The 62,251-nt window shown below is 42.5% G+C and overlaps 7 protein-coding genes and 1 pseudogene across 9 annotated transcripts in view; 5 read left to right on the top strand and 3 right to left on the bottom strand.

Annotated features, from left to right (window-relative positions):
• Nucleotides 1-7,936: 7,936 nt before the first annotated feature.
• Nucleotides 7,937-12,744, top strand: aamp (angio-associated, migratory cell protein). Of its 2 annotated transcripts, XR_011586012.1 has the most exons (12): nt 7,937-8,217; nt 8,304-8,435; nt 8,522-8,641; nt 9,092-9,231; nt 9,607-9,751; nt 9,943-10,026; nt 10,340-10,455; nt 10,566-10,660; nt 11,031-11,121; nt 11,408-11,562; nt 11,925-12,125; nt 12,169-12,744. XR_011586012.1 is itself a non-coding variant. In XM_070855542.1 (11 exons), exons 1-11 carry the CDS (start codon nt 8,127-8,129, stop codon nt 11,998-12,000), a joined length of 1,245 nt encoding a protein of 414 aa, XP_070711643.1. In that variant the 5' UTR covers nt 7,937-8,126; the 3' UTR covers nt 12,001-12,744. The 2 variants fall into 2 exon arrangements, 1 of the variants encoding a protein (XP_070711643.1); XM_070855542.1 differs by having other exon boundaries at nt 11,925-12,744.
• Nucleotides 12,745-19,455: 6,711 nt separating this feature from the next.
• On the top strand, nt 19,456-20,505 carry gpbar1 (G protein-coupled bile acid receptor 1). The gene has a single exon (XM_070855866.1). It carries the CDS (start codon nt 19,477-19,479, stop codon nt 20,503-20,505), a length of 1,029 nt encoding a protein of 342 aa, XP_070711967.1. The 5' UTR covers nt 19,456-19,476.
• A 1,647-nt stretch (nt 20,506-22,152) lies between these two features.
• On the bottom strand, nt 22,153-25,832 carry LOC139223722 (intermediate filament protein ON3-like). Its single transcript, XM_070855705.1, has 9 exons — nt 25,642-25,832; nt 25,003-25,211; nt 24,824-24,884; nt 24,623-24,718; nt 24,213-24,377; nt 23,992-24,117; nt 23,677-23,897; nt 23,525-23,550; nt 22,153-23,081 (listed from the first exon to the last, which is right to left on the bottom strand). The coding sequence occupies exons 1-9, from the start codon at nt 25,801-25,803 to the stop codon at nt 23,074-23,076; spliced, it is 1,074 nt and encodes a 357-aa protein (XP_070711806.1). The 5' UTR covers nt 25,804-25,832; the 3' UTR covers nt 22,153-23,073.
• Nucleotides 25,833-26,132: 300 nt separating this feature from the next.
• Nucleotides 26,133-29,237, top strand: LOC139223770 (keratin, type I cytoskeletal 18). Of its 2 annotated transcripts, XM_070855762.1 has the most exons (8): nt 26,133-26,538; nt 26,615-26,697; nt 26,844-27,000; nt 27,088-27,249; nt 27,339-27,464; nt 27,785-28,014; nt 28,241-28,275; nt 28,801-29,237. In XM_070855762.1, the coding sequence occupies exons 1-8, from the start codon at nt 26,170-26,172 to the stop codon at nt 29,130-29,132; spliced, it is 1,494 nt and encodes a 497-aa protein (XP_070711863.1). In that variant the 5' UTR covers nt 26,133-26,169; the 3' UTR covers nt 29,133-29,237. The 2 variants fall into 2 exon arrangements, with proteins under 2 accessions (XP_070711863.1, XP_070711864.1); XM_070855763.1 differs by lacking the exon at nt 28,241-28,275 and having other exon boundaries at nt 28,801-28,948.
• Nucleotides 29,238-29,917: 680 nt separating this feature from the next.
• On the bottom strand, nt 29,918-37,754 carry arpc2 (actin related protein 2/3 complex, subunit 2). Its single transcript, XM_070855863.1, has 10 exons — nt 37,542-37,754; nt 36,068-36,102; nt 35,566-35,678; nt 33,983-34,028; nt 33,494-33,680; nt 33,145-33,238; nt 32,881-33,007; nt 32,691-32,791; nt 31,327-31,427; nt 29,918-30,404 (listed from the first exon to the last, which is right to left on the bottom strand). Exons 1-10 carry the CDS (start codon nt 37,613-37,615, stop codon nt 30,383-30,385), a joined length of 900 nt encoding a protein of 299 aa, XP_070711964.1. The 5' UTR covers nt 37,616-37,754; the 3' UTR covers nt 29,918-30,382.
• Nucleotides 37,755-42,832: 5,078 nt separating this feature from the next.
• LOC139223600 (C-X-C chemokine receptor type 1-like) lies at nt 42,833-45,109 on the top strand (annotated as a pseudogene).
• Nucleotides 45,110-45,435: 326 nt separating this feature from the next.
• On the top strand, nt 45,436-55,102 carry slc19a1 (solute carrier family 19 member 1). The gene is made up of 6 exons (XM_070855504.1): nt 45,436-45,489; nt 46,328-46,984; nt 47,800-48,583; nt 52,148-52,340; nt 53,007-53,148; nt 54,198-55,102. Exons 2-6 carry the CDS (start codon nt 46,682-46,684, stop codon nt 54,396-54,398), a joined length of 1,623 nt encoding a protein of 540 aa, XP_070711605.1. The 5' UTR covers nt 45,436-45,489; nt 46,328-46,681; the 3' UTR covers nt 54,399-55,102.
• Nucleotides 55,103-56,929: 1,827 nt separating this feature from the next.
• Nucleotides 56,930-62,251, bottom strand: part of LOC139223728 (uncharacterized) — a 6,094-nt gene continuing 772 nt past the window's right edge. The window contains exons 3-12 of the mRNA XM_070855713.1: nt 61,902-62,051; nt 61,688-61,813; nt 61,408-61,571; nt 61,076-61,169; nt 60,862-60,984; nt 60,723-60,743; nt 59,921-59,941; nt 59,186-59,212; nt 58,414-58,518; nt 56,930-58,293 (exon numbers count right to left, since the gene is read on the bottom strand). Of these exons, the coding sequence (XP_070711814.1) occupies nt 58,280-58,293; nt 58,414-58,518; nt 59,186-59,212; nt 59,921-59,941; nt 60,723-60,743; nt 60,862-60,984; nt 61,076-61,169; nt 61,408-61,571; nt 61,688-61,813; nt 61,902-62,051 (845 nt within the window). The 3' untranslated portion in view covers nt 56,930-58,279. The remainder of the gene's footprint in view (nt 58,294-58,413; nt 58,519-59,185; nt 59,213-59,920; nt 59,942-60,722; nt 60,744-60,861; nt 60,985-61,075; nt 61,170-61,407; nt 61,572-61,687; nt 61,814-61,901; nt 62,052-62,251) is intronic.

Here is a 62,251-nt window from a genome sequence, read left to right as displayed (position 1 = left end):
ATTCATCTCCTGACAGATTCCGCCATACTGGATTTTTGTTACAGCCCCAGCACAGTCACATGGAGCCCCTACTTTTACCAGGGGCGGGCTCAGTCTGCTGAAAATGTGATCATCTACGAGGATACAGCGTGATGTGTGTGTGTGTGTGTGTGTGTGTGTGTGTGTGTGTGTGTGTGTGTGTGTGTGTGTGTGTGAGTGTGTGTGTGTGTGTGTGTGTGGGTTGGATGGAAGGTAGTAGTTAGGGCTGTGTCATTAATAAGGAAAAACTCTCGGGGCGTGTCCTGTATTGTGGAAGAAGTGCGCACATGTTGTAAAGTACAAAAGCACAGGCAGCAAAAAGTTAGAGTGAGATCTATTCTATTACTGTAGTAGATCTACTGGTGCAGGGGGCAGCATGTGAGGTTCCCCCATTAATGTGTTATCTTCTATAATTACACTCAGATTCAGGTTTATCCTGATCCAGACAAGCAATAATTAATAATTAAGTCAAGGACACTATGTAAAGGACAAGAGGCAGGAGGAAGAAGGTTACAATAAGTTACAAAAAATAAATAAATTGTGATGTCTAAATAACAATAGGAGGTCTAAAATAAACCTGAGTATGAAGATAAAAGCTTTTATCAATATCGCTTTTTATAGTCGCTCTTATCTTCGTACTCATTTTTTAGGGTTCTTATTGTTTTAATACATCATTATCTATTTGTTGGTTACATTTTGTATTATTAATCTCAATCTGCAAAGCAACTGAACTTATTAAAGTATTAAAGTGTTATCTGCTTTCCTCCCCGTGTGTCTAACGTAGTCACTACTTTGGCTTTTAATAACCTTAACCTACTTCATGGTGTTTTAAATGTGATGTAACTGCTGTATAATATTTCTATAGGAGCCTGTATGTCTGTGGCACACTGTAATGACTTTTTAATAACATTTTCCTCTTCTATGGCATTTTTATTGACCATGATATCATTACTACAATCCCCAACATGTTATAGTCTCTTATGGTGTTTCTGCACCACTCTTTAGTGAGCTTACAAGACCTTTATCCCATTTTAGCTCAAAAACACAGCATTTGAATGCTCCTACATTATTCATATTGTATCAGTAGTGAGTCTATTATAACTTTATACTAATTTATAGCCTTATGACATCCCTATAATATACTTACACTAATAATTACTGGCTCTGTGCTACTCAGAGGTTAGTTTCCAGTAATTTAATAAAACTTAATGGTGCCTGTTTTCCATTGCGATAATTATATCTTTAATATACTTTATCATAATAATAATAACAGGCTGTCACTTACAGTGGTTAGCTTCTAATAGCCAATATGATAGGTTTATCTAGTATGGTGTCATTATTACATTGCTAAAACGTTCCTGGAGTTGTCCAATGGATTTACAGTTCATCTGTGCGTCTGCTGCAACTTCATCATGAGTGCATATATGTTTTTACCTCCTGTGCGAGCCCATCAACATGTCATTAATCAGTGAAATAATCTGACATGTTTATATATATATACATATTTGGTGCCTGAGATTACTAACCTTCCTGCCATCATTCAACACTTTCCATAACCAGCACTTGCAAAATGAAACAAATGTTTTCATCCAATTCTTGCTCTCTACAACATGAAACGCCTTCCCCTCTGCCTTCTCTAATCCAATATGCTTTTATATCCATTACTTTAGATTTGATTTTGCATCTCAGAAGCCACCCACAGGCAAATCTGCGACACCACTGCCTGGTTTAGCTGACTTGATTACTATAATATGCTAACTAGTTTCTATGTAGGCTACGTCTGCAGGCACAGACGGTGTTATTATTCACCAAGAGCAGGTAGACGACGCAGCTCTGCTATGAGGTAAGTGGTTCTCATACCTTCGGGCTCCTCTGACGGCTCGGTGAAGCTCTGGAAGGACTCGATTCAAGGCCTGAGAGGACTCAGCCAACACACTAAAGAAGTAGAAGTGGCTGATATATGACTGAACTTCACCACTGCCAAGATTAGTGCCAGTGTCCCGTTCAGCAAAGGAAAGAAAGCTTTGACAGTTTGACAATTTAATCACCTTCTTTTTTAATTTCCCTCAGAGAGCTAACACATAAAGATCCTCATCAGCAGCACTTTAGATTATCTTTCTTACAGCCAAAGGGAAAATATTACCTTCATTTTTTTCCCAAGGATGTCAAAGGTCACGTGCTCTCGTGTCGTTGTCATATCCTTAGGTTATTTATAGTGAAATCATATCATGTATGTTAATATAAGTTATCTCTTTTGTGTGTGATGCAGCCACCAGCTCTGTCAGATAAACTAATTATTTAACAACACTGATTATAAGAAAGTGGATATTGTTGCAAGAATGTTTTATACAAATGAGCTGGAAATACTTTGGTCGGTTCAGTCAGGTTTGCATTTGTAAAAGTATCACTCTGAGTGGGAGAAAATGAATATTTCAACCAATTTATCCTCTAGTTTGTTAGCTTGTTTTCACCATTAATCCAATACTATTAACTATTTTACAACAAACTAACTATTGTCACTGTTATTCTCCAGTTTTATTCTATTTTAATTCATGTTTTTCTTCTTTTTGTTTTCTTTAAAAGTGCTTTTTATATGAGTGTCTCTTTTATATCTTATCTTCAGGCCTTTTATGTCTTGTTGAGTTGCCTTGTTATTGCCTGTTATAAAGGTGCTTTAACATGTTTCATTACTTTAAGTATCTATTTAAAATATTTATCCGTTACTTTTAACTAACTACTTCAATATGTGTGGCTTTTTTAAATATGTGTTTTGGTTTCCAAACTAGTCCAGCTGCTCCAGAACCTTTCTTCTTGGAAATCCCTTCGGTTTAGAATCACAGTTTTTATCTCTTCCTCGTGTCGTTATGGTAAATATTCATAAAGTTCATTATCATTTCTTCTGTGAGAGGGTAAAATCTTTTCACTTACCCTCCTCCTCTTCAAGGAGATCCACCAGCGTTTCCTCATGCTGCTCAAGGGCACTTCAGCAGCGCAGGTGCTTTCTGTCTTGAATCCTGACCTTCCCTCTGGATCTCTATCAGCACTTTTATTACTGTGAAAGAAAACAACCTTTTTATTATTTTTAACTCGGCCCTGTGATTTTGTGCTGCTCAGGTACAACTTGAATTTATTAATCAAGGTCGCTCCTCTTTTGGAGTACAGGGGAGGCCCACTGGGACAGCCGTATCCATAGCAACAGAGGATTATAATTTCTGTGGATGAGCTACGGAGCACTGGTTACGTAAGGCGGTCGGTCTTGGAGGCATCTCTGATGTTGTTGTGCTTAAGTAAGCTCTTTAGGCCTAAACCATAGATGACTGCAGACCTCCTTTTTCTGTACTTGAGAGGACATGAGCTCCCTTTATAATCCTTCTGTGAACTTGCTGGACACCATATTCAACCAGAAATAATTCACACAAATTGTTTTGTTTTGGATGTTTGTGAGGATAGCTGCCTCTAAAAATCACACGTCTCCCCAAAACACTAAAACAAGAACTAAAACTGAATGATAACTAAATGAAAACCGCCAAATCACCACTGAATTTACATACATTTAAAAACAAATATATAGGCAAATAGATAACTGACGTCTACAGCCATACAAGCAGAATAATGAGGCTGAACTGACAGCTAACATGCTGATATGTTCACCATGCTCATCATTGTAGTTTAGATAAACTGAAAGTTTGATTTGGCAGAGCTAGAAATGCTAAAAGATAAAACATACACTTTTTGTTGTTTATTGAGCAAATGTAACCCAAAAAAAAATCGATAAAACATGTTTCAGTGTGAAGAATTGTAGCAACAGACAATCCTCTCATCATATCCAGACATAAACGTCACTGTGACACAAAAAGCACAAAGTTTATACTTGTTCTGTCCGCGAGCACAGATGGTCTTAGACATCTGCATCTGCATTGTTTGTCTGTAGGCATCTGCTGACGCAGAAATGTATAAAACGCTCAAATGTGTGTATATGTGCGTGTGTGTCAGTGAGTGTGTCCAGAGCAGTGATGTCAAAGCAGGGATTAGATTGGCTTATATTGCCCAGAGCAGCACATTTGCAATTCAGTGCACATCACACTCGGGTTGCCAAATCGCTGATTATGTTAGTTTAACTATTTTGCATCCATGAGAGAAACCATCACCTCCTTCCATTTCAGGTTTCTATACAGTGTGGATAGCTATAAGTCCTCTTATTTGGAACATGATGCCTTTAAAAGCATCTGTACCAAAGTACCTTACATGGCTCTGGCTAAAAACACAGATCCTGAGTAATGATGTTCCAAAAATACACCATGTATTTGGCCAGCGGCTGGAAAAGGAGCAGCAATCAGGGTAGAAAGTCAACAGGCGAGCGTGTACGGCCTGCGCAAACTACCGCTCTGCTACCACAGCAGACACATCACACACAGGCTGTGGACCAGACCTCTTGCAGTACACACACAACTGGCTGTTAGTGGTTTGAGAAGGGAAGCCGTCATCTCACCCAACACCGTCCCACATGAGTCAGACGCGGCGTGCAGACAAAGCAGGCGGACCTCAGCGTCATAAAGAAGCTTTGCTTTGCCAGCAAGAAAGAGAAACACTTTTAAACACTTCACAGTGCATTTGACAGCATGTGATGGGGCTGTACGGTGATACTAGGTGAATAAAGCCCTTTTCTTCTATGTCTGGTTGCTAATATTTGAAAATGAGACATAAAATCTTTCCAGGATGCCATGAAACTGCAGCGTTTAAGAGAGAAAGGAGAGCAAAAAGGAGCCATAAAGAGTTCTTGTTAAAAAGAAGCAGAGTCAAGGCTTCTTACAGTCGAGCCAGTTAGTCTAAAACTTTCCATCAAAGCCTCGCTGAGCTGCATGGAGTAATTACCTCTCACACAGCAACAGCTCCCAGGCCTTATTAATGATACTGTTTGTGTGTGCGTGCATGTGTGTGTGCATAAAGGTGCGTGAACAGCTCACACACACACACACGCACACAAAGAAGTAGATGAATATGCCTCCATGTGTTGGTCAGGCAGAGCGTGTGTTTCCATGTGTGTGTGCCTATAAAGTAACAGCACCCCAGAGTGTCCTGCTTTTCAGACATAAACCAGCTTGCAGGAGTGATAAACCGAGAAATGTTGTTATGACGGGTCGCTCCTGGTCTCTGCTGTCTTGATGACGGCAAAGAGAAGCCCACCCAATGTGCTGTTCCGGAGTCTGGGTAAAAATAGGCAGATTCAAAAGACTGAGACAAAAGCACCTAGAGCAAGAAACCCCCCACTAGCGCTGAACAATCCTCTCGCCTGCTGTTACACCTGAAGGCATCGTTCCTTGCACATTTAAATTTGGATTAAAATGAAGTTTCCGTCTGTGTTATTAGAGTAATACATCGGAGTAAAGTTTGACTGATGTTCAGTATTGGAAGAAGTGCTCAGATCTTTTACTTACACGCCAATACAACAGTGTAAAAACACTCTATTGCAAGTAAAAGGGCAGTACTTGAATAAATACACTTTCCACCACTACTGAGGTTCAGTTATGGGATTCACATTCACTTCACAGCCCAGATCCATCTAATCCAGACTATCTGTGAGTGTAATGTTATGAAAAACCTGTTCCTAACCTCACCAAGTATCCTCACAACAAAGGAAATAACTTCTTTTCAGTCCATGATTGATCTTTAATTGGATGCTCTGGTTGCTCAGACTACTGAGTCACATGTTTTCTGAGGTCAGTCCGGCTCATGGTCACATATAGTATTTCCTGTTACTCCTGACCAGAGACTGCATTTACAGCATGAGCTGCTGACCAGGATTAAATCTGTATATCTGCTTTCCCGGCCATCTTGTCAATCTTTGATGTGAGCGGTCAAGTTTTATTTTTATTCTTGCGGACATTTTCTGAATTTTATTTATAAACCGCACTGCCTCGAGGAGCAGCTAAGCCTACAAGAATTTCCTAAGTCTGGCTTTTAATGGAGACTTTGAGTGTCTCATGATGGTCTAACGACTGTTTCAAAGGGGTTTTCATGGGAAAACAGTGACTACTTGCCATATTTTTGTATGGAAATGAGCTAATTAAATCATATGGGGGGAAAAAGTATCAGCTCTTGGATCAGTATTTGTGTCATCCTTCAAAATCAACTTCTAGCCACTGCAGTAAAAACGCCCAAAAGCATGATTGATATTCCCAAATTAATCCTACAGTGTTAGAGGCTTTTAAGTTCTGTGAACAAGAGCTGAATGAAGTCCTTTGCTGCCGCGACGGCCAGTAAAAAAACGACAAGCTGCAGAAACAGATTGATGAAATGAAGCGGCCGTAACCAGCGTCGTAACTAATGTCATCTAACTTTCCAGTGTGAGCGTTCAGCGGTCTCTTCCAGCCTTACTCATAACTGAGCGGAGAGTTTATAAATCTCTCACTCACTGCAGATTTAAAATGTCTAAATAACGTACACCCTGATGTTTCCACATCTCACCACATCATGAGATGGTTGTATTTTTCCAGGGAAGGCTTGAAATGGAGGGCCTGGGCAGCCAGTAAAATGTACTTGGGCATGCAGGCTGCGAGCCCTGCCAGCAGCATATAGCAAGAGATATAAAACCCCAAAAACCTGAAGTAGACAAACTGTGTTAAGTGTTCATAAAATATCTCTGGCGAGGGAACTTTTGATGGAGAGATTAAGTAAGACAGGAGTGCCCCTTTTAAAATGGAGCATTGCTCTGCCTCTGATGATATTCCTGTGGTTTACTGCAGCCTCACAGATGTCTTATGAGCTTGGAAGGAAGAGGAGAAGAGAGCAGTTTGTCATCTCATTCCCCCCCCAAGCAGGGAGGGCAGAGGTCAGGCTCAGCACACCTGCAGGTGGCAGGGATTCATCATGCATTGCATATTTACGACAAAATCCTACTTTAATCACCAAAGTAGTTAATCTCTGTCTCTCTCTCTCTCTCTCAGCAGCATCATCTGACTATCAAGCTGCCAAAGTCCAGATGAGAGAAACTTGGTACAGACACATTATTAACCAGGAAGTGTTCGGTCTCTATCAAGAAAACTCAACCTGACTTTAATAATTCATCAGTTCTGATTGATTACACATGTTGATTGATATACTTGTATATGAACGCAGGTCAAAAGAAGCAAAGTAATCACCAGTTTGATTGACCGAGCCACACAAAAACAATGTTCATTTCATTACATTTAGGTGAATGTAGTGCTTTATGCAGAACACAGTGCTCATCCTGTGCTCTGGTGATCACAGGCGTGTAAATGACACAAGCAGTCTGAACTCACAGGGTCACCAGAGGGAATGGAAGTGGATGAATTGTGATTCACGTAACCACGCTGTGCCGTAGGAGAAGGGGGACGAAGCCTGGTGAGACAGAAGGGGCCATGTTATCACTAGCACACAAAAAGGGAACGTTTCAAAGTGGCCATGACATTTTTTGCAGATGCAAGGACTTTTGCTTCCTCAGCTGCTTCTCAAAGAAAAAAAAACAACACACAAATAGAAACTGTGTAGAAGCAACAACAAAAAACACATTATCTGCATGCTGCTGCTGATAATGATGATGGTGGACTAGACTAGTATCATTAATAGGAGGTGTGGAAGGACTCGACAACATTTACATGTGAGAAGGAAGTGACGCTGAGTCAATGTGTACAGGCATTATTGTTGTTGTTAGGCATAAAAACACAAAGAGCAGATTCCTTTACCATTAATGTCGCTGTTTATGAGGATACATGACACAGTAGGAGGCTGAATTATCTTTAAAAACCCGCTTCAGCGATGTAAACACACTCATGTGGTGTCTTTTTTTATCAGTTTAACTATCTTCATTTTGTACAACGCCGCCATCTTGTGGACGCGCAGCTAAACGACGCAGAGGTGTGACGTCATCAGCACGCGCCTGTCTCTCCAGTCACGGCAACGTGAGGAAAACATGGGGAGGAAGCTAGTTTGACATTTAACTCTACTGTTTATCTAAATCGGAGAGTGTTTTTTAGCCAGATCGGGACTCTGTAGGAACATAAAAGTGAGGCAGCCTAGAGGGAAGTTAGCTAGTTTTAGTCCCGAGGCTACTTTTCGGTAGATTTGCCAGCTTTTAGCCTGCTAACAGCATGGATAACACGGGGGAGAACGCGATTGAGCTCCACGGCGATGAGGAAATTATTGAAGTCATTGATCTGAATGAGACAGAGCCTGGTCCTGGTAGGTAGGAAACGACTGAAGTCACTTTTAGCAAGGCTCACCTTTAGACTTCAAATGTTAGCTTTCTCTCTCTGTTTCATTGTCAGACGATCTGGCTGATGACCTGGGGGACGTTGACTTTGAGGACCCCGGGGATGATGAAGGCTGGGAGACTGAGGACGAGATGGAAGCTGAGGCAGAGCAAGATGACAGCGAGCTCACCTTCTCCAAACACACCGGTAGCACCTGGCCGCAGGTTGACGCTCTTGTCAGCGGGCACGTCCACCGTGTTAACCCTTCCTGTCCCTCCCTTTGCTCCGTCCAGGCTCTGTGTTCTGCGTGAGTCTGGATCCTGCCACAAACAGCATGGCTGTGACGGGAGGAGAGGATGATAAGGCCTATGTTTGGAGAGTGAGCGATGGAGAGGTCCTGTTGGAGTGCACAGGTTAGTTAGTTAGTAAAGGCAGAAGAAACCTACACTAAATCTGTGTGTGAGGGGTTACTGTGCTGTGTCTGAGCAGGGTAAACCTCTGGTCCCCTCTTGATGCAGGTAAACTGACTAATCTGCAATCGGGCTTCAAGAACAGAAAGAATGTGTCTGAAGCAAAATAAAGTTTTCTATTTCTTAAATATGAATAGATGAAACATATTCAATCATATGTTGCTTTTACTGCAAGTATGACATCACAACTCAGATAGTTGTAAAGGAAAAATCCAGATAAGCTAAACAGAAACATAGAAGAGAAGAGAGAGAAGTCAGTGAGTCAAACAGTGTTATTTAGTGGAGTCAATTAGAGAGAATAATCTGGAGAAGATTGTTGAAATACTCAACTATAAATATATTCAACATGGGATCTATGAAAGCATTTTCTTTTCTTTTCTTTTGTCTCCACAGGTCACAAAGACTCCGTGACGTGCGCCTCGTTCAGCCATGACTCCTCTCTGGTGGCCTCGGGTGACCTGAGCGGCGTCATTAAAGTTTGGAAAGTAGAAACCAAAGAAGAGATCTGGTCCTTCGAAGTGGGAGATCTGGAGGTGAGGATCCAGAAAGCACTGCCGTGGCCTGAGTGTGTATTTGTGCATCTGTTTAGTTTGCGCATCTGGAAGCACTTGTGTGGAAGCTTTTATTGGGGCTGAAGGAATTTATGAGGAAGAGAGAGAGAGAGGATGGGCTCTCATGCTGAGATCTTGTGGTCTTGTGTAGGAAGTGAATGATCAGACACCCCCCCCCCCACGCCCTCAACCGCGACTGCTAGGTTGCCCTTTAGCAAGGCACAAAACCTATGATGATTATAAGATCTGCTCATTGGCCACCAGTGGTAAACTGCGGTGGGACTTGTAGGGAAATAATCTGTGTTTGTGTGTAAAGTAGCAGTTAATTTGCGGCCGTCTGCCCTTCTTCCTCCTCAGTGGTTTGAGTGGCATCCCTGTGCTCCAGTGCTGCTGGCGGGAGCGGACGACGGCAACGTGTGGATGTGGAAGATCCCCTCAGGAGACTGTAAGACCTTCCAGAGTTCTGCGTGTCAGGCCACCAGCGGCAAAGTCCTCCCTGACGGTGAGAGACGGGAAAACATGACACAAAGTCACCCACAGAGGAGAATTTGGATGCGTTACACCATTTAAAAGCCACTTAATAATGTCTAAAGAACTCCCTAAAACATATGATAAAACGGACACAATGAACTACAGTAAAAACAGCATCAACAAACTGAAATGTGTGTTTTTTTTTCCAAAATTTGGCTCCAGGTAAACGGGCTGTGGTGGGCTATGAGGACGGGACAGTTCGCGTGTGGGATTTGAAGCAGGGGAATGCCGTCCACGTCATTAAAGGTGAGTCCGGCTGCTTTTAAATGTGGCTTCGTCCTGCTGCTGTGTGTCTCTCCGACAATGAAGAGGTTTTTATTTTCAAGATAAGAGCGTGTGAGAGGAAGTGGGAGGAAGCTCCTGCCCCAGTCCATTTTATTTGAAGTTTTTCCCAAGATAGCTACAAAGTTGAATACAAACAGAAGACCACGGTAAATATAAAGAGCAACAGAAAAATACAATCTGTGTAAAGAAATTAGATTCTGCATTAGGAAAAAGTAGTTGAACAAACCGCTAGTTTCACAGTCAGAGTATCACTTTGTTTTGTCTCGTTTGACAGGTCAGGACGGACACCAGGGGGCGCTGACCTGCCTGGCGTGTAACAAGGACGGCTCCCTGGTGCTGACGGGGTCGGTGGACGGCTGTGCCAAACTCATCAACACCAGCTCAGGCAAGGTGGGTGTCAGGGACACATGTAGAGGTACACAGAAACATCATCCAGTCATTATTGTGCACTTTGTAAGACTGGAGTTATCAGCTTCTAATCTGTGTGTGTGTGTGTGAAGGTGATTGGATCGTTCTCTGTGGATGGAGGCAAAACCAAAGGATCAAAAGACGAGGAAGACTCCAATTCTGTCGAGTCTGTGGGATTCTGCAACATGTGAGTTTTAGCGTGTTGTAATTGTGCTTTTGGGAATCACCAGCCGAGTGATTTGATGAGACCTCACATGTACATTAAACTGCAGAAGACCCCAGCCTGCTGAATTCAGGTGTCACCAGTTGAATCCATTGAATTAAAACATTTGCTGGTCAGGCCTTATCAAATGTCAGGATTTGTGTTCATTTCTGCTTCAGATATTTGCCTTTTGATAAAAAAAAAAGCCCTTTGTTGACTATAAAAGATGTTTTGGAATGAGCCTGTCGAGGAAACTTAACCTGAAATCCCAGAGGGTCTCCTGGATCTTGTCTTCAGACTTTCACAGCTCTGCTGCAGTCTCTTGAATGCCTCGTCTCTCTCTCGTCTTCTCCAGCCTTCCTCTCATAGCTGTGGCGTACCTGGACGGGACTCTGGCCATATATGACCTCTCCACACAGGTCTTGAGACACCGGTGTCAACACGAGGTAACAAGCAGCAGGAAGAGGGACAGTTTGTGTGTGCTTCCATCAGCTGCCTGTGCATACCACTCTGGATTCTCGCTCATCTTAACTGTGTTTACTGTATGGAGGCTTTGCACTCATATCACCTAGCAACCGCCTCTGTTGCCATAGGGGGGGGTAGTTGCAAATGATGTCTTAACATACACAGACAGAGACACCTGATAGAGAGCGTCCAATGAAGGGATTAATTTTCGCAGTTTACACAGTTAGCAGCTGGCGTCACTTAAAACCCCTCTCCGTGTTCCTCCAGGCTGGCATCGTCCACCTGCAGTGGGAAGAGTCTTCTTCTGTGGTGTCCACAGGCAGCTTAGACGGAGCGCTGCGCTTGTGGGACGCTCGCTCAGGCAGCATGCTGTCCGAGTACAGCGGTCACACCTCGGAGATCCTCGACTTCATCATCAACAGGTACGACTCTGCTACACCCGTTCTGTCTCTGCAGGAAGTGTTGCTGCATATAAAAACACCGTCACAGTTGACAGATATCTAGTGCATTGAGGTATTTCATTATTATTAGCCTGTTTCTTCAATCACTAAGTGAGGGATGATGTATTAGAAAATGAACCCGGACAGAGTGATGCAGGACCTGAATAATCCTAAAGGGGATCTTTTTGCAATCATGGCTGCTGCTCGCTTTACTTTATTCTGCTTATTACACAGCTTCATACTAAAGAAACCAATACTTTGTCATAAATATTGATTTAAAAATGATTTATTGCAACAAAGAGTGTAATAAATGATATTCATTTCTACATCCATCTCTTCTCCAGGGAAGCGTCTCTCGCTGTAACCGCTTCAGGAGACAACCAGGCAAAAGTGTTCTGCCTCCAAAGACCTGATCGGTAAAGAGAGCAGGAAGAAAGGAAACGGGACGAAGAGGAGAGGAAATGTTTCAGGAGAAATAGCAGAGACATTTAATGATCACACTTTTTGTTCTCTAATATTCCTTCTCCTCAGGATTTTAACACGTAGTCGCCTCACTATCTTATCTGACGTGCTTTAGTGGGATTGTAGCATCCAAAAGATTTATACTTTAACTTTTCATCAGTACCTCAGTTTTGTGTCACTGGCGGATGTTCAAGTTAATTCAAGTGCATCTAATCTGATTCTTTAAAACAAGCTGCTCCTTATTTTTCTAAATATGTTCTTGTTCAATAATCTGAGAGACTAAACACAGAAACATTCAAAGAGTGATACATTAGTGTCCTTCTGCCTTTGACATCCCCTTTTAATGTTCAGTCCAAAATGTTTAAAACATGAGAGAAAAGAGGAATTTCCTTTGGTCTTGATTACAATTTGGTTTTTTGTCTTTGATAAAGGTCAGGACTGAAATTCCCAAAGTCCTAGTTCACCCTGTGTGTGTGTGTGTGTGTGTGTGTGTGTGTGTGTCTGTGTGTCTGCGTGTGCGTCTGTATGTGTGTGTGAGTGTGTGTGTGTCTGTGTGTGTCTGTGTGTGTGTGTGTGTATGTGTATGTGGTCTTCCAGCTCTCACACACAGTGTTCAGTCAGAAATGATCTCACCCATTTGTCTTTCATGTAAACTTAAGTGTAAATACGAAGTAATAAATAATATACTTTCTTCACTTTCAACCTGTATCTGACTGTGTCGTTCGTCCCCACCTCTTAAAACACTTAAACCTCTTCTGCATCTGGCAGAACGGTTTATGCTTGCATCTATTTTTGTCTGTGTGTGACATTTCAGAGGACATGAAGCTCATGCTTCTGGAGAAAATACAGTGGACGTGGAGGAGCTGAGAAAAAGATGCAGACTACTGTAGGATCATTCTGAACTCAAGTGGGCTCTATTCCTCGTTCAGGCTAATGTGTGATTCGATTCAGTTTCAACTCGGTTCTGTTTCATTGATTTTTATCAGGTGGGAGTGGAGGGAGGAGGTGAGTCGGTCTGGAGATGACAGGACCCTGAAGGAAGTAGATCTGCCCAAAAGCGCAGCATAGATCTGATTAAATGAAAGAAAACTGTACATGTGGAGGTGATGAGCACAGTCGTAGTGGCTGACTGTCATTTAGAAAAGCCTAAATTCATTCATATTTAGCCCAAAGAGCCTCCAGTGATCTACGCATCAATCTGTACATCTGCTTACGTTGATCAGGGAGATTCACTTAAAATGTTCCACTCCTAAATAAGATTGTCTTCTTGCTGCCGTCTGTTTTCCTGCCATGTGGAACCGCAGCAGGTCTGACTGGCACCAAAGCCACCCGAGGGACTCCAGAAACACACTTTCAACATCATCAATCATCTGGTCTGTCCTGAGCGGTCTGACTCATGTTTCCTTATAAGTTTGAGCAGCTTTTCTGTTTATTGTCAGCATGTTGGAAAGAGCAGGACCACAAGTTATGTACAAGTTGTCTTTGTTTGTCACTAAAGCACTGAGTTGCACTAAAGCCAAAATGCCCCACAAAATAATAGATACATGATAATTATTATATTATATTTAATATAATGATAATTAATGAAAAAAAGTTCTATGTGTTGTGAATTAAAGGCAGGGATGAATAAATGTTAATAACCTGGCTGTCAAATGTGAAATGCTAATTGGGGGAAAAGGTGTATTTAGGTGTTTATATACATTTGGTATTTAATTGATTGACTATGAATTGAGTCTTGTATTATCCATTTTGGCAATACTTCACTCAAATTCCCATATTTAGGAGTCAGTGAATGCACCTGTCATGAATGGTTTCTGACACATTGTAATGTAAGCAAGTATAAGTACTTTAGATTAAATATACTGGGCAACCAGACAGATAACTAATTGTAATATGGGAGTAAAATCCTGAGTTGAAAACACAGAATCCTCAGTTTTCTCTTGAAAAGGGTCCAGTTTTGTTTTGTTATTTACATGAAATAAACCATAAATCTAACAGACCACCTCAGAGTATTTCTGTGAAACAAGTGGATGTTTGTTGACGGTGATTGTGACACGTCTCTGCCCTGATTCACGTGTCCTACATTAGCTCACCAGCCACTTTGTTGCTTGCTGCCACTGTATGTCAGTGCATATTTGGGTGTTAGATGAAAAGATCACAAAATAATGGCGCTTTATGGGAGTTATCAAGAAAACACCTTGGCAGTGACTCACATTGTACTGCAGTACCTTGTATGTACGGAGAGGAGATTCAGGGGTGAGCAGTCAGGGCTTTGATTGGTTACTCAGACCTTGATAAACATCAGACTTGGGCAATGCGGCTTAACAGAAAGGAAACTTTGAAATTGTATGTCCCCAAACACCACTGCTGCACAACGTCCCCGCCCTGTCTTACATTCAGATGTCTTAGAAATCTTATTTCCTTAAACTGCGTAGTTGTTCTGCTTATTTTTCGGCCCCTTCGTCTTCCTCTCCTCTCAGCTGTCCGTCACAACGAGGAAAAACATCGGTATCCTGTGCACAAGTGCTTCTTCCTCAAACCTGCATTCTCAGCTCAAGCAGTCATTGTGTGTGTCTTCATGTGCACATGTGTGTTAACTCACCCGGACAGGAAGGCAGTAAAACACTTGCACGCACAAACATGTTTGCGTACGTCTTGCAGGCATTGTGAAAATATTGCTGAGTCTGGTGGCGTATCATCTGAAGATGTAGCACATGATTTAAAAAAAGATGTGTGTGGTGTATTGTTGCAGAAAACAGCTGGGATAAAGCTCAACTAGGGGACAAAAACACCTGTCAGGTGTGACGTTCAGCAGCAGGATGTTTTCCTCATCTGTCACAGCAATGTGTTTGGCCTCAAAGGTCAACCCATATGAAGACAAAGGCTAGGAGTGGCCAGAGGGATTATCACCTTTAGACCTCGACGGGGCCACAGCCACAACTATTAAATTGCAGCTCATATTCTCTGCGGGCTGCTGCGCTGACAACAGATGCCGAACAAATCGGTTGAGCAGAGAGAGACAGGTGCTGGTGCCAAGGTAAACACGTCTGGAGGAAGAGGAGGCAAGTGACAAACCCATTAAAATACATCTGTTTCACTAAAACTGACTCAAGGGAGAAAACATTTTGTAGCATCAGGTGAAATAACTGATTTCTAAACATTGTTAAGAAGGTGTGCAGGGATGGTTCGTTTTATGTCGTCTTCGCTGCCATGTTGACTGCGGGGGGGGGGGACTGGGGTCAGCTGGAACACATTTCACACAATTCAAACCAGTGACACATTCAAGGTTCAGGTCTCAGCTATAAATAAATATGTTTTAATATGCACAAATAGTTTTTTTAAATTGGGTGATTTGAGATTAAAGTCACGTTGTTTTACACTATGATGGACTGAAAGTGTTTTTAAGGGAGGTCAAACAGAGGCAGCACACATTGCTGAGATTCAGTATCAGAGAAAATGGCCCTTTTTGTAGTTACAAATGATTGGCTGTTTGCTGAAGAAGAAATAAAATCAAAATCTGTGTGCCATACTGAACTGCAGAGCATCTAATGCTTTTGCATCAAGTCTTATATTTAATCTCAGCTCAGTGCACCTAATAAACTGACAGCTGAGTGTGTTTGTTATATTTAACTTATGACTAATAAGATAAAATCACAGCTATTTGAGTTTGACATCTGGAGAAAGGAAGAGGTGTCACATGTTTTAGCCTGACGCTTCGGTCTCCTTTGCCAGTGAATGCAACTTTAATTAATCATTAGATTCAATTTTTCCACTGTGTATAAAAAAACAAAATCAAGATTATATCATTGATTTACTGTTGAACAGGAACTGGTGTTCCACAAAGGCCAAGATGCTCAGTGGCCTCCTTTGTAATGTGAGGATGTTGTGGTTTCATGTCCAGCTTGTCCTCCCTGCGTAGTGTCTTTCCAGACGCTCCAGGGCTCACAAACATTTCTGTTTAAAACCATTATCTGACTGGAGCTCGTCCATCTCCACCGGCACCAGGTCTGCTCCGGACTATCAGAGAAGGAGCCTTCCGTGTTTGGCTAATAAAACAGGTCACCAGCAGCCCTCCATCCAACGCCGTGTGACAGCTGTTATGAATCAGACGTACACACTGTTGTATGTATATGTTTAGGTGGCTAAACAAAAGGAGCAAATACATCTTAGTATTTGTTTTAACCTACTTGGAGAACGACACGGTGGTATCTGACAGGCTTCACAGACAGCGCTGAGAACGTCAGATTAATTACTAAAATGACTCCAGATTTACTGAGTGAAGTGAAGCTGAATTCAAGGAAATAGTTTAAATTTGGGGAAATTAATGTGCTAATTTCCTTTCTTGCCGAGAGAGCCATGGTTAGCTCACTGCTAGTCACGGCTAACTCCTCATGAAAGCACAACTTAATGATTTACATTGCTGTTTGTATTTGAATTAAAAAAAACTAAGCATGTAATGTATTCCAGAGTGTGTTTTGAAGGTGTATGTTTGGATAAACAGGCTAGCTGTTCCCATGTGTCTCCAGTCTTTATGCTAAGCTAACTATGCTAAGCTAGGCATAACAGTGGTACCAACCTAGAGAGTAAGAGTAAAACCATTTCCCAAAATTTCAAACTGTCTTCTCTTTCAGCCTTAAACATGTATGGATGCCAATGAAATATTCTCTCAGTTTCGGATGTGAATCACCCTCTGGATGACTTGTTGCATCTGAATGTGAATGTAGATTTAAGGAAGCTAAACTGTAGTTGCATATTACATGTTATTCTAAGTTAGACAACCTTTCTTGGCTTGTAAATGTACAACTATGGAAACTATGGAAAGTGATGTCTGTGTTTTCTACTTCAAATGCTCATCCCTTGATTCTCTAACTGGGCTTGTAGTTGAAGATCATAAATATCTAAAGCCTCTGGCACCTGGGGGCCATCACACCCCCAGTGTGTGAAACCACACCACATGCCAAGCCTGCTGATGTTACCCAGGAATGCTCTTATCATCGTCAGGCTGCAGCGATAACAGCTTTCCATCCTCTTCCATCCATGGACGTGCACTGCAGCCCTGGACAAATGTAAGAAACGCCTGCAAGGGGGGCTGATGTGGTCACGGGTTAGTGGTCCCTGCTACCTCATCCTCAGCGTGCCCCCCCGCCCACCTTCAGGAAAAGACAGACCTACAGTTTAACTGCTGTCACCTCATCCCTCCTCCTCCTTTAGTGTGCACTTCCCCTTTAAAGTGTCAGAGAGGAGCAGTCTTGCACTTGGCCGCTTGCTCTGTCTCTCATGGACTTTGTGGTGAGGATTTGAAAAGGCTGCTGCGGTTAAATGTACTGAGAGGATCTTAACCGATAAAGAAGAAGCTCCTTTGACATGCAGGGAAACAGGCTTGAAGAGGCTGTTATTTGCATTTCCTTTGTCAAAGAACACATGACTGAACTGTTCGTCCCTCAAAGGTAACAGCCTTACTAGTTTTGTTTCTCTTTTGTTTCATATTGTGCAACAAATTATTAAGTATTTCTGGTGCTGCTTTGCTGCTACTCTATAACTTCGGTTTCTACATTAAACAGACTGCAGAATTACAATTTTTAAAAACTATTTCTAAATTGAAGCACAATTTTAATGCATTTAAAAACTGAAGCTCATTTTAAATAAATCCAACAGAAGTATTCATCTAAGCCAAATTGCATGTAAGCAGTAATGCTGAAAAAACTATTTGTTTCTGTGTATCGACCTTTTAAAGACACTCTAAAGACAGTATTTGTTAAAAACAGGACTTTGATACCGTACATTTGCCTTCAGTGAGCTTGATTGCAGATTGGATGTAATGTTTCAGTGACATTGTCATGTGTATGTTAAGTGGAACGGACTGGCTGAACCCACGATGCAGACACAGAACATGATTAGTTTGAAGACAATTTGATTTAATTGAAACACAAAAAATGGAGTGGGAACGGGGAAGGGACCAGGGGAAGCAGGCTGGTGTAGCGGGGAACAGGGCCGGAGGGGAGATCAGGGGAAGCTGCCAGGCGTAGTGTGGGGGAGAGGGCCGGAGTGCAGACCTGGGGAAGCAGGCTGGAGTTGCAGGGAGCAGGACCGGGACAGAGACCAGGGTAGACAGGCTGGAGAGGCAGGGAGCAGGACCGGGACAGAGACCAGGGTAGACAGGCTGGAGGTGCAGGGAGCAGGACCAGGACAGAGACCAGGATAGCTGACAGGAGAGGGAGACAAAACCAGAGCAGAGACGAGGAGCAAGAAAATCTATCGTAGTGAGGAATTGTTGGATCGAGAGCCTGAAGTGCACCCTCAGAAACAGACAATCTGGCAGTGAGGGAATGAACAGAGCTGGGTTAAATAGGCAGGGAAGGAGTGGGCGGCTTGATTGCCAATTGGGAACAGGTGTGTGATGTTTGCAGGTGTGTGGGTGGGATGACCGTGACCTCGTCGACTCTGGGGGAGACAAACATACATGAGGGAAAAGGACAGGGAAAATAACACGATCCTAACAGTTCACACGTGGAAATGAAGGATTGTTACACAGTTCGCTAAATCTATCTATTGACTCACATAAACAGACACAATAAAGCCCAAACATAAAGCATACAGACATAAAACTATGTGTAAAATCTATTTTCCCCTTGACCATAAGCTGATTTGTTTGAAAAATAAAGTGAGACTCCCTTAATTATCCGCAGCACATGTATCACTTTCTAGTATAACAGGTACAAAGCAGGGTGTAACTCCAGAGTCCCGGCTGATGAATTATTGAGTGACAACGGCCTCACGTCCAGGAACATGTGCTCTTATCTCGGCTCCTCGCTAACAAGGGGATGAATTTGTTTCAGTGGTTCTGCAATAGATAGAAAAGAAATGCTGCTCCAGATGATGAAGTTAAAGTTGGAAGGCATTTCAATGAGAGCTTCTCTTATTCCCAGTGATAGTAGCATGACAAGACAATGAGATTGTACTTTTTATTAACTTTAATTGGGTATCAAGTGCCTGGAGATCTTTTTTTCAACCCATGACATGTTCATCCGCCTGAATATGTGAAGTTCTCCGTTCTGAGCTTCACAGTTTCTCATCTCTTTCAATCCATTTCTGATAATCCACTCTGCTGCACCGCCTGCTACATTTTCTACTGAATCCCATTTCTCTCCGCTCAATTGCATTTGCAAGGTTCTCCAAGTCTGTAGTCTATGCTTGCTGAGCAATAATAACAAGCTAAATGTTCAGGAAATAGGTCAGCAAAAACTCTCTGCTCACTTGATATGATACACGTAGCTCTTATTCATCGATCTCTCAGCTTACCCTCAGTTATCGTACCACCCACCACCTTTACTCAGTGCTTCTACTCTAACAGTGTGTCTCTTCCCTGCAGGGGAGCTGGACCTTGATGGGAGTGGAGCCGGGCTGCAAATCGAGGGAAGTCTTCAGATTTCACCCATGATGGACTGCAACGTCTCCCATGCTCTGCTGTCTGGGGAGCAGCTCATCTATGCCATCACCATTCCACTGTCGACCTCCATCATCCTGGCCAACCTCTTCATCATCTTGGGCATCGCCTGGAACCGCCAGCTCCACAACACGCCCAACTACTTCTTCCTCAGCCTGCTGGTGGCAGATTTGTGCACGGGCGTGGCGCTGCCTTTCATACCGTTAATGGGTGTGAACCGGGAGTTGAGTTTCAGCTCCTGCATGGTGGCTCACATTTTCCCAAACTTCCTCTTCCTGGCGTTCCTTTTCAACCTGGTAATGGTGCACTACGAGCGCTACATTTGCATCGTCGACCCCTTGCATTACAATAACTTGTGGATGCACCGCAGCTTTCCCCTAGCGCTGCTTGTGGTGTGGACTCCACCTCTTCTTTATGCATCTCTACCTGCTTTTGGGTGGAATAACTGGACAGGGCCAGATTGGAATGGCTGTTGTGCAAATAACCAAAACACAACAGCACTTTCAAATTGTTCAACAAACGGAACCACGTGCTGCTCATACAGGCGCGTGTTCCCCAATGCTTTTATCTACTTGGAGGTGTATGGACTTGTCTTACCTGCTATTCTTACCATCGCTGGCATGACTGGACGAGTTTTGTGGATCACCCGAGGCCAGCTGAAGGACATTTGTCGTCTCCATCGTTCAGTGGAGCGGGGAAGTCAGGCCTCGGACCGAGAGCAGAGGCTGAACCTGCGGTACACTCGCTGCGTGGTGGCGGTGTCGCTGACCTTTCTTGCATGCTGGGTTCCCTACCTCATTTACATGCACGTCTGCATAGCGTTCTTGATCAGCGACACCAAGTGGAGCTCCACCACTCACATTGTGCTGTCGTGCACTGGCATTGGAAGCATGGCGGTAGTGCCGCTGGTGCTCGGCCTGGCGAACAGGCAGTACACAGAGCCTGCGTACAAACTTCTCCAGAAACTCCGAGACAGATGGAGGCGAAGGACGCACGGATCAGAGGAGGTGGCAGTCTGAGGAAATACTGATAAATATTAATATTTATGGAGATGAATTTGCATAGGTTTTTTCACAACATTTACCAGTGTTCCAAACAAAAGGCAACATATTGTTTCGCCCCCACTACACTATACACTATACAATACAAGGCTGTAATTATTACTGGTGTGGGTGTGAAAAATGACCCACCTACAGCTCCAGAAAATCTAAATCAGAGAAATAAATCCAGTCCAAATGGTGCTTAAGAGTCTACAGCCACGCTAGCAGCTCGAAGACAGACAGCATCCTCGCTTCTCTTTGTGCTACCTGCTCTGGACGTTAGGATAACCAGTCGTAGATCTTCACCCACATGCCTGCACTGTTTACTCCTGCTCCCCTCACTGGTGTTTATCAATACACTGGTATGCAAGCTGAAGAGGGGAGAGGGATGCATTCAGTCTGTTATATATCTACAAGACATGAGGAGATTAGGACTTCAGCAAGAACACACGGGGAAGAGCCATGACTGTAAACCATTTTGCAAGTCATAACGTCAGTTTCCATTTTCTGCCATGTTTAGAACAAGAACAGAAACATTTAATACTATAAAAGCAGGCTTGTATTCAAAGACTGAATATTCTCTGTGCTGTAAGATGCATACGAGAGAAATTAGATTTTTAAGACTTGACTGAACACAACATGTACTGTTTGTCATGCAATTTGTTTCCCCCAGTTGCTAGATGGTTTTAAATGTGTACATACAGTGTGTGGGTGGAAAAGAGAGGCGCACTGAGGAGGAAAAGCAGACTTTAATTGAATTAAAAAGCAAACAAGGTCTGAACTGTTATGGGACATTAGAAGAGATGGGATATCATCATGGGGTCAGTGTACACCGTCTGTATGTCTTTGGTCTGTGTTGCTTTGCTAAGCCATGCACCAGCGTGTTTTCCACATCAGAACATGGTGTACGGATGCAACCGGCACACTGAGGTGAACCGAGAGGAGGACGAAGAAGGAAAAATGAAGACAGGATGAGACTATTGGGCTCCAGCTCCTAATGACTGAACTGTATCAACTAGAAAACCTCTGACTTGTTGTATTTACCAAATGCACTGTGCCTGAATTGTGTCTGGATTCTGAACACTTGCTGTTTTGTCTCTAGTTAAATGTAGCTGGAGCTAGCACCCTGTTAGCTTAGCTTAACATTTAAACAGGTTGTCTTGGTTTTTTAATCTGTACAAAAATGGAGATATAAAACCATCCCTTTTCTGTGATGAATAGTGATGCGAACACTTTGTTAAACAAGATATACTATGGTTATAACTAGGGTTTATAGCACCTTTGGGCAGAGCAAGCTAGCTGTTTCCCCCTATTTCCAAGCTTTATGCTAAGCTAACTGTTCTCCCTCTTTCCAAAGTCTATGCTAAACTAAGCAAACTGTTTTCCCTCTTTCAGGCTTTATGCTAAGCTAGGCTAACTGTCCTCTCTCTATTAAGGCTTTATGCTAAGCTAACCTAACCGCCTTCCTTCTTTCTGGGCTTCATGCTAAGCTAAGCTCCAGCTGGTAAATATTTACCATACATGTATGGTCTATGAGCGCCCAAAATGTCTAAATATTTATTGAAGTGACTAGACTCTGTGTGTGCATTGAAAGAAAAAGAGAGCAGACACATTGCTCATGTTTCTCTATTTATTGATTGTATTGCATTGCAAATGCTTGTCACCCCAACAGTAAACTCTATAAAGTCTTCTGATGTTCTTGTGATTACTTAGACATATTTCAGGTGCAGATACATGTGAATAAGGAGAACACACAAACATTTCCCTTTGCCACATTTTGTACAGTCTTTGTTTGTATGTTGAATTTGAAAAGCCATTTCATGCACCCAGAGGCTCCCCCTTAATGTGATGATTCGAGGACACATCTTTACTTTTGCCTGATACTAACAAGAGAACAGGAAAGAGAGACCACATGCTGGATCCCGCAAGTTCCTCATTTTATTTTAAGAAACCTTGACACTGTTTAATGGGTGATTCTCTTTTTCACAAAGGCAAAGTCTTTCTCCTGTTTGGCTCACAAAGGTATCTGCACGAAAACTGAAAAGATACGCTGATGGTAACAGGAACACCATGAGTTTTTGCAAATGCAAACAAAGATAAGAAAACCTTTTTAAAAACACTGCTTCACATAAACAAAATGTCTCAAACATGAATTCTAGAAAAAAAGTTGAACCTCTCTGCCAGAAAGCAAATGATGGATTATTTTATTAAAAGCCACTTTCATGTTTATCTTGAAGCATTTCATTTAACTTAAAATGGACTTTTTTTGATTCACATTTGTGGATATACAGTAATGCTGCACACAGAGGAGTGATGGAGAGTGCTAGTCAGTCCTCAGTGTAATGGGAGCTTTCGGACACGACTCTGCCCGCCTCCACTTCCACCCGGATCAGCAGGCGTTTCTTGGATTGGGGGTACTCTGGCGAGATAAAGGTGTCCCGTAGGGCGACGGTGGGTTCTGGGGCTCGTGGCTTCTCTGGCAGGGGTTTCTTCGGTGGCAAGTGAACGTCTGCGTGCAAGTAAGGACTTGGATTGTTTGGTTTGTTTTTAGAAATCTGAGCGAAAGAGAGGTTTGATTTTAGTCAGACACAAAACATCAATCAGTCTTTAGAATGTTATTGGTGTAAAAATTGGACGAAATGTATCAATGCTTTAGACCCAACCTGGGGGTCTGGTTGGGGACCACAAGACAAGTCCAAAGGGGCTCAAAGTAGTCTTGATTTTTAGGATTTCTTTCTTTTAAATTTAGCTTTTTTCTTGTGAATTTCTGGATGATTTCAATTCTGAAAATGATTCACATTAAACAAGGGGGGAAACCAATCATTTCATCGAGCTACAGCTGTTCTGAAAATATGACATCTTTCTAGTTGTCAGATATGAGTGGAGAGACGTCAAATAGACCACAAAGCGACCTAGTGAACCCAGAAGTGTCAGCAGTTTCTAGGCTGGCTAATATCAGAAATATCAGAAAACAGTAGCCTAACAAAACTGTTCTCACCTGCGTTGTGCATGAGGTGGTTCATTCTTTGCCGAGAAGAAGCAGAGACAGTTGTTAGTGCACGCATTAATGCATCATGGTGTATTTTAACAAACAGATCATACTTATTGCTGTGCTCTCACCCCAGAATCTATTCCCCTCTGCTCACATACCTCTGCTCCTCGCCCTCCAGCAGCTTGCGGTAGGTGGCGATCTCAATGTCCAGCGCCAGTTTGAGGTTCATCAGCTCGTGGTAGTCGCGGATCTGCCCGGCCAAGTCCTGCTTGGCCCGCCTCAAGGCCTCCTCCAGCTGGGTGATGTCCTCCCGGGCCTTCTCCAGGTTTTCTTCACCTTCTGCCCTCACGTCACTGATTTCCTTCTTCAGGGCCTCTTCCTGACAAGAGAACAGAGAGATCAGAGGCCAGTTGGATGGGCAGTGGGTGTGTCTAGGCCTGAACTCTGGGAGTGTCTATCTGTGTGAGCCCGACCTTCCTCAAGAGAGCCTCCAGGTCCCCCTTGAGCCTCTGGATGAGGCGCATCATATCTGAGATGTCACGCTTTAAATCACGCACTTCCTGCTCACGCTGTCCTGCGTTCAGGACCATGGCATTCATCTAAGGGGGTGAAAATGTGGAGAATACATGCTTTAGTCATGCTTTTGATTGTCCTCAGTAGTATTGGGGTGAAAAATAACCCTTTTTCTCTTCACCTTTTTCTGGTTCCACTGCTCAGCTTCCTCCCTGGTGCGGGCAGCCATGTCGGTGTATTGTCTCTTGACACTCTCCACGATCTCGTCCATGTCCAGAGACCGCTTGCTGTTGTCACGTAAGATCACGTTTTCATTCTGGACTTGCGACTCCAGCTCCTTGATTTCCTGCAGGGGGCAGACATGATCACAACAGAGTTAGTGGGGTAAAAAAAAAGCCCTTTACTACACATCAGCATCACTCCAATTCTTTCTTGTTTCCCTTTTCCTACACATCAGCACATTAAGGGGATAAATCTTTTGGAATTTTTTTAAAAATCAGTTGCGCTTCTCCATAGTCTTTCATTGTATCACCTGGAAACCACAAAAAATAAAGGAGAGAACAAAACAAATAACATAAACTCCATTATTACCTCATCATAGCCAACCCTGAGGAAATCCAGTTTTCCAACCAGGTCCTCCAGCTCCAGAGCCAGATCTACTGCCTCCAAGTGACCCTCATCCACTTCCTATTGCACACACACACATTAAACATGCGCAGATTTCATAAAACTTTGATTTATGAGAGTTCTAAATGGTCAAATAATTAATTAGGATAAAAAGCTCAACAGTACCTTTTTGGTGAGGATAAACTCGTTCTCCAGTTCAGATTTCTGTTTAAGTTCATCCTCATAGCTGAAACCAATGGAATTTTATTTATCATAAGTTACCTTCATGTAACACATTCTTACCCAAATCGAACACCCTCTATGTGTGCACACTCTTGGTTTTTTTTATTTAAAGCCCTGCTGACCTCCTCTTGGTGTCCTTAACGTCGTCCTGCTTCTTGAGCAGCTCGGCCTGCAGTTTTTCCTGGTCACGGATCAAGTTCTCGATCTGCTGCTCCATCTCGTTCTCCAGCTGCTTCACGATGTCGTTGATTTTCCCCTCGTAGCCCTCCTGATCCTTGAGGATCTTCAGTTTGGTGTCCAGCTTTTTGTTCTCATCCTCCAGGTGTTTCACCTGAGACAGAGACACACCTCATTGTCCACAAGGTGGCGTCCTACATGCACCTCCACCCATCTTTAGACTACATGACTCAAAGCCTAAACAAGGAGACACTTTTCATGGCCTCAAGTCACAGAATTATTCACAGCAGTCAGAGCCTTTTAGAAGTCATGCCCCAGGACCAGTATGAAGTTGTTCTGAATATCCTTTAATGGTGCTTAACTGAATCTATCTATCTATCTATAAGTCCATCTTAAGTCTTTTTCCTGCTTAATTGAAGAATGGCAAATAAGCTATAATCAATAGTATTTATATAGTAATTAACCAATTAATTAATTTAAGAGAACTGTTAGATCAAGTAGTAGTAGTAATGATAATAATAATAATGATAATAACAATAATAATAATAATAATAATAATAATAAGAAGAATGTAATTAACAAACCTTGTCAATCAACCTGACAAACTTGTCATTGAGTCCCACCATGTCGTCCTTCTCCCTGGACTTGCCTGACGGATCCACCTTGTTGTTGGTGGGGTAGCTCTTGGCCGGTCCTGTCCCGCTGGGGGAGAAGGACTGGCTGCTGTAATCTCTCGGTTTGGACATGCTGCAGCGCGGAACAGCGAGCTGAGATCCTGAAGCTGACCAGGTGAGCGGCGAAGGTACCTGCAGCCCCCCGGATCACCTGCTTTTAAGGTGCAGAAGAACCACCCATCACCCCCCCAGACCTCTGCCTGCGTCCAATCAAGACAGGACAAGTACAAAATTACAGGGAGAAAAATAAAAAAAGTCAACATGAAGTTCTTGAATTTCGACTCCACACCGGTTTGTCCAGGAGTGGGGGCCAATGGCATCGTTGGGGGCGGATTGATGCGTAAAGGCCAGGTATAAGACGCACCTGCATCCATCAGGGCATTCATCAGTCTGAAGCTCTCTCTGTCTCTGTCAGGTCTCTCCCATCCAGCAGCAGTCATGCCTTCAAACACCGCCGCCAGTATGTTTGGAGGAGCCGGGGGAAGGGGCTCCAGGGTGTCTGTGGCGAGCCTGCAGGGGCTGCGGAACGTGCTGCGCAACGAGACGGAAAAAGACTCCGCACCCGCTGCTCCCGCAAAAACTGCCGCACCCCCCGCTCCGGCCGCTCCAGCCGTCCCTGCGGACGACAAGCAGACACTGCGGGGTCTGAACGACCGGCTGTCCGGTTACCTGGGCAGGGTGAGGCACCTGGAGGAGGAGAACGGCGACCTGCAGAAACAGATTGATGAGATTTTGGCCAAAAGGAAAGCACCTGAGGGGCGCGACTGGGACGAGGTTGAGAAACCCCTGGAGGACCTCAAGCAGCAGGTTGGCCTTCTTTCTTTCTTTCTTTCTTCCTTTCTTACTACTACTGGTTATTTACATCATGCACTCCTCTCTGTAGATCAAAGACATCACCATTGACAACGCCAAGCTGCTGCTCCAGATTGATAACACCAAACTGGCTGATGATGACTTCAAGAACAAGTGAGTTTTATGCAACCTGCATGTAAAAAAACGGGTCTCGGGAGATGAATAAATAATAGTTTAACATTTATAACCTGATGATATCAGTCAGTAAGAGTCACTGGTGTTCGTGTGGATCATTGTTGGGTTCCTCCCCCTCTGTGCAGGCTGGATGATGAGAAAAAAGCAAGGAAGGAATTAGAAAAAGACCTGGAGGACCTGAAGAAGACCATTGAGGATACCAAGCTGAACCGTGATCAGACAAAGAAAGAGATCGACTTGGTGAAGGAGGAGCTCGATGGCCTCAAGAGGGAACACAAAGAGGTGGGACTGGAAACAAAAACACACACTTTAAGAACAAGGTGTATTGACTGGAATCATAAGGCGAACTTCTACCCGTGGCTCTTGTAGGTGGTGGATGACCTGCGTGAGAAGGTCAAGGCCTCCGAGGTGAAGGTGGAGATCGATTCCCAGAACTCCAACCTGCCCGAGATTCTCAACAAGATCCGCGGCGAGTACGATAAACTAGCCAAGAGGAACCTGAAGGAGACTGAGGAGTGGTACCAGAGCAAGGTAGGGTACCTGCAGGATCCTTAAGTCGGATCGCACTCTTTTCTCCTCCTCTTTCTCTCACCATTCCCATTTTGTCTTTCCTTCTCCAGTTTGACAACATCAAGGTGGTGGAGGCCCAAAACAACGAGGTCTTGAACTCTGGGAAGACGGATCTCAAGGATCTGCTCAAACAGAAACAATTCCTGGAAATTAAAATCCAGAGTCTGCACAGCACGGTAACCAGTACAGCACAGTAACACTGCCATAACACACAGCAGAGTCCTGAAACTGTTGAAGCAATTCTTCAGCAGGTGTGTGGAACAAAATATTTGCCAAAGTCTTTCCCTAACCGTGACCCATGTCAGGAATGATAAAACAGTCTACGGGCTGTTAGTCTACCTGTTCTTTTCACAAACATTCCTGACTGCCCTGTCATTATGTTCTAAACCTGCTACTTTCAGCCAGACGATGTGTCTCACAGCCACCTGGATCAGGTCAAGGCTCAGAGTCAGATAGTAGAAATGGCCGTCCAAAAATCACCTTGTCATCCTTTCAGATCCACAATCTGGAGGAAACCCTGAAGAGCAGCAAAGTGGAGTACGGCCAACGCCTGGCCCCCCTCAACCAGGTGATCCTCAGCCTGGAGGCGGAGCTGAAGGAGGTGAGGTCGCAGGTGGAGCGCCACATCGAAAACAACAACAACCTGCTGTGTGTCAAGATGAAGCTGGAGGCGGAAATCGATAGCTACCAGCGGCTGATTCAAGGCACCACAGCTGATCCTGAGAGGTGAGGCGGTGAGGCAGAGACACGAGACATGATGCCAGAGCTTTAGATGCATCCTATTGGCTCACATTAAATGACCGTGACCACCTAACATGAGCTCCTAAGGTGTTTTAATGTGCAGAATTAAAGGGTGATTAAGTGGATAAACACACTGCAACACACACAGAAACATGTCATACCTGTTTCCCACTTGGTGCACTAGCATATCTATCCTCCTCTTCCCCGACAGCTTGGAGTTTTCTTTAGAAGATGCATTGCACAGCGGTAAGTTCTGGATCCAAACTGAAAAAGTATCTTGAATTGAAATCATCATGACTTCGGCGTGTCCGTGCTGGTGCCTGATCGAAAAGTTTATCTCTGCTGCTAAGAAAGAAAACCTGGATCAGTAACTGAGTGAAACGCTTTCAGTTTGGTCCTGCAGTCTAATTGGCTCCTTTCTAACAGGAAACAAAAACTGCGTGCAGAGTTAAACTTTAAATGTAACCCTCACGTCACTTCTGGAGGGAAAAGTTTTGGGAAATACACTTAGATGAAAGCAAAAAGTGTATTTCCCAAAATGTGAAATGATTCCTTTGAAGCTAGCCGTGTCACTAAACTGCACCCTGTAATTGCATGCAATCACACCACTTTTTAACACTACATGGGAGTCATACATGCAGTGATTTTAACGAGCACATCAATCACAAAAAAGGAAACATAGCAGAATCACACACAGACTGACGGATATCTGAAGGGCCAAAAGGGCAGTGAACACATTTAATTTATAAATCTCATTCATCTTGTTTGCAGATCAGCAAAAGCCTGAAGATCAGCAGGAAGTAGTGACAGAAGAAGGCATTGAGAAGCAAGAGAGTGCCCCCTCCAACAAATCCACTGCTCCCAAAGCCCCCCCCGAGGATGCCACTGCTGAAATGGTGAAGGGCACCATCAACAATGCAGAGGCTCCGATCACCCCGAGCAACGGCCCTGCTAAAAACAAAAAACCCAAGACCAAGAAGAATAAGGATTCATCCTCTTCCTCCTCCTCTTCCTCCTCCTCTTCTTCGTCTTCCTCCTCCTCCTCTTCCTCTGAGAATGAAGATGGAAAGCCCAAGAATGAGGCTAAAACGGCCAAAGTGTGATCTTTTCTGCTGCTCTCTGTTCTTTTTTTCTGTCACTCAGACAGGTTTCACATCAGAGCTGTGAAGCTGCTGTCAGCTTGTTGTGGTGTCGTTTCTCAGTCAATAAAGGCTTCTGATTTTGAGAGAAAGTCGCTCAGCAGTGTTTGATTTACTCCCTCTTTTCATACATGAATTATGTGGCACTCATTCACTTTTGTACAGTGTACTTCAATCATCTCAAAGTGCACTGATTCCCAACCTTTTGTAGTCGGCCTGCAGCCAACACTTATCCTTATTTTTCTCAATGAACAGTTTGATCTACACATTTCTGAAAAATACAAAATGGCAACTTGAAATGTTTTGTTTTGTCCCACTAGAAGTCCGAAATATAAAAATATCTAAAATACTCAATTCCCTATAATTCAAAACAACAGCTCATACAGCTTATTATCATACAAGCACTTTGAAGGCACCTAAACCAAAACTATTGACTGATTTTACGTTTTGATGATTATTATCAAGTCTGAGTGGCCCCTCGAGGTGAACCAATAAGACGAGATCGTTTAATTTAAAATATTTCAAGATTTTTGGATTACATGTGTAGAATTTAAGCACATTCCTAACCTTGATAATACTGAGCATTTTACCAACATTCAAGAATTTGTATAAACCATGTCCTTTTTTTAAACTGAAGTAAACTAAAATTACACTAAAAACTCAATAATAAAGGTTGGTAAAATTCTGGGGGGAAAAAAGAAGCTATAAGTGCGAGAGTCACAGTCAGAAAACAACTACCAGAGTTTTGTAAGAGTGATTTATTTTATTTTTTCAATGACAATGGTACAGACGACAGAAAGCACAGAGAGGGAGGAAGGGGGGATTGAAATCGTCCAACACATATATTGGATATTGCATGGTGAGGGTCGAGGGGCAAGCAAGAGTACCAAATGGAGTAAAAGATATCGTATCAAAAATTTCAATTTTTTTCATATATATATTTATATAGGACTAATAATTCTCTTTAACTATGCAAAGCAAGGAATGCCCTTTTTTCCATTTATCTTGAGCCTTGGCTGTCCCTAAGTGGAGCCAACATTATTATTCATTCAAAAAAAAAAGAAAAAAAAAAAAAAAAAGACTGGACACGTTTTGGGGGTTGGGCGAGGGCATTTAGAAGAGTCCTGGAGTCCTGTCCGATGTGGCGTTGAGTCTCAGTGTAGCGCGTTTGGGCGTGTCCATGTGGGTTTGGATTGCTCTGGTTGGGCTCGGCCTCAGCGGGAGAACGTCTTTCCACTGAAAAAACAAAAAACAATCATCAAATATCAAACCCTTTACGAGGAACTACAGCATGTTGCAACATATCCTGCCCTCCTTTCCTATCTGTTATGTAGTCATCTTTGCCTCTCTGTCTGCTTGGATGATGACTTTGGCTCACTGTCAAAGTCCTTTTGTTTGTACATACTTGGAAATGACTTGGAAGCTTCAACTTGACACCTTGTTCCAAAAAGGATTCATGTGAAATATTTCTAATTCTTTGGAGCTAGTGAGGACGGCAGCTGTGGGGGTTCCGTACTTATTCCTGTTACCCATTAACCACAGAACAAAGACTCTCTGTGCTCAGACAGTATACATTTCCCAGTTATTTCAAAGCTACAGGGCAAAAGAAAAAAAAAGAAAGAGTGCGTGCAACTGTTTGGAGGTGTTTTCGCAAAGCTGAGATCTGTAAAAATTCCTTCCTGACTCATTTCAAAGACTACAAAAACAGTGGAGGCAAACACGGCCACACACCTCAAAAACACACAAAAGGTACAAAGCTGCAGATTACAGTCAACTCACACAGACAGATGAAAAAGAATCCTATCCTAGAAAATGCAGAGATAGTGTATCTCAAGGCTCAATGTGCTTGTGTTTTGCTTTCAGCTGCAAAAATCCATTCATGGTTCATCTTAAATGATGAGCATCGCTACTGCGGGCGTTCATTCAATATCTGAACAGTACAGCAATCTGTGAAGGGATCCTTTCTGTCAGTAAAAACAAGCACTTTCAGTGGACGCACTTGCTTCCGGCTCGCTGCTCGTCCCGATCTTGTTCCTCTTACATGACTGTATTGGATCAGTACAGCCTTTTGATCAAATGGTGACTAGGAAGCACAGCAATAGTGCGGAGAGGAGCGGTGGGTGTCGACAAGCAGACGAGCAGCAGAGGCGCTACTTACGAGATGGTTTTCATCTCCTTCTTCTCGGCGTCGGGTCGAGCGCGGTTCAGCACCTTGAGGAAGTCTGACGTCTTGGCCCTCATGCGTGTGTGAATGTAGGCCTGCGGAAGGGAGATTCTCATCAGGTTTCCACAGTACACAACATAACTCAGCTGTAGACGGGCTCACTGTTTGAAATCAGCCCCAAACCTTGCAAGGCCAGTGCTAACATGGAGGCTACTCATTGGGACTTATCCTTGACCTCCTCGTTAGCCCCCACTTTTTAGCATTTTTCAAAATGATGCAGTGGGTGGAGCTGGCCTCAGACCTGTGGGCGAAGTTACACTTTAAACAGAGTGCAGCAGACACGGGGACAATAGACAACAGTTGTTCTGACAGTGTATAATCTCCCGTGTCTCAGGCTTAACCCACACACAAATACCCATAAATCCATCTGTTGTGTCACCCACACAGACTCCCCACTGTTTGATGCAAAAACATCCAACATCCATTTCCATTATCTGCAGCCTGAACACCACATGCTTGTGTAATAACACGAAAGCCTGACATGCCTATAAAATGCCAGTCATTCAAAAAATGCTCCTTGATTAGGGTTTACAGTCCAGACGAGTCCATCAGGTGCATGTGTCATTCGGTTGTGTTTGCAAAAACGCCCACACACCACTCTAAAAACCTGTATGATCACTGAAGGTGGCCGAGTAGGTCGTCATCAGGTTGAGCCGTTGTTTCATCTCACCTCCGACTGGACTTTCTAATGTGGAGAAGGTACTCTAAAGTACTACAAAGACCCTGACATAGAGGATGGAACATACCATTATAGGGGAGGACATAACAACATGTCTGTAGCCTGTGATTAAAGCAGACTTTCAGCTTGTAGTGTGAGAACTCAATGTTTCTCATCTGATCAAAGAGCTCAGCCTGGAGCCTTAAAGGTTAAAGGCTCTATACAATATCTCAGCAGATCAGACCAAAGCAAATGTACTCCATGAGGCTGTGCCTCATTCGTTCTGTACACAACCGCTGACTGACGGCCTCTCTTAGCTCTTGTGCCACTGTGTCAGCTCAGTATCTTAGCTGAGTCTGTCGCTGAGCAGCGGCTCTGACTCATTTTCCTGCTCAGTTTTGCTGTAACTTCATTCTCTGCTCAGGTCACCATTACTCTACTGTATCTTTACATGCCAGTTGTTTAACACCATGTTATTGTTCTGAATGTCGTATAGAGAACCTTTAAAAGATCACTACGTTTGATGGATCATCTGTCCAAATATTGTGATAAAAAAACATAACAGTATTAAAAACAGTCCTTGCCAGGAGCCACTGGGGCATTTGGTTCTGATATTGGACGCTGGTTGAGTTGAACTCACCTTGGAGCACTTTATGTGGTAGTGCAGATAGTCCCTGAAGGTGTGGATGAGGTTGATGGTGTTGTCTCTGGCATTGGCATTGGTGTGACGTGGAAACAGGACTGAAAGCATCAACACAGCGCAAGTGAGTAAATCGGTTCAACAATCACATGCAAAGAAGGTTTCACTCGCCGCTTTAACAGGCGCTGACCGAAGGTGATGTATCCAATGTTGTCGCCGACGGCGGCGTCTGTGTCCTTCAGCTCCAGGGGGGGCTCCCTGTGGCTGAACAGCACCTGGGGGGCTGTGTGGCTGGCTCGCCGACCTTCTTTGAACTCCTGCACACAGAACAACAGAGCGAAAGCAGTTTTAGAGGTACAGCATAGTGAATTACTTTATCACTACAAATACTATCACCATGACTACTGTGGAAAAAAAAAAAAAGGTGGTCCCAGGTACACGTGGCCTCACACACCTGCATGAAGACTTTGCCAATGATGACGTCGTCGTCGTCTTTGAACACTGTGCTGAAGACCACCGTCACTCTGTCTTTCTTGGCCTCCACATACCTGAGATGACAGAACATGTCAAAGACCTTTCAAGACAAAAACAGTCAAACATTTCATAGCCACGACCCCCAACAAACATGAGTGCATCCATTTCACTTTCAATGTTTTAAAACCTTCCCTTTAACTTTCTCTTGTAACCTTCAGATGAGACCCTCGACTCAAACTAGAGACACCGGACCGGGAATTGGACCATTTCCATTTAAAAAGGAGCTCTTCCCTCCTTTATAAAGACGTCTGAAAGTTAAAGTTTCGTACATGGACTCATCGTCTCTGTAGTGCACCACGGCCCTCTGCTCGCCCTCTTTGCCTTCTTCCTGGAACTTGAAGTACTTTTCGAACACTGAGGCAAAGCAGTTCCTCTTGAGCATCCCCGCCTGGTGGACGACCTCGTCTTTATTGGATGGTAGCGCGTCCAGGTCGTAGAGGAGGGACACGTTGTAGCCTGGAACATAATCACCAAATGGAGCAATGAGGATTTATCAGGCCTCATAGTCAGCCTCCACTTTTTCCATTCAGTTTTCTATTAAAAAGGGAACAAGTGAGCCACCACAAACTAACACATTCTGGGAAAAGATGCTCTGGAAATGAGAAGCAATGTTGACATTCAGGTCTGCTGTGTGAAAGAGCATCCTGTTAATATTGGGGATTTTAAAACTGGAGATCTAAATATCTCAAGCAATAATCCAAAGGCATTTTAGCTACAATAGATGTCAGTAATCTTTTAAAGGGAGGTCAGTGACTTACCAGCCTCTGGTGAAACCAGGAAGTTCCCATAGACCCTCTTGAGCAGCTGAAATGGAAAAAGATGACCTTTATTTGTATCGCACTTCTCTAAATACCGTTTTCAAAACTGGTAATTCACAGAAAAACTATGACATGAAGACAAAATTCTAAAAGAATATGAACTTCTCATGTGACAGGACAGAAAATGTAACTAATGCAGGAAACAGGACTGTAAAAAATAGTTAATGCCTGAAGATGATGTATATTTTGTAAGAACAAGCTCTTAAGATAAGCCCTGATGCTGCTACTTTGATCCAAGAATAGAGGAAGGGTGAAGGAGACTGGTGCTTTCTTTTGATTCAGTAATATCTAACAGCCACTTTTAAAGCACTCTTATTGACACTTCAGTGATTTTCATAGCCTGTGGGAATCCCCTGAGAATCAGCTGGTGGTTCTAGGGAAGAGAAAACACTAATACAGGTGTCAACACCAACAAAAGCAGTGAGACACCAAAACAAACTCGCTGGAGTTCGGCAGGAAGGAGGTGTGTGTCCTAAAGAGGTTGAAATCCCAACCTCTCTAATAGATACCTGTCATTGTGGAATGTAGCAGGAATATGCAAATCAGCACTCAGGTATGGTTATTATAGACCAACAAAAACCAAAGCAGTACACTCAAGTCCTTCTTATTCTGTAAGCCAGCAGATAAGAATGTTTGAGAATAAACAAGCCTTTTAACAAAATAACGACCTCTTCCCCCAGACTGATTCCCAAATAGACTTTTCGCAGCCCGAATGTGACACAGTTAAACCATTCAGTCATCCCTCTGCTCCTCAGTTTTAGGGAACAAGGAGGGAAGTGGCTGGACGGCGGCCAAGGCTTTCATACACAGCGGCTGCTGCTCGCAGTCAGCACTTCCTCGCCTGGGGTGAGTCACACAAACTCACTTCCTGCTTCTACCAGAAGCCTCGGCAGCTGCTTTCTTCCTTACATGGCAACAGAGCTCTTGTGGTGGAGGTATGCATGTGTGCAGATAGCAATCATTACCTCATTCAGCTTTTTTAAAAATACTTTATCATCTAAAATTCACCAGAAATCAAACAGAAATGTGCCTGATCTTACTGAGCTTCCTAGTTACGTCTTTATTGCTGCAGTCGTGTATGATTGCTGAAAATGATCACTGAGAATAAAAGTATAACCTGAAGGCTGAAGCTGTTGACTTCTTGGGTGATAAACGGAATGAGCTGTTATTTTAACACCAGAGGAACGGAGTGTCAGAGAACCATAGCCACACTTTTTAAGTCTTTTGAACTCAAGCTTAAGACTAAAGACTGAGACTTAAGACTAAGCTAAAGACAAGTATGTTTCAGCTCTTGGAACATGATAACATCATTTAAAACAATTCAAGGTTTTTCCAGGACTTGTGGGCAAGCTGGTTTGTGTTAGACTTGTACATAATGGTCTGTATTTGTATAGCGCCTTTCTAGTCATTTCAACTATATACAGCCTGTGCACATGTGTTGCACTACCGACCACTACTGACTGTTTGGGAGGCCTGTTTCTGTCTGGGCTTGGAGTCTTGGAGTTTGTGTTTGTGTATGTTACCTCGTCAGCACCATGCTCCTGCAGCTCCTTGTAGAACTTCAGGGAGATGCTGACCATCACTTTGGTCTTGTCCCCATTGGGGTTGGAGATGTGGTACAAGACGCCATCGAAATCTGCACGCAGAGACAAGCAGCATTAAACTGTGCAGGTGATTAATGAGGAACGAGCTCCTAACCCTTTCCTACCGGCAAGCTGACACACTTCGTGCTTGGACAAATGTGCCATCTTAATTAGTAACCTCAATTCATGCCGGTGCATATGATTATTTCAGTCAATTTCACACGTGAGATAAAACACTTTGTGTCACCTATCATGTGCAACAAGTTCTTTGCATAACAGGAAGCTCACTGGTACAATGACAGCAACAGCAAGCACAAATAAAAACCAGCACCGGCTCCAGTAATAGCCCTAAAACTAAATCAAGCTGTTGAGCAATTGTGTGATAGCATCTGGACAAGGTGCACTATGAAGTAACAGAAGATAAGATGCCAAATGATTTCACCTGCAAACGTCACATCGACGGCCTCTGGCTTGGTTCTGCAAGACAAACAAAGCAAGGTTAGGAAATAGAAGAGCTCAGGATGTTTCATTTGACCAAAACTCTTCAATATGTGAACAGCAAAATGACCCATTGTACATTACATGGATCAATTAGTTGACCAATCCCTCGTTCCAGCTTGTCAATAGTGAATATTTATGACATTTATGATATTTGTCTCTATAACATATAATAGTAAATGTAATAACTTTGGTTTCTGAGGGGCTTTAGGAAAGCTCATGCATTTTATAGATAGATAGATTATAGAAGTTCACACCAAGCACTAAATCGATTAAAAAAAATTAGACAATTCTCGTTATTATTATTCTTGTTGTTGATAAAAATAACCTGAAGATGAATTGATAATGAAAGTAATTGGTAGTTACAGTCCTAGATGTAACATCACCAACAAAAAAAAGGAATAAATTGAAGTATTTTCGCTGATGAAGCTAAGAGTGTGTGTCTGCATTCATTTTCTGCCCCATAAACACTAGTATACTCCAGGACCCTTGACCCTCTCTCACTCCAGCACACCCTAAGCTGGGGGTGTGCAGTAGCGAGGGACTACTTGAGACAGGCGGATGCTGCGGCAGCTTGTCCAGGCTGCATACTCTGCATGCTCCCAGGAGCTGCAGCTGGCGGTGCGCAGGGTTCGGACTTGACTCGGCTTGACTGCAGGAATGCGGAAGCTGCAGAGAGGGCGATGGTTAGCTAACAAGGAGCAGCTAACCGGCTCTGTGGTGCCTTGGAGAGCAAACACATCCGACTTCTGCATGACAGAAGCAGCCTTATGGCGTTAAACCGTGGATGGTGACTCACGGGGCGGGCAGAGGACGCCTTTTAGTATGCTGACAGACGTGTTGTGTCAAAGAATGTACTCAATATAAAATGCGTCTCAATGGTAGTAAATCCCAGTTTTAATCCTCTAATTAATCCGGGTGAAACGGCGTTACTATGGGGCTAGTAGAGCTCCCTTTGCTAGCCACAAATGTCAGCTGCTTTGCCGTCGGCGAGCTGCTTTTTAAGCCTGGTGAAACGATTTAAAATGCTACTCAGTTAATGTTCCTCAATGTCAGGCAAGTGGTAGCACAATAATTTAAAATACTTTGTTACTGTACTTGTAAGGAGTACGGTAGAGCCGCCAGGGGAGGCAGAATTAATCGGGGATACCATTTCTGGCACAACACTGGCCGTGCAGACACACCCCAGCTTTAGGCAAACTAGACACGGCGGATCATCAAGCTAATAACCTGTGTGTTTAATCTTTTATACATCAAATAAGACCACTTAGATGAAGCTTTAGTAAAGCTATGGACGCATCAGCTGCACCTGAACCCCCTCCTGAATCACTAAATGTACCCATCATCCTCTGTAAAACGCTAAAGGGGAAGCTAGCTGACGTTAGCATTGCTAGCCAGGTGTAACAATGATTTCTCACCCGTTGGATGCGCCGTCGAACTTCAACGACAGCGTCTCTTCTATAATACGGTTATTGATTTCTAACAGGATCATCGCAGCGGACGCCGGTGTCGAGGAAAAAAGGGGGGAATTATCGGTGCTATTTGGTGGGATTAACCTCTTTGAGGCGAATTCTGCAAAAAAAAAATTTTTTCCTCCCTTGACAGAACAAACCGCTTCCGCCGAGGCTCCTTCCGCCTGTCGCTTCCGCGTATTTTACACTCAGGACCCCATAATAAGAGGAGGATGTCCGCTGTGTTGCCTGTAATAAATTCGTAATGACAACGATAATTGAGGCAGATTAGATGGAAAGAAACGGGTCTGTCACTGACATAAGCTTATCTATTTAGTTTTGTACCAAATCCATTGTCCAAATATATAAATAATACTATATTAAAGAATACCTGATCTTTACCGGAAACATAATTCATCACTAAATTATTAATCAGTGGGTCATCAGCTCTCAATTGAAAGTATATTGCTTCTTGACAAAAAAAAGTCATTATTTCTACTTTAATTCCCTGTGTATTATTTATGTTTTAAGAGCAATAAGATGGCAGGTGTTTCATGTTCTTTTCTGGCATTGTAACTCTGGAGTGTCTGAAAATGAAGTTATGTTTGATATTGAATTTCTTATTTCTGCTAGCTGTCATTGTGAAATCCAGCTGAAATAAACCCATATGCTTCATATGCTTTTTTGGTAATTAGATTATCTGTTATGTGTTAAGTCAAATTACTGCAAACTGAGTACTGGTTGTCCTTAAGCCATAAAGTTTCCTTTGACATGACAAGTATGAGTAGTCATAAAAACAAAACACAGGCATCGGGCTAATTACAAGGTCTGTCAAAATAATCGGAGTCAGTAATGCCGTCACAATACAGGACGGCTGACTGAGACATACGTGACAGCTCATCAGTCAGTACATTTGTGGTTTGGTGAAAGAGGAAGTCCACGAATGTAATGTGGGAGTGCCACAAGTATTTAGTGGTATAACACATATAGTCAGGCAGAAATAAGTAGCTCATTAGTTGATTTGAAGATTAATCAGCAGCTATGAATTTTTACAGTCATGGAAAAAAAATCATACACACATGCTCTTTTTACATTCTACATCGACATTTACACATTGAACTTGTTTCACAAACTTTGTGTTTTAGTATAATTTGCTTTTAGGAGACTTTGGCTTACTTTTTACTGTTCCTTTCCTTTTTTTATTGATCATCTCAAGTCTTATTTGCTAATATAATCTTAATGTGTCCATAGCTTTAGTTGTTCTTTCCCCAACAAAAGTTGATATGTTTCATTTTTCCTGATATATTAGAACTCATTAATAAAACAAACCCCAGCATTGATCTGACACACACCGTTGTATGTGTATTAATCATACTAACAAATTAAACATGTCTTGGAGCAAAATTTTTGTCTTTATCGAGACAAATGTTTTGCTTTGTGGAAAACCAAACTCATGACCTGTGAACTATATTGTGAGAGGTGATGAGCTATCTCAGAAGAATAAATAAAGGCTTCGAGGAAGTGAGTGTTGTGTTTTGGATAACTATCTGTTTCTCTTGGCTCCCTCTCTCCTTTGTGTTGCTCCCCTTTATGTTTGTGTCCTTTCTGTTTTGGGGGACAACATCGGGCCTTAAATCACCTCAGAGAGGTTAAAAAATTCAGTTCTCATTGCACATGTGCACCAATGCACAGTTACCGGAGAACAAACCCTGCTGATGTTTTGAGATGTGTGAGATTTGTTATCACCTCTATACATGAAACGAATGGAATTTCATTTATCTAGTTTGTGGTGGAAACAGTTTGAACTACAATAGAGGAAGAAACAGTCCCTGATCACAGCAAAAACTGTGGAGTTTCACTCAAGAGTGTACATTGTGTCTCTATTAAACTTTGAGCTAAACGTTTGTGGGGAATCCACCCTTTTCCTTTGAGCTTTGAGCACTAGAAATGAAAAAATCCATTCACTTACATTGTATTGCTAGAAGCAGATATCTTAAGCCTATGACATCAATAGGAAATGTGTTTTTCCTTTCCTTCATATTATTGGTGAACTGACCTTTTAAACTGCAGCTGTTGAGGCAGGGAAGCTGGTAATCCACTTTGATAGCTGTTTTAGTTTTTATCGGCTTTTAAAGGGCTGGAAAGTCTTTCAGGCTGACAGGGGTCGACGCTTTTACAAATTACAGTGTAGGAAATAAATAAAACAAGGTAAATAGATAAAGATAGGGAGCACATGCTGCAGGGAGAGAGGTGATAATGAGAGTAAAGAAAACCACTGAAATCTAAAAAGAAACCCTCTGATCTCACTTCAGAGAGTCCTTTGAATTGAATTATCTTTCAAATCTGGAGCTGTAGCTAACTGAGCGGATCTATCCTTTAATAAAACGGAACTCAGTCAATGATTATTGAACCCTACCATCCAGCCAGACCTTCCATAACTTTGACCTGTATTAGTCTCACAAATACATTTCTATGGAAAAGTCTGGGAAAGTTCCAAGTACATACATAATATATAATCTTGAGCTTCTATCTCTAATTCTTTTACTTTTACTTTATTTGAGCATTTCAGTTTTATGACTAATACAATAAATATTACACTTTTTACCAGTTACTAACTCAGGATAAGTTTATAAAATCCAACACACTGTCATAGATTAAACCAGTGTTTTCCTCTCTCCTGTCATGTCACAGGTGTCTATGAGCTGTCCTTAAAAAGGCCCAAATATTCATATACATTTAAGCTATAAATGTATGGCCTTAGGTTGGACACCTGTGGACTAAACTACTGTACCTGATTGTATCATTGGTGGTTACAACTGGCTCCACCTTTACCAGCTCACAACAGCAAAATTATACTTCTGCTGTACATTGATGCTTTGTTATTGATTATCTAATAATGTCATATATGATTCCTCTGCAGAACTTTTCCTTGTAGTGGAGTATTTTAGTATTGCTGTATTGGTACTTTTCATTAAGTACTTCTACCATCCTGCACCCCAAGAACAAATTCTCCTTCATTATTTTACTGGAGTGTGATGATAGTAAATGCTAGAGGATAACTAAAAAGGGGGAAATGTTCAGAAGACAAAGAGCTGAGAGGACATCAGGGTGGAGACAGCAGTATAACGTCCCTTGTCAAATAGTGAAACTCATAAAAAGTGTTATCTTATAGAAAAAGACATGGTTACTGCCACACTCCCAATGCTGACTAAATACCAAGCATAGCTGCTCATTTTAAAGGCTCATAATTTGCAGGAATCATCTTCAGTTTCCAGATTAACTCTAGAAACAAACATGTTGATCAGACATTGAGTTAGTTTGTTTGCGATGTTTACAGCCTACAGATACATGAGTGTGCCAACTTTCACGTTATCTTTTACTTGTTCGCACACGCACAAAGTGTACAATGCAGTTTTTTATTCTTTTTGACCTCCATATAAGCTTGACATAACACACACACACACACACACACACACACACACACACACACACACTGTAACCAAGTACACAGAAACTAAAAACAGGCCAGTCTGGTTGGGGGACTGTCATGCCTCCTGATGGAGGCTGGTAATGTGACAACTCTGTCATTTAGTGCTGTGGAGACTTCATGTCTCCGTTTCCTCACAGCTTTCCTGACGGCTTTGGGCCGACGGCAGTGATGCAACACACTGCTATGTCGATAATTGTACATCTTAGCTCTCAGAATCTGAATGAGGTGATTTATGGAGACAAGGGGGATGGACATTTATGTCTGGATACAAATTAACCTTTACTTAAAGATGGAGATGGTCCCCTGTCATTACAGGAGTGCGGTTATTTGTTCTGTGCACACTCACTGATGTTTGATATGCAACACTGTTAGGTGTCAGTGCACAGATATTTTGACCTTTAAATCGCCCACTTAAATCAAACTCATATACCTGCCAATATCCAGCAACTTGGCACAGCCACTGAAGAGGAGTGGACCAACATTCCACAGGCCACAATCAACAACCTGATCAACTCTATGAAGGAGATGTGTTGCACTGTGTGAGGCAAATGGTGGTCACACCAGGTACTGACTGGTTTTCTGACCCCCCCAATAAAGAAAAACTGCACCTTTCAGAGTGGCCTTTTATTGTGGCCAGCCTCAGGCACACCTGTGCAGTAGTCATGCTGTCTAATCAGCATCTTAATATGCCACACCTGTGAGGTGGGATGGATTATCTGGGCAAAGGAGAAGTTCTCACTAACACAGATTTAGACAGATTTGTGAACAATATTTGAGAGAAATGGTTTTTTTTTTGTATATAGAAAATGTTTTAGATCTTTGAGTTCAGCTCATGAAAAATGGGAGCAAAAACAAAAGTGTTGCGTTCATATTTTTGTTCAGTGTAGTTACGGAAACAAAACAGAAGAACGATACCAGACTGTTGCAACGGCAAGAGTGAGAACAATTATTTCATTTCCAGAAAGCGTCCCAGCTGACACCCTGACCTGCTGATTTGGAAAACACCTTACCGCACACGCGGCTGATTAGCCAACACCTTGCATCAGTGTCACGGCATGGGAGGTCAGCTATGGCCTTGATGACGGTGTTGAGAGACAGTTTGAGATTTAGAAAAGTTTGGGAGTGTGACCACACGTGGTAGATTTGTTGTAATAAAGCATGGAAAGTACGACTCGTTATTTGGAATAATATGCCAACCATGTATTCCTATAAGTCTAATCACTTAATGAGAGGTCTAGCATCTACTTTAAAAATAAATCACCCTCTATTATATCTCCTAATAATGTGGTTACATGTTGTGATTTAATAGGAGGATGGAATTGGTTGAATTTATTCAACATTTGTTGAATTGTTTTTTTTCTCGTTACTTCTCTCCTCGTGAAGTCCTTTTTCACAGCAGACATTTTGACTTGTGACAGCTCAGGTGTTACTAATAACACTCATGGCTCCGTCGTATTCAGGCGTCCATGACAAGTGTGACAGCGAGCCAACATGCACGACACCAGAAACTGAAGCAGCTACATGGAAATCAGCCATTATTAAGGTTAATGCTTATACCTTTACCTTTCCTACCGCAACGTGTCGAAATGTGAAATGTCCTCTGTTAGGAAGTCCTATTACAGCATAGAACAATTTGGTGACGCAGGCACCTGCAGTAACATTATGGGGAAGGAAACAGAACATTGAGTCAATTCTCCATAAAAAAAACCCACATGTATTAAAGAGATGCTCTTTAGGTAAGATTCATTTGGGTGCCAAGCTGTTGTCGTCTTTGAAAGCAACATCAGAAGGTGAGTGTCTGAACTATTATCTATTGTATTATATTATTATAGACTTAGACATTATATGTCTAATAGAAGTGAATAGATTTTTGTGAATTAAAGCAAGACTAGGCAACATCTGGAAAATGATATAATCCAGTTGTGTACAAATTAAAAGTTAAATGTATGAACAGTAAAATGAGCCCTTGCTCAAGTTATTTCATTCATTCATTTATTTTTCTGCTTGTAACTTCAAAGCTTGAAAAAGTAACTTCATGCAAGCTCTTGGCCTTGTTTTCCCCTCTTTTTAAGTGATATTTTGTTCAAAGATAGATTTTTTTTTTTACAATGTCAGTATTGGTCAACAATGCTTTTAAACATGGCAGAAGCAGAATCTGTGGTTTTGTGCTGCTATGATTGTGAACTAGTATCAGTCTGTTTTCCATCCACAGTCATGTCGTTCATTATACCATTGGATGAGAATTTCTGGGAGCTGCTGAATGAAACCGTTCACAACAATACCACAGTTTACATTCTGGATCCCAAGATGGCACCATGTGGGATAAAACCCATGGATAACGCAGCCGCTGTGACCCTGTGTGTCACCCTCATAGTCATCTTTTTACTGGCGATACCAGGGAACCTGTTGGTGGGCTGGGTGATCGGCACCAGCAGACAGGCGCTGACTCCATCTGATGTGTACTTGTTTCATCTGACGATAGCAGATGGGCTGATGGCACTAACCCTCCCGTTCTGGGCTGTAGCACTGATCCAAGGCTGGATCTTTGGTGACTTCATGTGCAAGTTCCTCAACCTCGTCATCGAAGCAAACTTCTACACCAGCATCATCTTTCTGGCCTGCATTAGCATCGACCGCTATCTAGTGATTGTGCACGCCAGGGAGAGCCTCAGGAGTCGCCAGAGGATGTGCAGCTGGCTCCTCTGTGCAGCAGTGTGGGCCTTTGGATCCTCCCTCGCTCTGCCTGCACTCTTCAACGACGTCTCCAAGCTGGACTCTGACTCACAGAGGATGGTTTGCTCCGAAAACTTTGACATCGGCAGAGCCTCCTCATGGAGGTTTGCCACCCGCGTCTTCCGCCACATGTTTGGCTTCCTCCTCCCCCTGTGTGTCATGATTACCTGCTACAGCATCACCTTCGCAACGCTGCTGCACACCCGAGGTTTCCAGAAGCACAGAGCCATGAAGGTGATCATAGCCGTGGTGATTGCGTTTCTTCTGTGCTGGACGCCGTACCATATAACCATGATGGTGGACACGCTCCTGAGGGCTGACTTGGTACCGTTTGACTGTGCCATGAGGAGGTCATTGAGCCTGGCCTTGTATGCAACCAACAGCCTGTCTCTGCTCCACAGCTGCATCAACCCCGTCCTCTATGCCTTTGTGGCGGAGAAGTTCAGGAGAAAAATGGTGCTGCTTCTTCAGAGGAAAGTCAGACACGAGAGGATGTCAGGGTCAAGGTTCAGCAGGTCGACATCTCAGACCTCAGACGGCAGCGGAGCTGTTCTCTGAAACCTCACTGGACTCTTTTTTTTTTATATGCAGCAGGCCACACGTCTATAGTTATCAGGACTTCTCAGCCCAGGATGGAAGATGCACTCCCAAACCCTGCTGTTTAAAAAAAGAAAGTTACGACAAATTCTAAAGGTTCTGTTTCCTACATGCTGTATTCTGGCTTCAGCCTCGTCAGTGGACTGTAAATGGATGGATAAGAATGGTAATAACTGAGCTTGATGTCTCAGCTTTGTCAAAACGTCTACAAGAAAGTCAGAGGATCATCACAGTCAGTAGGATTTGTCCTCTGGAGACCATGAATGTTGGAACAAAAGTATGAAGCTTATGCTGGTTTTTAGAAGCTAGATGTTTTGTTTAGGCTGATGGAGATGAGACAAAGTGAAGTGGTTGGACTTCAGTGTTGAGCAGTATCTGGGACAGTGCTGCCATCTACTGATTCAGCCTGGTCTTCATCCACAGTTGAAATCAGCCACATGTCCAGCCCCTTCTCATGTGATTAAGCTTGTGTTGATTTCACGAAAGATCATGGGCTTTTAAATCCAAGAATTGGATTGGAGTGCATTTATTTTAAATATACTTGTACAGAACTTTAATCATGTCGCTGATGTATCCGTGTTTATTTATATCTGCACTATACGAACATTTAGAAACTATAAGGATTGTATAAATTAGAAATACTGCTGTGTTTTTCAGTAAATGTCCAAAAATGTTTCAAATGCTTTGCAAATTTCATGTTCAAGTTAATAAAATAAAAGGCGTTGCAATTTTTCCCTGTGCTCCATTTTTGTTGTGGTATAGTAGTAGCCTGTAGTAACATTATTTTTCCAAAAAAAAATGTCAGAAATAAGGCACAAAGCACTTGGTAACAGAAATATGAGATAAAATGTAAAGTTTCAGGAACATTATGATTGATTAACTTGTGTTGTCTTGGTAAATGGATGTTGAAAGAAGCTGAAAAAGAAGCTGAAAAGAAAATATGCTTAAATCACAATACAAGTGTCCAGATAAATAAAGTTTAACCAGTTTTGTCGTGGAAATGAGGCTGCAGAACTATATTTCCCAGAAGTCAGTGCGCTGACAAAGCAGCGGGTAAGCCAATCTAGCGTCACAGTCCCAGATGAAGCACACGAGGTACGTTATGTCTACTCAGTTTTGTGCAGCGTTGGAATTATAAACAAAGCAAAACCGTGTTTTATTGACGCAGAGACAGCTTGTTGTCGTGAAAACGTCGCTGTCAGACACAAGTAGCTCAACGTTTAGCGCATTAGCAGCTAAACGTGGCTAACAGTCGGTAAAGCAGTTGAAGCACTGGCATGCTAAGTGTTACCCAATGAATGGTTTGTGTAACTTGTTTTCATTGTCCCTTAAAACATTAACACGTATGTTAGGAGTGTGGACACTGTTTACATGCTGGTTTCCACCTTTTTATTAATCATTAGAGTAACACTAGTCAGACAGAATATATGAGCTGTTAATGGTGGGTGTAGAAGCATATCTCCTGCTGACCATCTCTCATAGTGCAGTTTAAAGCTGAAATTGGTCATTTTATTTAAAGAAAAATCTGGTTTGCATACTCTTCTATGACTGTGACCTGAATATTTGGGGGTTTTATATTGGTGATTATCAGCTTGAGCACTATATGCTGTTATTTCATCCTCTAAAACAACTGATTAATGATCCGTAATGATAGTAACCGTTATATACTGCAGGCTGCCTGCCAGAGTCGCTCCTCGTCACTTTCAGTAATTGTGTATACTGCTTCAACTTTTGTATTATATCGTATTAATAAAGCTTATCTGATCTGATATCTGATCTGATATCTTACTTTATCTCATCTGCAGCCCCATTTGCCATAACACACTCTGTTTTGCCTCCAAAGTAGAAAACCTAACAGTGCTCTAATGCCAGCTGCAGTGTCTGCATACTGTCTAAATAGTCTGATGATTTGACAACATTGTTATCTTTTCAGGTTAACAATGACACCAGACTCAGCTGCTGGATAGCTTGCGGTTGGAAAATGTCACAGCGTGGAATGGAGCAAAGGTCAACATTTTCTTTTACATGCAAACGGCCGCATGTACCATTTTAACTACGCTGCCATCCCGTCGGTTAATGGTTCATTCTCACTTTTAGTATTTTCTGGCATGGAAACGAAGGAGAGTTGAGATGAAACCACAGTTTAACTGAAGTTTTCAACCCACAAGGTTTTTCCATTTGTTTTGAAGTGGGAAAGTTTGCACGTCAACAGATCCTTACATGGTGATTTGACAAAGCAAAAGGAAGCTACACTCTGCATCACAGTGTTCACAAACCAGCTGACACAATGGTAGCAGATGACACTGCAGGAAGTGGGGACAGATCGGAGGGGGAGAAAGAGATGGACCTGAAGGTGCCTGAGCTCGAAAACAACGGAAGACATGAAGACGGAGATGTAGACATGGCTGTCTCAGCCTCTGAGGCTCTGTCTCCCTCCGAAGACCCCACAGAGGAAGCCAGAGAGCCCAGAAAGTGGAAATGGGCCGTGATATTCTTGTGTTTCTATGGTTTTATGGCATCGATAAAGCCAGGGGAGCCCTTCATTACGCCATATCTACTCAGCTCAGAGAAGAACTTCACCAGGCAACAGGTTAGTGGTGTCCTCAGACTAAAGTGTTTGTTTTAAAGGAAAGACCAGTGCAACCACATGTGGAATATGGATATGTAGATAATGAAGAGAGTTTTGCAGAGTTGCACCACAGGCTCACGTGCACAAGACTGTGCAAAATAAAAGTTAAGCTGTAAGACTCAGTCAAGCTATCATTACACAGTTGAAGTGAAGAGTGGCCTGAGGGGAGTTTGCTGATCCTTCTTACTCTGGTCAAAGTTCACATTCCTCCAAAGTGGGTCAGTGTAATTGGCCTGTGGAGGTCTACAGTTTATGAATGGCTACGAAATAGAGAAACTTATCGGCAGATGAATTGAAAATGAAATAAAAAGTTGCAGCCCTTCACTTTTTTAGCAGTTTTAAAGCAAAAATGTCCGTAACTCATGTCAGCTTTTGATTACACTTTACTTTAAAATATTATTGTGGACCACAGACTTTTGTAATACAATAACCAGAATAAACTGTAGTGCTGAATAATTGCCTCGCCGTAGTCACACCAAGTGTCCTGCCAGTAGAGAAAAGTTTCGCATTCTGTGAACTAAGACAGGAGCTGTCACCTTATTGGTTTCTCGTCTTGTTTAGAGGTTTATTTGGGGGGGTAGCTCCCCTGGTAGAACGCCCACCACAAGGCTGTGCAGTCTCACAGGCATCATCCGGACCTGAATCTGTCAAGCCCATCTCTCCCGTTTATTGGTCTACTGATTATTGAATAAAGCAAAAAATGTCCAAATTAAATACGTCTGTATTAAAACATAACTTAAAGAACTTAATTTGATTGACCTTACTATCATTTCCAGGTAACAAATGAGATCACCCCTGTGCTGACGTACTCCTACATGGCTGTGCTGGTCCCAACCTTCCTGCTGACGGATCTTCTGCGCTACAAGCCAGTCCTGATCATCCAGGGCGTCAGCCAGGTGGTCATCTGGCTCATTCTGCTCCTGGGCACCACCCTTCTCGAGATGCAGTTCATGGAGTTCTTCTACGGCATCACCATGGCCTGCCGCGTGGCCTACTCCTCCTACATCTTCTCCCTGGTCAGTCCGGTCCTCTACCAACGCGTGGCCGGATACTCGCGCTCCTCAGTCCTGTTGGGGGTGTTCACCAGCTCGGTGCTGGGCCAGCTGTGCATGTCAGTGGGCAACATCCGTTTCTACACCCTTAATGCTATATCTTTGGGTTTTGTCAGCTTTGGGCTGCTGCTCTCGCTGTGCCTCCCCTGGCCCAAACGCTCCCTGTTTTTCAACCGGATGCAGAGTCGGGAGCACAAGGAACTGGCAGCAGCAGCCACTAAATCAGAACTGGACAAAATGAACCTGAAAGAGAGTGGGTCGTCCTCTGCAGCCCCCCCATGCTCTGCATCACGCTGGAGAGATTCTGTCCTGGTGCAAATGCTGCTTGAGGTGAGAAACGTGGTGAAGAGGCCCAACCTGAGGCTCTGGTCCCTGTGGTGGGTGTTCAACTCGACAGGGTACTACCTGGTCCTGTTCTACGTCCACATCCTGTGGAACAAAGTCTCCCCGGTCACTGAGAACAAGCACATTTACAACGGCGCAGTGGAGGCAGCTTCTACCCTGCTGAGTGAGACATCTCTGGAGCTATAAGCAGTAGTTTGTAAAGGAATAGTGCTGGATTTCTCATATCTCATCTGTGTTTTGTGCTCAATGTTCATACAGAGGTTTCAGTTTCACAGCCCTACATGCTTTCATTCACATCGGCGTGTGACTCCAGCTAAATTTAGATGCAAATAATGAGGACGACTCCTGCGCTCAGCAACAAAATATCAAATGCCCTTCTTCAGCACAAAGCCAGAAGGACGTGTCTTTTAATGTGGGATTCTTTGTGTTTTTCAAAGGATTTCAAGGCTAAGATAAGAGAATAGTCCTATTTGTGAAGATGGCCTTAAATGTTGAATAAGAAATACTAATAAGATATACAGTGGGGAAAAGTATTTGATACACTGCCGATCTTGCAAGTTTTCCCACTTACAAAGAATGGAGAGGTATGCTTCAACTGTGAGACACAGAAATGGAAAAAGAGAACTTAATATTTGGTACACAAACCTTTGTTTACAACTAGAAAGTGCAATTTCTGGAGAAACTGTGGTGTGAATGCTGTCTGCTGCCGCCGCCATGCCGCTCCGCCACTGTCACGCTGAGATGCTGCTCCTTTCACGCAGCTCTGCTGCCACCTGGTGGCTCAAACGTCAGTAATGTTCTGCTGCTCCTCTCGTGCTCCCTTACTGATGGTACTGTTTTCATTGAGATGACACACCTCTGAAAATGCAGGTTTTACTCAAACCGGTCCATGTCACAGCCATAAAGTGCAGACCAGTGGACATAAGAGAGTCTCCTGAGCACGTAGATGTAAGCTAAGGTCTCTATCTGGTGAAATGAGCGCTTGCTAGCAGGTAAGAGAAGTGTTTCTCTCTCCCTCACTCCTCTGTCATTTTAACATGGCAGTCAATGAGCTGTTCGGTCGGTGCTCCCGTCGCTCTGAGGCTCGTGGGACGCGCTGCGTGCGTTTCTGTGTGTTGTGAGCCACATGACTGCGTGTCCAAGAACGTAACCTTCATTTTGAGTCAAACTGTGACTGTGGGTGAAACGATACGGACAAACCAGCGAGTTAAAGACAAAAGCTTCAGGTGATTTTTCCACTCCTCCACGCTCTAGCATGACGCCACCGCTCTAGCGCGGCCACATACACACTCATGTAAAATGAGAAAAAGGAGGGAGAAACTTTATCTTTTTAAAAGACGACTGTGATGAAGAGGTATGTGCTGAAAGAGGGAGAGATGATGAAAGTTTTAAAGCTAGTTTCTAGCTAAAAGTATGAAGGAGCTGTGAGGGCTAGAAGTTGGGTGAAGAAATTTCAGATTTGGAAGCTACTCCATTCATTCCTATGGGAAATTTTGACAGTTAATATTGAATATTATGGAAACTGTACATGTCAGAGATGTGAAAAGTCATTGCCCTCGATTCCCAATTGAGCTGCACGTCCTCCATTGGAATGAAGTTTCTACCTTGAGCGGTTTGGGGGCTGAATCACGGCGGAAGAATAAGAATAATATATAAATTTTTTGGAACAGAAGAACATATGTTGTGAAGGCTTTCAGCATTCACACCAATTACAGAGGTCAGACGTTTCCTGTAGTTCTTGACCAGGTTTGCTCACACTGCAGCAGGGATTTTGGCCCACTCCTCCATACAGATCTTCTCCAGATCGTTCAGGTTTTGGGGCTGTTGCTGGGCAACATGGAGTTTCAGCTCCCTCCAACGATTTTCTTTTGGGTTCAGGTCTGGAGACTGGCTAGGCCACTCCAGGACCTTGAAATGCTTCTTATGGAGCCACTCCTTAGTTGCCCTGGCTGTGTGTTTTGGGTCATTGTCATGCTGGAAGACCCAGCCATGACCCATCTTCAATGCTCTTACTGAGGGAAGGAGGTTGTTGCCCAAAATCTCGCGATACGTGGCTCCATCCATCCTCCCCTCAATACGGTGCAGTCGTCCTGTCCCCTTTGCAGTACAGCACCCCCAAAGTACGATGTTTCCACCCCCGTGCTTCACGGTTGGGATGGTGTTCTTGGGGTTGTACTCATCCTTCTTCTTCCTCCAAACACGCCGAGTGGAGTTTAAACCAAAAAGCTCTATTTTGGTCTCATCTGACCACATGACCTTCTCCCACGTCTTCTCTGGATCATCCAGATGGTCACTGGCAAACTTCAGACGGCCTGGATGTGTGCTGGCTTGAGCAGGGGGACCTTGTGTGCGCTGCAGGATTTTAATCCATGGCGGCGTGGTGTGTTACTAATGGTAACCTTTGAGACTGTGGTCCCAGCTCTCTTCAGGTCATTGACCATCTCCTCCTGTGTAGTTCTGGGCCGATCCCTCACCTTTCTCATGATCATTGATACCCCACGAGGCGAGATCTTGCATGGAGCCCCAGACCGAGGGAGATTGACAGTCATCTTGAGTTTCTTCCATTTTCTAATAATTGCACCAACAGTTGTTGCCTTCTCACCAAGCTGCTTGCCTATTGTCCTCTAGCCCATCCCAGCCTTATGCAGGTCTACAATTTTGTCCCTGGTGTCCTCAGACAGCTCTTTGGTCTCGCCCATGTTGGAGAGGTTGGAGTCTGATTGATTGAGTGTGTGGACAGGTGTCTTTTATACAGGTAACGAGTTCAAACAGGTGCAATTAATACAGGTGATGAGTGGAGAATAGGAGGGCTTCTTAAAGACTAACTAACAGGTCTGTGAGAGCCAGAGTTCTTGCTGGTTGGTAGGTGATCAAATACTTATTTCATGCAATAAAATGCAAATTAATTATTTAAAAATCATACAATGTGTTTTTCAGGATTTTTTTTTTAGATTCTGTCTCACAGTTGAAGCGTACCTACGATAAAAATTACAGACCTCTCCATTCTTTGTAAGTGGGAAAACTTGCAAGATCGGCAGTGTATCAAATACTTATTTTCCCCACTGTATGTTTAGTTTTGATATAAATACAGTCATCAAAGAACAATAATATACTGAAGAATGATAGTAATTTTTTTGCCAGTTAATATCAAGCACTAAAATCTCATAACTGGGTCAAAACCAGAGCTTAAAAGCTGGAAAAAGCATCATTATTTGGACATGAAAAATGCAAAGAATGTAACCTGACTGCACCTTTGTCACCTGCAGTTAAGAGATTGAGTAAATGATCTCCCACCTTCTATTGATTACATCATGTTTAGATATCAACAAGCACCAAGCACAACAGCTATAAAGCACAAAGGTAGTTTGTGTGAATTACTTGGACGTCATGTGCAAAGCTGTTAAAGTTATGTTGCAAAACAAAATCAGATAGTAGGTAAATGATAAGAATGGGAACGTCCTCACAGTGGCAGCAGTAATGTAGTTGTTGGTACTGATGACTAATTCCTAAAAAATGTTGGTTATTTAGGATAATAAAAAAACAAGATAGTACACACTAATGGAATTTTTATAGTGAATTTCCATTATTTTCACCATTTAAAAAATGCCAATATTAAAAGATGAGAGATAAAAGAATAAAATTCATGACAATGCTTCTCAGCAGAGTAGTGATGAAGGGCCTTTTTTATTCAATATCTCGTCTTTGGTCGATGTGTATGTTTTGGCAGGTGCCATAACGTCCTTCACAGCTGGCTTTGTGAAGATTCAGTGGAACGTCTGGTCCGAGCTGGTCATTGGCGTGATCACAGCAGTGCAGGCGGCTCTGCTGTTCCTCATGTACACCACTGACAACATCTGGATCTGCTACCTGGCCTACGTCATCTTCAGAGGCTTCTACCAGTTTCTGGTACCCATTGCTACGTGAGTGCCAAGTAAATGTGCTGTTTACTGTCTACGTCTGAAACTACAAAACTGACTGTTGAAGACTTCACCTACATTTCTTATACTGAGTTGGAACTCTTCAGCAAAATTGGCTAAATGACAAGTTCCTAAACTAAATTATAGCTGCAACGAGTAGTTGCTCAACTACAAATTAATCTGCAGCTATATTTATTAGTCGATAATTTGATTTCCAGGTTAAATATGATCAAATATTGTCAAAAATGACAATGTCCTGGTCTGATGTTATAGTGAATTAAATATTATTTTGTTTAAGTGGACAAAATAAGCCACCTTGGGCACATCCAGCATGTTCTGATGGACATTTCCACTGTTTTTGAATGTACTAAACAACTATTCAATTAACGGAGAAGATGAGGAAAATAATTGTTAGCTGCAACCAAGGTTTTAATATTTGATCCAATGATTTCCAAAGTGGGTGCTTTAAAGAGGCGGGGGTCCCACCAGATTGTTAATTTTTCAAATTGTTTATTTTTAATAAAGTTTGACCAAACAAACGGAACAAATAAGCATAAAAGGAGCTGAATTAAAAACCCTGTCCATCGTTACAGATCCTGATTATGAACTGTACACATGTTCACACGCTTGCCTAACTGTCAGCTGTGTCATCTTATCATCCCCCCATAGTTTCCAGATAGCGTCGTCTCTCACTAAGGAGCTCTGCGCCTTAGTGTTTGGCATCAACACCTTTTTTGGGACCATACTGAAGAGCATCATCAACCTGATCATTTCTGACAAGAGAGGCCTGGGGTTGGACGTGCACACTCAGGTAAAACACTCCTTTATTACCACAGAAGATTATGGCTGAGTTGTCCCCAGGATGTACTTCCTGCTACAATTATGTCAGTGCGCTGTAGGGGAAGGCGAGTTGTGACTGTATCACAATTAAAGCATAGACGCATTTTACGTTAAGAAATAATTTTTAACGAGGAGGGAAGCACTGAGTGAAATGAAATCTGAACACAACAAATAGCATTAACTGCTGTGTTGCATTGTAGTAATTGCTGGAAAATGCACTGAACAAAAATATAAACACAACACTTGTTTTTGCTCCCATTTTTCATGAGCTGAACTCAAAGATCTAAAACATTTTCTATATACAAAAAAAACCATTTCTCTCAAATATTGTTCACAAATCTGTCTAAGTCTGTGTTAGTGAGCACTTCTCCTTTGCCCAGATAATCCATCCCACCTCACAGGTGAGGCATATCAAGGTGCTGATTAGACAGCATGCACAGGTGTGCCTGAGGCTGGCTCAGTGTAGTTCCAGCTGTGGCTTTACTGCTATTACAAATTAAAAGTACTGTAATTCTACCAATCATTTCAAGTTAAGCAAAATATAGGCCTTGTCCATATGTAGGCTGTTATTTTTCTGAACAAATATGTTTCCCTTTTTGGTTTTAAAAAGAAATTTAGTCCGCATAACCGTCATTTTACAACAAAAATGTTTCCAAATGCTCAAACAACCACTGTGGGCCTGTAGGTGGCCATAAAGTCTAAGTCAGCCATACTCCATATACCGTATTCAATAAAATGATCCATAACAGTTCTGTCTGGCAGACTGTAGACCAGTCATTCCTGCACATTGTGTTCTTGCTCAGAACAAACTGAAGTGGTACGCTTGTAATTAGACCTAACGGAGCTACACAAGAGTAAACAGAGCAGCAGTTCATTGTTGTTGTTTCAGTTGATGCTCGTTGCACAAAGTGGGAATGGAAGAACTGATGTGATGACGGATACACAGAAACCGTAGTAATGAAAATCTGCTCGTTAGAGTGCATTTACTGATTTAAGGTGCCTTTATTTCTTTCCTCACAGTTCCTGCTGTACTCCATTTACTTCACCATTCTCACCGTCACCTATTTGATCTGCGCCGCTGTGGTCATCAGCAGTCACTATAGAAACCAGCCCAGCGGAGGAGGCGGGGCCAACAAACAGGCGCCACCCACAGAGCTGCTTCCTGTGGCTGAAAGCACGGAGGCAGAAACCTTGCGTAACGGCAAAGGTGCCAAAGCATAACAACAAGAAACGTGTCTCGCCTTTTTCAGCCGTTTTCCATCTTTAATCTTATTTAGATCCCAGTTTTTGTGAATAAGCACTTGAGACTCGGCGGGATCAATCATTTTAATCCTCGGAGAGGTTTGGCCTTAATCATAGAAGTGCCTCATCTGCTGCACTATAGTCAGACAGGCTGCAGGCTCGTGTCTGATGTCTTGGAAGAGTTTTCTTTGTGTTTGATGATCAGATGTGATTCGCCGTAATTAAGAAGAGTAAATGTGACTTTTTTTAAAAATTTAATACAAAGCACTAAGCAGTGCTATGCTTTCATATTGTTGCAAATCAGCCTAAAACAAATGGGACCATTCATTTAATGGCCAGAATTTTTTATGTTTTGTACAAAAAAGGCTTTTGTAAAAAGCTGAACTGTTGTGTTTCAGTGCCCGTGGTTTTCCATTCAAACAAAGGCTCATGATTACTATGTGATCACCTAGTATGACTTTAAACCAGTCCGTACTTTCAGGTTTTACAGACATCACGTTTTATTCAGCTGTGTCACACTCCTGCTGTCCCTAAAGTCACAGGTCTATGATTGTATGTTCAGTGCCATTTGAAAAGAAATGGACCACATCAGTATAATTACTTTCTAGTTACTGTAGTTCTTTCTTTCTGCAGTAATAATCAAATCACACTGTTAGAAAATCAGACTATTGATGAGGCTTTTTTTTTAGTGATTTTACTGTGGCTGTAATGCAGCCACTCTTTGTATTGTAGAAGCAGCAGCAACAGAATAAGTGAAATTATTCTTATTATTCTTATTATTGGGAGAAATCAGATGTGAAAGTTGCATTTATAAAGTTTTTTTTTTTTATTACAAATGTGATCTTTCATTTCAGTGTTAATTGTTGAAAACACTACCTAAGAAGACGGACAACAGAAGCTGATGAACTGTCTTGCTGCTAATTTGCTGCCATTGTGGCAAACAACAAGCCACCAAGAAGGCCTCCAACTCCTAAAACCTGATTGTCTTTACTTTCGGTCCAAGTACGGCTGTTATTTACTTTGATTTAAGGAAATGGAGCAGACACTTAGTCGTGCAGAGAACATAGGAATAGTGCTACTTCATAGCAAACATTTAGTAGGATTTTGAATTGTCCATTTGCTTCCTCAAAGAGCACGTGTGATGTTTCTCTTCCAGTAGACAACAGTAGGAAGTTGGATTGTACTTACATTCAGAATGTATAGATATCTGTTTAATTTTGATTGGAATAATTGCTGAGAAAAAATGTAACTGTGAACCTGTCTGAATGCTGTAAAATAGAAAACTTTGACTTTAATCAGATTTTTATTTTTTATTCACGAATAGATATCATTTGATGGATAAAAAGTTCCTTAGTTTTTCTTTTGGAGTCTGTAAACTTGTTGGTAAACTTGTATTTGCAACCTGACTCGTGTATGACTGCAATAATGTGAAGAACTCACTACCAGACATTACAGATAACTTAAAAAGAGCCATACATTTCATATGAGCTTTTCCCTCATATTGAACTGTTAATAAATTGTTGATTTTATGTATTTAGTTCAAGATTTATGATTTTAAACACACTGTTCAGTTTCCACTTCCACAGCTCTCTCCATGGTATTTTCCATGTCAATACTGTTTTTGTGGTACCTAGATTCTGAGTTGTTTGGTCAGCTGCAGTTGCTGCTCACAGCATGAAGAGTCCTTCGGTTCTTATTTGTTTTTCTGTCTCAGTAGGAGTTTCGCAGCTGAAAGTGGTTTGATGAACCCCCTCAGGGGGACAAATTTAGTTCTTCAAGCCTGACGAGATGTGCAACACCTGACTTGTACTTCCTCTGAAAACGCTCTGTGTTTGTTTGTGTGTCTGCAGATCTAATATCCAGAGAAGAACAGTAAAAACATGGATGACCCAGTCTGCAGTCTTGCCCTTTAGCCCTGAAGTCCTCTGAGTAAGCACTCAGTGTTTCAGTTCAATAAATACACCCTCATATTGGGGTAGAATATGTCCGGTGTTGAATTGACATGGTATAAAGGTGGACCTCTGACTGCCATTACTTTAAGAATATTATAATCTGAATACTTGGGCCAAGTGTCTGGACCAATTGAGAGATTGTATACCTGTATACCTTAAGCCTATTTAAACTCAACTTTAAGAGGCAGAACAGCTGCCCAACTGTGCCATTAACTGGACTAAAGGTACTTTAAAGTATGTGCACAGATGAGGGACAATGCAACTTTTTTAAGTGATATTTTCCTGCTGATTTCTTCCTGCTTTTATCAGCCGGCACAAAACAAGCCTCTCTGCACCCTCCACCCTAAAACCACATTTTTAGAGCAGTGAGCTACAGTTCATGACCCAGTGGCAGTGAAATGTGTGGACCTGCTGCCCTCAAGTGGTTTAACTACGAATTGTCTGTATTCATTGTCAGATATAACCGAAATATCAGACTTTGTACCTAAATTTTAAGAAGACAGTGAAGAGACTGATGTGCAGAATTACAACACACAAAAAGGTTCCTTCAGGGTTGATAATATGTTGGTTTTATTAAGTATAGCCCATATAAAAATGAAATGAAAATATCTACATCCTTTATATTTTCTAACACACCTCCGTGAATAAGAAGCGACATAAGGGTGAGTGCCTTTTATCTTAAAAAATTAGGAAACTTTTTAGTGTTTAGAGCTTTTTATACTTTAAAAGTGCCATGAGCCATTGTTGACTAAAGCTTTCAGTTAAGTAGGTTGCTGCCTTGCATGTTAAAAACTTTAACAAAGGCTGGTTGTTCCACGTGTAAAGCGGGACCCTTGCAACCAAGAGCTTAATACTGTCAGTTGTGTTGACAAAAAAAAGAAAAACATTTTAAACACACATATACAGTACATGTGTAATGTACATGTGTCTGAAAGGCACAAAACCACACACTTCAACTGAGAATTTGAGGCTAAATACACATTAAAATACAAACAAAGAAAAAGATGATTAAAATAAGATTGGGGAAGGTAAAAATAAAAACATGAACAAGAAAACGTAGTGATAACTGATTGACTCTGAGCTTGATATCTTGCAGTTACATTCACACACACTGTAGCTGCTGCTGAGGAGTCAGCAGTAAGGAACTGTACAATGCCTTGATTGTTGGTGGAGCTGGCAGCACAAACCAGACAATGGCGTCCCTTTTCCTCCTCTGCCATCGGCCCGCTTCCTCCCCACAAGGATCTGCACCAGACGTGCCCAGGTACCAGCTGGTCTAAAAGCTTTGTCTTTGTCAGTGTTTTCATTCTATTTATCTATTTCATGCACAGTAACCTTAACATTTCCATCTAAATGTGGATGTATTCTGTTTAGATTTAGGAGCGGCAACAGTCCTGTGGATTTAAAGTGCTCACAGCGACATGTAGAGTATATAGGCCTACACTGAACAAAAATATAAACGCAACACTTTTGTTTTTGCTCCCATTTTTCATGAGCTGAACTCAAAGATCTAAAACATTTTCTATATACAAAAAAAACCCCAAAACATTTCTCTCAAATATTGTTCACAAATCTGTCTGAATCTGTGTTAGTGAGCTCTTCTCCTTTGCCCAGATAATCCATCCCACCTCACAGGTGTGGCATATCAAGGTGCTGATTAGACAGCATGACTACTGCACAGGTGTGCCTGAGGCTGGCCACAATAAAAGGCCACTCTGAAAGGTAGTAACAGAATTTTTGGTCAGTGTTTTGTGGCTTCAAGACCATAAAAAATATGAAAAGTCTATCTTTAATATTAATTCTAGTGACTGCTAAGGGACTGAAAACACAGGACAGAACAATCCTGAAGCACACGTGCACTTCTGGCTTCTGAAAGCTTCACTTTAGATCGCCGTGTGGCCGCCTATTTCATAGGTATTTTTCTGCCAAAAGACACAAGGAAAGACGAGTCACGCGCCGGCACACTTGAATGAAAAGACACATGTAATAAAGCACCGGACAGGATGGAGGTTTTGTACAAGACGTGTAACCTGGTATCTTACCCTGGGTAAGAGCCGGCTCTTCGCGAGCTGTGGTGCCATTAGATTCAGCCTGCAGAGCCAGATCTGGGCATGATTCACATGCTGAAGGGGGCGTTGTGTCAAGCCCTCAAAAAAACAAAAAAAACCCAATTAAAGCAATAAATAAAATAAAATAAATAATCGTAATAATGAAACAAATACAGAAAAAATAAACAACAACAACCCCCCCTGTTGTTTCTCATTCTTTGATTGACCTGGCCCTGAACCTGCCCTGCACTGTGGAGGAGGGGGTGGGACGAGTTATCGGTGCGCATCTCAGGTAGCGGTTCCTACTGACAGACGCCAACAACAAGTCATATTTTGTCATATTGATAGTGTCATCATGAAAAGGCCGTCCAAGCCCTCAGCTGCGGCTTTTAGAAAGCGGAGAAAAGAGGAGGCAGAAAAGAGGTCCCAGTGTGGAGGTGTGTCGTCTTTTCTAACATTAAAAAACACTGTTTGACTTTTCATTTGAACTAGCTAGAGGCCAGTTGAAATAAAGCAAAGTTGCCTAATAATGCTACTGTAGCTACTGTGTAACTATATAATTGTAGTGCAACCTCTTTTATTTTAGTAATGCATCATCACAACACACAATTGATGTTATGTTGAAGACATCAGTAGTCTGTCTGCTGCCCACCAAAGCGGCCAGAGCCGGCTCTGTCTTGCTGTATTAATGATATGCAAATAAATATATGTCAACTTTTTCATCATTATTAAATGTTAGAGAAAACAAACCGTGGCTAAAACTTACATGGCCTCTCATGCTTCCTCCAGAAGTCTGTAGAGCAGAACAACAGGACAGTGACATTAGTCGACAATACAGCACAGAAGAAGTTTGTTATATCAGTTAAGATCCAGGCTGTTTGATTGTTAAAGGATAAAATTGTTGTTTGAGGTGTCAGATAACTTTAACAGAGAGGATCCCTTCAGAGGCAGACCTGTAAGATCGTTCTTGTTTCACCAGAAACAGCTGTTATGACGCTCAGTTCAACACCACCAGACTCCATTGACAAAAACAGTAATTTTACGTAGAGGTTGCTGTTCTACTGCTGCCTTGATCAAATAAGCAAACTGATCTAGGCAGTGCCACTCCCATGTTGTATGAGCTAAAATTCCTGTTTTTGTCAATGGAGTTTGGTATGTTTGAAGAAGGCAAAATAACGGCTGTTTCTGCTCTTTTTGCAGGAACTAAAAGGAGGTTACAGGTCTGTCTCTGTAGGGATCCTTTCCATAATGTTGTCAGACAATTAGAATAACAACCTGAGCCATTCAGTGGCAAAAACAAGCACTTTTAATTGAAGTACTTTGATCAGGTGCCGTTTCCCTGAAGGATTACATTACAGCCATTACATCCCGTTCTCTACGATCTACTGAACCACTTTCAAAAGTTTTTGTACCATCAAGTCATTTCTATTAACACAATATGTAATAGTATCGGCATAAATAATGCAATAGTATAGTGGTATAAATGATTTTAGTTACTGACCTGCTTCCCATGGCATGGATGCTGCAGGGAGAGAATTGCAGCAGAGAACATTAAGAAAGTTTGCTTAAGGTTGACAAGAAATAACTTCACCACCTGCCATTAATCTCCTCAGTTCACTGTCAACACCAGGAGGCATTAATTCAGCATTAAGGCCATGTATTTAATGCTGACAGGTGTGGGAATGTGCTTGTTTGACACATTGTAGTTTGGTTGTGGTTGTGCGTGGAAATATTAACTAAAAGGTCGTAATTTAACAGTTTATTTGTTGAATCATGAACTAAAATCCATAAAATTCAAGTATCTAGTATCTAGTATCAAGTATCTTCACAGAGGTGATTAAACACATTTCTGCTAAATTAACCAAAGGAAGCTTTTGAACTGTAGTTTGAAGTGAACAGGAGGTTGTTTCCAGTTTGTTCATAAGATGTTTTTGCACTGAAAGATGTTGCCAGTGTCTGTTCTCATTTCACACCAGTGCAGCTATTTTGAAGAAGAAAAAAAATCCTCTTTGAATTCCTTAAAAAGGACTTTGTGTTAAACATTGTGTTAAAAATGTTTCTTCCCGTTAAAGTGGAGTTCTTCCTCCACTGTTGCTCAATATAATATCTGATGCTGCTCATGTGGGAATTCTTGAATCCTTAATGTTGAATTCCTGAGTGGTTGGGTCTCTCTCTAATTAAAGAGTTTGGTCTAGACCTGCTCTTTATGGAAAGAGTCTTGAGATAACGCTGTTATGAATTGGCGCTCTATAAATAAAGATTGAGATTGATTAAACATATGAGTGCTTTCAAAGACTTCTCACCTTTCTGGTAGAACCACATTCCTGGAAGAAATCGCACGAGAGATTAAAATGTTATGAATGCTGAAAAATCCCAGATGAACAAATCTGAATCATGTGAAAGATGTTTCATATAAGTAAAGTCAGCGTCATGATTCCTCACCTGCCTTACACCTGTGGAATAAGACCAGCATCACCACAGCCGTCAGCAGACAGATGAAGACGGTGACTCCTGTGGAGATTTTCAGGTTGTGTCCCTCCACGGTAGGTTCGATGGGTACGGGTACTGGAAAAGGAGAGCAGCAGCAGGAAGTGGGCTTTCCAGCGTGTTAAGCAGAGGATATTTTGGCTGACGAGGCCTTGGTGTGATGACTCACTTTTGTAGAATGGATTGGGAAGCGGCTCGCTGCTTTCCTTACTGACTGGATTTTCCAGCTCACAGACGAACCCGGCCATACTCGAGCTTACCTCCTATGAGGAACATTAAGCAGCAAACATTACTGCACATTATCATTATTCAGACTACTTACTTGGTGCCTTTTCCTTCAGCATGTTCAGGGTGTGGACATCGGATACAATGAGTGGAAGATATTTCTATTTAAACATTTGATTTCTGTGGGAAGGCTACAATAAATGGATGTAAGAAAACTGCATAAAAACAGAGAGAAATCCGTACACACACACACTGAGCAGCATCATCACACAATACCTTTGTAATGCGCTGCTCCCTCAGTAAACCTGGCAACACTACACCACCTGACGTCCACCTGTAGGTGACTGGTTCAGCTGCTGTGGTGTTTCCGTCGCAGCTCAAAGTGCAGACGGTCTCCTCTTCGTCACAGGATTTGCCAACAGTGGGTGTAGGGACGGGAGCTGTTGTTATGGGGGTGGGGGTGGGGCAGAAACAGGCCATTACAGTCATGAAAAATCTGCTGCATCTTCATTTTCTCAGTCTGACTTCCTTGATCCGGCATGATTTGTCCACTTACAGATGACTGTGAGGCGAGTTGGACTGGCGAGGTTGTTGTTGATTTCAGGTGTGTACAGTCCACTGTCGCCACGAGCCAGTCCTCTGATTGTCAGCTCTCCACTAGAAATGTTCAGGCTGCCGCGCTCTGTACACAGACACCGACAGGGATAGGCTTAGCTTTTCAACACTCTTCACATGAATCCAAAAACTGAGATGAACTAGACTCGGGATACCTTTGAATTGGCGATATAAATCCAGATCTGTCCCATCCCACTGAGCGGCGATGTTGGGACCATCCTTCCACATGATGCTGGTGATAAGGCTGGAGCCCGCATCTGGATTCAGGACGACTGTATCGCCCACCTTCTTGTAGACTGAAATCTCTGGAAGGACAAAAACAACTGTGTTGCCCTTTAAATTGGCTTTTTATTCACTGGACCCTGGTCTAATTAAACCTAATGCAGGATGTGAACAGTCAGCTTTAGGATGGGGGGGGAGCTCACTCCACTGACGTTATTTTTACATTCAACACTAAACAACACCTGTTAAACTTGTTTTCAGTGACAATAGTCTGTTTTTTTTC

Source organism: Pempheris klunzingeri, chromosome 24, assembly GCF_042242105.1.
Source record: "Pempheris klunzingeri isolate RE-2024b chromosome 24, fPemKlu1.hap1, whole genome shotgun sequence".
NCBI lineage: Eukaryota > Metazoa > Chordata > Actinopteri > Acropomatiformes > Pempheridae > Pempheris > Pempheris klunzingeri.
This window is presented reverse-complemented; position numbering and strand designations above follow the sequence as displayed.

Coding starts and splice junctions, on each gene's coding strand:
- aamp (XM_070855542.1), top strand. CDS start 8,127: ATGGATAACACGGGGGAGAACGCGATTGAGCTCCACGGCGATGAGGAA. Junction 8,218..8,303: donor TGAGACAGAGCCTGGTCCTG/GTAGGTAGGAAA, acceptor TTTCATTGTCAG/ACGATCTGGCTGATGACCTG. Junction 8,436..8,521: donor CACCTTCTCCAAACACACCG/GTAGCACCTGGC, acceptor TGCTCCGTCCAG/GCTCTGTGTTCTGCGTGAGT.
- gpbar1 (XM_070855866.1), top strand. CDS start 19,477: ATGATGGACTGCAACGTCTCCCATGCTCTGCTGTCTGGGGAGCAGCTC.
- LOC139223722 (XM_070855705.1), bottom strand. CDS start 25,803: ATGTCCAAACCGAGAGATTACAGCAGCCAGTCCTTCTCCCCCAGCGGG. Junction 24,118..24,212: donor AGCAGTGGAACCAGAAAAAG/GTGAAGAGAAAA, acceptor TCACCCCCTTAG/ATGAATGCCATGGTCCTGAA. Junction 23,898..23,991: donor TGGAGGCTCTCTTGAGGAAG/GTCGGGCTCACA, acceptor TTCTCTTGTCAG/GAAGAGGCCCTGAAGAAGGA.
- LOC139223770 (XM_070855762.1), top strand. CDS start 26,170: ATGCCTTCAAACACCGCCGCCAGTATGTTTGGAGGAGCCGGGGGAAGG. Junction 27,465..27,784: donor TCCAGAGTCTGCACAGCACG/GTAACCAGTACA, acceptor TCATCCTTTCAG/ATCCACAATCTGGAGGAAAC. Junction 28,015..28,240: donor ACCACAGCTGATCCTGAGAG/GTGAGGCGGTGA, acceptor CTTCCCCGACAG/CTTGGAGTTTTCTTTAGAAG.
- arpc2 (XM_070855863.1), bottom strand. CDS start 37,615: ATGATCCTGTTAGAAATCAATAACCGTATTATAGAAGAGACGCTGTCG. Junction 33,008..33,144: donor TTGGCAAAGTCTTCATGCAG/GTGTGTGAGGCC, acceptor TTCTGTGTGCAG/GAGTTCAAAGAAGGTCGGCG. Junction 30,405..31,326: donor AAGGAGATGAAAACCATCTC/GTAAGTAGCGCC, acceptor TTGTTTTTTCAG/TGGAAAGACGTTCTCCCGCT.
- slc19a1 (XM_070855504.1), top strand. CDS start 46,682: ATGGTAGCAGATGACACTGCAGGAAGTGGGGACAGATCGGAGGGGGAG. Junction 46,985..47,799: donor AGAACTTCACCAGGCAACAG/GTTAGTGGTGTC, acceptor TATCATTTCCAG/GTAACAAATGAGATCACCCC. Junction 52,341..53,006: donor TTTCTGGTACCCATTGCTAC/GTGAGTGCCAAG, acceptor ATCCCCCCATAG/TTTCCAGATAGCGTCGTCTC.